The sequence below is a fragment of the Diadema setosum genome, chromosome 14 (assembly GCF_964275005.1).
Source record: "Diadema setosum chromosome 14, eeDiaSeto1, whole genome shotgun sequence".
Taxonomy (NCBI): Eukaryota; Metazoa; Echinodermata; class Echinoidea; order Diadematoida; family Diadematidae; genus Diadema; species Diadema setosum.
In genome coordinates this window covers 33187769-33248379 of record NC_092698.1, presented here as the reverse complement: position 1 = coordinate 33248379, position 60611 = coordinate 33187769, and the positions used below count along the sequence as shown (strand labels likewise).

Sequence of the window (60611 nt, the reverse complement as noted above, 5' to 3'; positions counted from 1 at the left end):
GTCATGATGCTATACCTTTTTTTTTTTAAAGATCTGTAAAGCACATTTGCAACAAGCAATTCTATGTATAACATTTACATTCATGTTAAGCAGTACCATATTTCCATCAATTCGAAGTTCCAAATATGCAGTGTGTTGTAATAACTGATAGGATACTCCATGCATATATTTTAAGATCTGGGAAATGTATGAAATTGTAAACAGGTTTTAAGAAACCCTGAGATGAAATATTGACCAACTCTTCCGATGAACTCTAGAGTAGTTGTGTGATGAAGTCAGGGCATGCTCTTGTGTATATCACAAGAAGCAACCTCCTGCACATGAACTCAAGTATTTTGGCTTTGATGTCAGAGTTGAAATATGCAGGAAATCTGCCATGCCAAAATATTCTTTGGAGTATTACTAAGAATATTGCGTTCTTCAGAGTATCATTAAATTGAGATGAAGTTTCAGGATTTCTCTTTTCTCTCCAATGGTCATGATTAACCCTTTCCTTCAGATGCTTGCTGTGAGAACCATTTAGTGTATTTCCCTCAAGAAAGTTCTGCACAATACTCAAGCACTTGTTCATAGTTTATGCCAGAGAACCTAGGTTTCTTGAAGTACTTGGTGTAAGTGTGGCTTTCCAACTGCAATAGAAGCTCAGCAGAAAGTGTATAGTCACTTGTTTATATGTTATTAACCCACTGAAGACGAGTCCCGAGAATACTCAGGCAGGTGTCTATGGGAAATACGTGTTATAGCAAAATCAGTCCGTCCTCAACTGGTTAAGGATGAAAGAGAGGATTGTAGGTATGGATATACTGTATAAGCTGTTATTTTGGCTTACAGATAATTTTGAATTGGGAGGTCATGGACATTTTCGCGAGATGTTGTTTTCGCAATTTGACACCGAGGCTTATCGTAAGTGCACTATTAGCCCAGGGTATGGCGACATTTTCACGTGTTGTTAAATTCGCGGTCAACCAGTGATTCGTGAAATTTTGCGAAAATTAAACCCTTGCAAAAATAACAGCTTATGCAGTACTCTGAATGACCCTGGTTGGTGTATCAGCTACACACCGGCCACTGTTCACTGGCAGCTTGACCTTGATTTTTTGAAATGATATCACATGGATAACTCTGGGGCATTTCACTTTTTATCTTGTACAGCGAGAAATATTTGATACCCCACACAACCACTCCCTCCCCCAAAAGACAACAACGACAATGAAACTTTTGAGAAATCGACAAAGCAAGAGATATTGGGCCAGACAGATTCTAATAGTCTCCAGTGTCTAACGGTGGTAATACATCTCAACATTTTGTTTTCCCTTAACAGCTATATTTGCTATAGAGCACATAGTGGTGAGTGAAGACTACAATTTGTGTTCCTTTGTTTTCCATGTACAGCTGTATGCAAATATCTATTTGTGATGTTTCATCTAAATCTCACACATTAAGTTCTTGTGCTAGGTTTATATAATGTGCATACAAACATTCATGGAATGGACTTCATTTTGTAAGTGCTACATGTCGTGTAGTTGCATTATTCAGAAAAATTATTCTGTAGAAAAATTATTTTGTAAATAAATGAAAGATACAATTCTTTTGTTATTGAGGCTCAAACCTGTATAACATTATATGTTTTCCAGTCATTCTAGGGGTGTTTATTTAAAAGTTGATGAGTTTCAACTAAATTAGTAATTAACAAAATTTTATTACAGAGAAATATTCATTATATAGTGTATTTAAAAAAAAAGTTGTGCCATGGTATAGTCAGAATTACAGATCAGATATAAACAGGCTTATTCTTTGTATAAATGCAGAGAGAAAATTAAATTCATTGGTATGTAGATTTCTGCCATATTCAAATAATTATGCAGATTTTGTTTGTTTATTCTAATCAGTCCCAGACAAATTGTCTTGCTTTCTCAATTGCTAAAAAGTTCTTGTGAGTATTGTAGCTCTAGGAACCGTTTGGAATGACAAATGTATTTCCATTGAAACTTTACATTACCAGAATTCAGTATGTGCCATGCTATGTATATTAAAATATGTAAACATTTGTTCAAGAGATGTATAAAGATAAAAAAGTGTGTATATATAAATTTGAACTGAATATATGACAACTCACAGTTGCCTTTCACACTCTATAATCACAGAAGTTACCATTTTTTTTTTTTAGTTATCAAACTTTTGTCACATTCCTGAGTACACGCTTTTTAAGATATTTATCAAATTTCTTGCAGTTGTTATCTCTACACAATTTTGAAATTCACATCACATTTTCTCTGTGGTAATATTAAATGACAAGTAGCACCACAATATTTCATAATGAGGATTAGAGACATATATTTCTTGAGAACAAGGAATTGAAAGACATTATCATAATGATATAGTATTGTAATGCTTGTAGATACAATTCAGTGCTCACATTTTTTTGTGTATGAAAGTAATTCAAATATTTGACAAGCAACTTCTTCATGTGATTTACTTTATTATGCATGCCACGTGTCTTGGTCCTTGCTCAAGGGGAAATATACCTCAAGTATGATTCAGTTTATAGATTGCACTACATCAGTGGAATAAGAAAATATGGTGATTAATTTTTGGAAAAACTAAATTTGTGATGGGAAATAAATTATATTTTATCTTGTTGAAATCTGTATTTCATCTTTTGATGAAGTGCTTCTTTCTACTGTGATGAATTTTAGGTATAGTCAACCTCACATGAGTTGACCTTGTACAAGTCAAAAAATTGGTTAGATATTCCAACCCAAATGGATAGAAGCTTGTGGTGTTTCTATTGTGTCAGTCAAAATCCATGTTAAGTCAAGGGATTTTTTTTTTCTAATCCCTTTGGATTCAACTTAGGCATGGTTGACTCTATGTTATGCAGCATGGTGGTGTATAGCTATCGTTCATCTGTGAGATAATTGTGATGAAAAGTACCCTGGAATGTTCATGGTTTTGTCTTGCTTTGGAAGGCTCTGTGGTAATGTTGTGCTCAGTCAACACTCACTGATGAACGTTACATGTATTTGAGGTACAGTTGCCCATTGTGCAATTTCCTCCACTTTGCCCTCTTGCATTGACAATTGTGGTTGACTCTGCAAATACTTGGGTAATTTGTGAAAATATGAGTATCGACATTTGCCATGGTCCTCATAGTGTTTTATTTTTTTTTTTTTTTTTGAATCTGTGGAGAAATGACAACATGGCTGCCTTTTGGAAATGTTTAAATGTTCTTCATGCTTTGATGCCTGTGTGCTACTAAAGTGGAAATATTTCTTACCTGCTTGTGTGTCTTCCAGATGAATGCCAGGCAAGGATCATGGCTAGATACCTGTCTTGGCAAACCTGCTCAGACTTGCTACTTTTTGCTTTTTGTTTTGGCTCCATTTCTGGAATGTTTGTATGTTCTGTATATCTTGTGAATCAGAAATTTACTCACATCCATGTCTGTAGTGTATGTGAAAATTACATCCCCAAAATTATCTCTTTTTTTTTTGTTGGCCCCAATAAAGCTCAAAGGTTTGTTTGTATTTGAGAAGAATAGTGCTCACACCAGCAGTGGAGAAGATTAACACTATTTTCTGTATACAATAGAAATGAACTAAAAAAAAATGAACATAGAATGTTACCATAAAAAAATGAACTTTTAATGAAAACAGGCCATAATTTAGAGCTGATCTATGTAAATTGCTGAGTAATGTTGTACTTGTGTGGCAGTATTTCTATTTCATTTCCATCCTCTGTTGATACAGACATAAAACTTTATGGGCTTTTGTACCTCACAAATGTATTCCACTGATGATCAAGTTATGGTTCTGTCAGTATTTGGACGACAGAAAGAGTTGTTGCATGTGTAGACAATGTATGATATGAAAAGGGAGGTGGATGGGGGGTAGAGAATTTATTGATTTTACAAGTGAGCTGAAAGCCTTGTCGATATATTTGCATAGTACATGTATCACAATCTGACTAGACTTGTGTTGCTACAAATGTCATGTAATGCCATGATTCATACAGCTGGTATTATGCTTTAGGTATGTATGCATGTAACTACAATTGTGCATTTCTAAAAATCCATTATTTGTCTTTGTTTATTTTCAACGACATGCATGGCAGATGTCTTCTAGTAGCATTTGTAATTCTCAAACATGGTAGGTGGATGATATGCAATATTGATACTGAAAGTTTGTGCATGGAGTTTTTAACTTTTGATGGTACCAGCATGGATTGTTAATCTACTATTGAATATGGCAACTCTATTTCCGAGTGCTGCTGTTTGGCAATCTTTCCGCGATTTACTAAATTTTGTCGAACATTCTTCAAGGAAGTGATGATAAGATGTGAGAATATCTTCCTTGTGCAGTTTTATACTAAATCATGAATTCCATTATATGAAATTTGATTGCCATTTGTGCACTTTTCAAAATGTCTTATATGGAAAGTTTCAACTATAGTTATTGTATAAAAAGATGTGTTGACATTGTTCCTCTTGAGTTCCGCATCTCTGACTGGCTGCAGCCTTGATTCCATAAATATGCAGGATTCTATGATAATGGGAATAGAGTTTGTATCCAATATATGAATAGTGATGAATACAGTACATGCAGATCTTGAAAATACGCCTGTACAGTGTGTGAAACTCATACTATCGAAGTTTCCATTCCAAATATTATGATAAGCATTAATATTTGTCACTCCTGTTTCTACTTTTATTGCATAAATGATCTTGATATCCTCTATAGAATAGGAAAGAGAGAAGCAGAGAATGAGGCAGAGCTTATGGAATTGCATGAATTATATGGATATTCTTTCTCCTTTCAGTTTCAAGTTGTGCTGTAGCTCTTAAGATTACTAAGCTGTGTAAATGTTAGTCATGGTCTTAATGTCCAGGCCTTGTCTATACAGGAAAGAATGTTTTTGTGTTATTTTTAACAGCCAAATATTAATGCCTGTTGTTTGGATTAGGATCATCTGTAACCCAGTTGCTTTGATGTATGGCCATTATCAATAGGATCAATACTTGGTGCATCTGTTCTATCATGCAAAGGGTTAGTGGTGAAACTTTGGAAGCTTGAAATGAATATCTCAGCATGGAACAAATTCACCCATCACTTAGCGTCACTCATTGATGAGAATCTCAACTGTGAAGTGAAGGGATTAATTTAGTGTGGTCACAATAAGTGGATCAGGTGCTAGTAGTTTTCACAACGATGATAGTGTATTTTCTTCTTTTTTTAACCGTTCACTATCGGAGTAGTTGTTAATCAAGATGCAGACATATTACAATGTAGGCTGTGTCTACTGTATCAGTTTCGTTGTGATGGTGATGATTTTGTCACAATAAATTCATGTCTGTTGACATTGTGGGAGTGCTTGAGGATTGACATTGTGGGAGTGCTCGAGGATGGCTGCTGGATTAAGCCCTGGACTTTCAGACAAAAGCAAAAGGTCTTGAATTCAAATCCTACCCAGTGCTTACATCCCCAGACAAGACTTTCTACACTCGTTGTCCATCTTCACTCAGGAGTATAAATATGTCGCCGGCAGTGTTGGGTTGATATACGTGTACTGATAATGGCTGGACCCTTTGTAAGAGCAGTGCTGACACTGACGAGACTGTCGTGAATAAGAGACTGTTAAGTTATAGTCATAACTATTATTATTGTTAGTGGTGGTAGTAGCAGTAGTAGTAGTAGTAGTGGAAGTATGATGATTATTGTTCTTATCTTTATTGTGGCATCTTTATTCCTAATAAAAGTACTCTGCCACGCCATCAAGCTTACATGAACCATCTATCCTCATCTCTTCTTCAGGCGACTGACTAATTGAGCATAGTTTGTGAGATATCATCACCTCTCCCCTTCAGTCTGGAATTACATTATCATCATCTTTATTACACTGAGTGTGACTATTGCCATTATAAATTTTAGAGGCCATTATCCAAGTCGAGCGATTTGCTTGTTGATAACCGTGTCCACCACCTGTATACTTAAAGATTTGTCATGAAATATATGTATTATCAAATTCACATGATTATATATTTGAAATGAGAAGTCTTGTTTATATTTTCATGACTTGTGAATATCTTTGATATTGTCATACGCTGTCAAACTTATTTTTCTTTTATACAAATGGAGAATGAAACTTACTGAAACTGGAACTGAAACTTCTGCTACTACTACTACTACTAAGTACTACACTGCTCAATATCGAAGATAAATTTCTTTTATTAGTCCGCAGTGACCTCTTTCAAGTGAAAGGACTACTGTATGGTGTCAGATGGAGTGGTTCAATAGTCGTCTTGCACAGTTCTTGTTGAAGTACACAGATGTTGGTCAGTGCAATTGATTCTGTATGATGTTTAATGCAATTGGAATGTTCAATCACCCTTTTTCTTTGTTTGTTTGTTTTTTCTCAGAAGACGGACTGTAATTTATGGTGTTATTAGCTAGCCTTTCTTGTTGCTGACAAGACAATGACTCTCAGAGAAAGTTATATTGAACATGTCGTAAGAGACGAATTCTTTTTGTATCTGTATTATATTGATTGTATCTATCAAGATGCGAAAGATTATGATTAAAGCTATATTGTAATGGCCAAGGTATTGTCAATGCATGTTTGTTTGCATCACTGTCACAATTAAACATCTGAAACCTTCGCATTCTACCGAGAAAGTGATTCCAGCAATTCTGTATGGTCGGTTTAAGAGACAAATCATATGTCATGTGACATTTATGGAAAGAAGGGCCCAGTATAATGTAAGTTCATGTACTCCTTTACAGGAACGATTCCACAAAATCAATTGCTCAATAATTTTGGTAATGAAATCATGTTGTGCATCAACCTGATCGAGGTCAAAATCAAATTCTTGGTATTTTTGCCATATAGAACGTAGGTCTGTTTAGTATTCAGAAGTGCGTGTATACTTACCCGAACTTAATATCGCCATTCCGTGATGAAATACCGAATGTCAAAGTATAGAATTTCCAATCGGACCTTTCACATTGATAACTTTCAAATAATCAAACAGTATAAAAGCTGTTTCAGGGTATGAAACAATAACTTGTCACCTACATCTTGCAGAAAAACACGTAAACATAAGAAAACGGAGAGCCAAAAAGGAGGTAGAGTTCAATTCAATCCAGTCTTCCATACGTTAATAATTCAATATCTTTCTTTCATTACACGTTTTCACATCTTATCAACGTTTGCAAAACAGAAATTATCTGCTTCTTTTTTCTTTATGTAATCCATTATTCATTTCGATTATAGTTGAAAATAAAAGAAACAAGCAGTCCCTTTTCAAGAGGTTTTTTTTTTTTTTTTTTTTTTTTTCGAGAACAGAATGGACAACACGTTTCCTTACAAAACTTAATTCGAAGGAATTAACTTCTGGCACTCTTTACAAAGATTTCAAAATTTTTCCGTGACCACTAAAGCAAATCGACTGGGGTTTTCTGCAAGATGCCGGTAATAAATTATAGTTTCATGTACTGAAATTGCATTTTGATTGATTCACTCTTTTTAGTGTTATACGTGCAGAAAGTCCGATTGTAATTTTTCTTTGGACGTACAGTACATGTACATAGTAACAGACGGTCTGGAAAAGACGGACAGACAGACACAAGGGGATTTTTTTTTCTCGGTGATAAATCATTTTCTCTTGTTTTTTTAATGCAGCTCAAAACGTGCAAAACAGCGATAATACATGCTGAAAACAATCTGTTATTACACATTGGTACACGTACATGACTATTTCGATATCACATATCGTATAATGGTGCAAGGAAAAGGCCGTGAGATGAACAAAAAAGGTCATGGAAGTCTTTAGATAGAAAGATCCTTAAAATACAATTTATCGTTACACAATGCCGACTCTGCATATTTCTTGTTCGTTAAATGTCCTATAGCGTTTAACACTGTGGTTGATTTTAGGAACTTTGATGAAATTGCAAACCAGAAGCAATCAGTGATTCATTATTTTAGACAACAATTATTTCGTTGTCCCGCCTTCGTAGCCTTTACCTGAGTATGAATGTGAGTTCAATTACTTGGTAAATGCATTTAAAAAGATCTTATTACTTTCATGAATTGTAAGATTAATGAAATTTGACTTTCTGTGGCATGTAATATCCAAAACTTTGGTTCCTTGATAATAAGGTGAATCCAAGAGAAGCCCTTTCAACGTAAAAGCTACTGAAAATGTTTGAGGCGAGTGCTAGTATGACATGCCTTCTGCTGAAATATATACACAGCAGACGGCCTCACTTTCCCTTTTCCAAACCCTTCGCGCGCACGCGCGCGCGCACACACACACACACACACACACACTAACACACACTAACACACATAGAGACGCACATTGCTCTCCACTCCATACTTTGCCCATAAGATCAATGATAGTTGATTATAAAAAGCTGTGAACATTGCCTCAGCACATCAATTACCAAAGTTTCATATACATGTATCTCAATTCCTATATGAAACAAAAGCCTTTGAGTAGATGATGAACAAGGTGATGATAATATGTGGTTGCTCGCCATTACGAATAACTTACTAATTTGTTTCATGGTTAGAATGAATAATCTTTTTTTTGTAGCTATTTACTGTCCTTATGAATAACGATTGCACAAAATCGCATAAAATCATCAACAGGGATCCTCTACTTGCATCGACATTACTGGTGAAAGAAAAAAGTGAAAATATCAAAACATGAAAGATAAATGTATACAGGTGTATATAAAATGTGCATCGGTGAATCAAAATTGGCAACATTTTTAAGAAGATATTATTTGAGCATAAGGCGACCTTTCACAGAATATGTGTATTATGTGCATATGTATAGCATGAGGCACTTTAAACCTCTCAAAAAACCAAAACTATATACATACAACCAATCTAACAGAAGAGCATTTAAATGTCGTCAATGCAAAGTCAAGCAAAAATATAACCAAACTGAACACTTGAATATTGACACGATAGTTGCACTTATGTTTTAGCGTTAAATAGAAACAGATAAAGTTCTTTTCATGTGCTATACATTCGATAATAATTGAATTAGGTTCTAAAAGATAGACAATTAAGGACGGAATAAGAACAATTGCAACTAATTCTTTCAACCCACGATTCATTAAAACCTTGGTTTCTATTGCATAGGATAGTGTTCGCCATTCTTTTGTCGGCTCTACTAATTAAGTGAACAATCCAGCTCACAATAAGGCCGACAGCACCCAAACCTTGCATCATTCAATTTTCCTGAACAGAACCATTTTCCTGAAAGATCTAGATACACAGGACATAGAAATAACTCACCATCCGTTCTCGAAGGGGAGAGTTTGTATTTTTCTTACACCTGTCTTTCACCTACATACGTAAGAGTCATTTGCCGGTACTCAAGATACAAGTTTCCTGTTCACTAAATATGGGATAGGACATTGTGACTGGTCACTATGTCTTTCTCAGTTCAGTTTCTGCAATAATCAGTGCCAGTAAAACGAGTTTTCTCCCTGGAATTCATGTTTCTTTCCATCAAACGTGTTGTCCCGGAGATCGGGATTGGTTTCGGGGAAGGTTGTGTTGAATTCCCGCCTTGCCTCAGTCTTGGTGAAAGCGTTCTGCTGCTTGAGTAGTGTAGTCTGTGGTCGTGGTCCTAGCGGATAACCCGGTGCCCAGTCGAACCGCCAGTCGCGATTTCCTTCCGGGTTAGTGTGACGGGCATCGACGACCGGATTACTTCCAGGGTTCTGGTAGGCCGGCTCGTTCGGGGTGTTCATGCTCGTCCGAAGCATTCTGTCATGACTTGTTAATGACTCTTCGTGTGTTCTGAGTGGCTCGACGTTTCCTCCATCAGCCACCTTCACCCTGTCGGAGATGGAGACCTGCTTGGGCGAGCCATTGCTCTTCGACGTAGTGGCCGAGCTCAGGTTGCTGTTGTAGATCTTGGGCAGTGGCTGACTCATGTCCCAGAGATCCAACCTGGGGTTGTCTTGCGTCACCACAGTCTTCATGTTCTCGGGCGTGTAACTATATAGATACGTGGACTGTGGGACGGGCTTCTGAGCCTTTTCCATCGCCACCGATCTTGGCCGTCCCTCAATCAACTGCTGTTGAGTGTATGTGGGCATGACGTAGGGACTGCGGCCTGGAGACCCAATGAACTGAGCATCCCTCTTCTCCTGTTCTTTCTCCTTCATCCTTAGCACATCAGAGTCTGCTTTGTAGTAATCTGTCATGGTCGATGTCTTGTGGTAGTCCCATGGCGTGACGTAGTCGTACTCGTATGGATTGTCCCCATCGTAGTAGAACGGGGGTTTACTGGTGTATATCTTGTGCAGAGTGTCGTAGTAGACCTGCTTCTGTAGAGACGCCGTTGTGTAGTCCACCTTCCGCTTCAGCTCCGTGAGATCGTGGTGATGCTCCTGCATTTCAGCCTGCTTCCATCTCGACTTTTGGCTGAGGTCTTCTACTTCCTCACGGCGTTGTTCCGCCATCTTCTTCAAGTAGCTGGACTCCTTGACCTTCTCCAAAGGCTTGTAGCTATTGTCACCGATCGGAAGAGTGTTGGCCGGGTCGATTTCCTGCATTGCCTCTTGCTTCTTCTCCTCGATCTTGCGGAGATGAGGATCCGGGTGTCGAGCCTTCTCAAGGCGTTTCCACTGGAGGGTAAGGCCAGGGTCTTGAAACTGCTCCGCCGTCTCCGTTGGCAGGTTCTTGTGTTCGCGAACCTGTGGTTTAAAAAGAAGCAAAAATAGAATTGACAGATGATTAACTTGACTGTGCAATGTTTCTGTATCATAGACAATATTTTTAGTGTCCAGAAGATGCAGTACCAACATGGGATACGATGGCAAACCTCATGACTGCAATTATGAAACTGTCGTTTATGCAAAAAAAAAAAAAAAAAAAAAAAAAAAAAAGCTACGTGTCAAACTTTTGATCATTGACATCATGGCGCTAAAACTTGAACGCGAGATGCGTAACAGATCTTTCATTTGTATTTGTTGCCGACGAATCCCCAAATCATTCAGCAGTCGGGTGAGAGAAGTTCGCCGCGATCACAAATGACAGCGGCATGTTTGTCGCCAGTGCAATGAGATAATCTATGACGATCCTTCTTTTAGTATCGCTGATGCTGAATGCCATATAATTCCTGCAATAACATTGGAAACACGACAACTGTCCTAGCACCATCTCGTCATACCTTGTCCATCTCGATCTCAATCTTTGGGTAGTAGGGGACGTAAGCGATACGGCCGTCCTTGATGACACATCGTACCATCTGATTGGGGCCAATCAGCCGAGAGATCCGACCCTCTAGGGGACGAGGTGGCATGAATGTTGGGTAGCTTCTTGGTCTCTGTATCAAGGAAGATAAATTACGTGGAGATAAACATTAATATACATTTAACTGAAAAACCCCCCAAGAACATTCATTTAATCATGCTGTAGCGTCCTGCCCATGAAGATCACCCTTCGTCTCTAGTCCTCTTCGATGACAACCTGTGTTTCTGGATTGAAGAAAATGGAGGTACGTTATCTATAACATTCTAAAAGAAGAGAATTTGTAAATTTAGTAGGAAATGAGTTATTTCGGCATCTCGACGTGACGTGAGATCAGGTCGGGTGATGATCCACTTTTTGGTATGTTCTTGTAATCCTTCTAAAAGAATATTGCTGAAAAGAAGAATTGAAAGAGAAGTATGTGTTATTAGCTGAGAAATACCAATAAGGTGAAATAATTATTAATTGTCCGCAGGATTCGTCAAAAAAGAAAAAAAAAAAAGCGGCGGCGTCTATCCGCTTTTCTTTTCATGACATGCCTTCTTGCAGCCACTAGAGCCGTGTGCTATAGACATGAGTTAGCTGACGGTTAATTTGTGTGTACATGTATTGAAATCTTTTTATGTATGTGCGTCTGTTTGTTAACTTTTTCAGGATCATCGTACATAAAAATATCAATGTCATGTTTTTTGGTGGTGTATTTGCCAGTGGTAGTTAAAGTGTTAGATTATGGGAAACTCCTATTTTTCTTTGAAGTCGTTAAGTTCCGCTGATTGATTGTTGATTGTTCTAGGCAGGACTGGAAACAGTTTTTATCGGCTCCGGTTTTGGGATGGGTTCATGTTTAAAACTATCATTACTAGATGAGTGCAATGAATGCCCTACCTCTGAAGAGTGACAGAGCCGATAGAAATAGTTAAAAAGACAAATGTTTGCGATTTCTGGTTTAGACTATCATTATTTTATTCAGAGTCATCATCTTTATAATTCTGTAAATGAGGGGAAATTAACTTAAATTGTCAGAGCTTACAACCTTTCAAAATTTTTTGCTAGTCAGAAATCAGATTTATCCCTACCATACTCATTATAAATAGTAAAGCATGAAATATTCCACAAAAGAAATATTTGGCCGTTATCTCTTTTTTATCTTTTTTTTAAAAATTAAGTTACTAATGGGATTCTTAAATTGCTCTTTTCAGAATTGTGTACCAACTATTCATGCTAAGGAAGCACGTATTCTACTTGCTAGAATATCATAAAAATGACATTAGCACATTTATTCTGTAAGATATATATTTGGTAACCAACCAATGTTGACAGAGAGAATGTGATATCTAGTGCTAACACCATGAATTAGCAACCTTCGGTAAATCACAATATTCGCTCCTTATTTCTGGGTCTGTCTAAATTCTATTATTCTCACCTGCAAGGGCCTGCAGGAACCCTGTTTGAAAATAGAATACCCTTTCTTCACAGTAAACAAACACATTTCCTTTGTTATTTGCTCTCCTGCTTTAGTCCTCCCTGGGGCTAAAGTTGAAAAGTAAACACTAGTTTACCCAAAGTTTTACTTTTCAAACATTGAACAGAATGGCTAACGTTTGCTAGCTTTCCAGTTTTTATCGATGGTATGCCAAGTGTGCCTAAGTAGACGACGTTGCCCTACCAATGATCAAGCCCTTTAGGCCAGAGCTTACGAGAATTTGATTTTGCATGTATGAGTTCCGGTGGGGTATTACTATGTCTTCAAGGCAATGGGTTAGCGTGGATAGTACGCAAGCTCAATTTGGCCTGCAACTTGAATGGAAAATGACGGCTTTTTTTTTAAATGACATATGTGTGTGTGTGTGTTTTTTTCAATCTTTTCATTTTCGAATATGCATGCACTATCTTTTGCTAACAAGTGCAGTAACAAGGTGGATGATCAGAACAAACCAATCGAATCTTTGTTTTTTTCCTTTTCGGATGACAAACAATCCATGATTTAAAAAAAAAAAATCGCTACTCTGAATTGCACAGCGGGGAATCCTATATCTTATCAGGATATCAATTATGTGTCACCTAGCAACGGACGTTTGCAAGCTAACCCCCACATGGACTGTATCGATATGTCTGACTGGTTATGTAAGGCACGTGCACCTTGCATTGTGCTTTATCGATCGAATATTCTTTTACAGGTGCAGGTGAACATACACAGGTGTAAGGAATAGCAAATATGTACTTGGCTTGTAAGATCACTTTGACACCTGCAACAACAAAAGACTCTTCTGTTTTGACGTCTTGCTATGTTTCCTTATTATGATCATTCCATTGTGTGGGGATTTACGCGAAACATTTAAATGATGAGTTATAAATTCATTTTCCCTAACATGTTGAATTTGATCGTTTCCGTAATGTGCGTCGGTGAAGACGATGGCAAGGTTGTCAACGTGTATAACACAGATATTTTGTCACATTTAATTGAAATAGTCCGATAATGCTTTTCATCTTTATGATATGAGTTGATTAAGCATTCAGTGCCTTCTTGTGAAAATACCTACTTGTGAAATTTGACCGGTTGCCGCCAAAGATGTGTTAATGAGTAGTACTCTGGCTTCTCTGGCAACTTTAATGTTTGTTGTGTTGTGTTTTGTGTGTGTGTGTGTGTGTGTGTGTGTGTTCGTATGTTATATATTTGACAAATTATCATCATGTCACACAGGAGACAATATGAATACATACAAATGAAGGTTAAAAGAAATTGAGGAGACTTACGACAAAACTTTTCAAACCATAATACAAAACGAATTTATTGCAAGCATAATGACAGTTCAGTACATGTAACATTCAACAGAAAAGGACAAAGAACCTCAGAAAACAGCCTTCATTAACATAACGCCTACAAACAAGCAATAACCATGCTGCTGTCCACAATATGAAACACGTAGGCATTTCTTCTTTTTGAAATAGTCAGAAAAGATGTCGCATAGGGCAAGCCAGGGTCAGAAGATGAGGACATTTGAGTGAGAAAAAAAAAATAAGATGGCAAGCAGCTATTGACTAAGAGGAAGTTTTGTGCCACATGAACACGGAGAGTTAACATGAAAAAAAGAAAGAAAGATGCTATCAGTACAAATTCTACCCAGTAAGTAGGCCTATCCAGTGAATTTATAAGCCTAAACCATTATTACTTTGGAATAAGGCCAGGACTTATTCAACGATTTGGTAGGATTACAGAGAAAAGAGTAACAAGAAGAAACTATTAGTCAAACTACAATTTTAAATTTAAGAATGGATCTCGACCGTTTGAGCACCGTACCGAAGTTTCCATATAACCAAAACTGAAAGACATTTGGTTCAAGTGAGACTTTTTGTGCCATCACATCGATATTGTATCAAAATGCAACAGCATTGCGTTATCACAATCATTGCTATGCTGTTAGTATTTACATGAATTACATCAACTCTCTATGTTACTTAATGGTATCAATACCATTTATATTAACGTCTTAACATTAACATTACCATTAACATTAACTTCAAGTAGTCAGACCTTCACTTTAAAATAATTACGTTTTCCCTTTCCGGCAGGGACTACTTAAACATAAAGGTAAAAATCCTACAAAAGCCTCAATGAAATAATGCCTTCGAAGTTGAACGTACTAAGCTCTGAAGTGAGGTTCTTTCTTTCTCTGATAAATAATATGGACAACCAAATTCTCGTAATCACCGGGATACGAATAAACGTGTGCCAGGGAGGTCAGTTACAGACAATTTTTGCGCCCTACTGCAAAATTACCATTCCTCTTTTCTGCACGACAAAACGTCTTAAACAATGATGCAGCATTAGTATTTTGTTGTTTTAAGAGTTATAAGATCTTCATGATTGTATAACACTGACATGTCTTCTTGACTTTCTTTTTCTTAGAATAGAGTACCGAAGTGATGATGTCAAAGTCTTTTGTTCTAGCTTGGGTTGGGACTAGTATACGAGCTTGGTGAGCAACAATAAAGGTGAGGTTGTTTAGAACCAGTTTCCACGGTGATGAATGGCTATGACACCACATATTGGTACGCCATTTTTCTTGGCTCAAAGTTACAATACAAAGCTCGTTGATACTGTCAAAGTAGGCATGTTGCTCTCTTTGCCAAGCTTATTGAATGCAGTGCTTTTTGTCTTTGCCAAACAAATTTTGCTCTACCAGACAATGCATAACACGTTGCACAGGTAGTACCACTGAATATACTTTTCCAGGACAATGATACACAACTTCGGCACATTAGGGGTATGCTTAAAAAATAAAGTGACAAAAACATCCTCGTAGAGTTCCGACATAAGCGCGACGTATAAACGACAGCACATCACAGTATACATGATTGATGAAATGTACTGCAGAACAAACACATCTAGTAGGCTTTTTACACTTGTAAATTTTTGCTTAGCCCCGGACTATCGGTGGGGCTAAGGGGGGGCCTTAGCCCCACCGATAGTACGGGACTATCCTTAGCCCACTTTCTGTTTACACTCGTTTTTGCCAAAGTGGGCTAGCCCCACCGATAGTACGGTACTATCTGGCCCTGCAAAATAGCAGGGGTTAGCACCGCAATTGCGGTGCTAGCACCGCAATTGCGGTGCCAAGCAAGTGAGTGTAAACAGAACGAAAAAATAATCCTGGGCTAAGCGACGGAGACGAAGTGCGACCCTCACTGACCAATCAGAAACGAGGTAATCAAGTGCTGCCGGTGCGTGCGTGTACGTGTACAGTACACAGCGTAATTATGAATATTCATGTGATTTGGAAAGTCCGGGGCTAAGAAAGACGAGTGTAAAAAGGTCAGTTTTCTCCTTAGCCCCGGACAAGAGATAGTACGGGACTAATTGGCGAGTGTAAAAAGCTGAAAAAATTGGTACGGGACTAACGATAGTCCTGGGTCAGAGAAAGTCCGGGGTTAAGAAACACAAGTGTAAAAAGCCCTTTTCAAGCTCTCACATTTATATTTGCAGACATGGGAGATAAGATAGAGTTCTTTGGTCATGTCGTAAATTGATTGTAAACAAATGACTTTTTTTTTTATCGCGGTGATGGAGGCAGAAATTGTCGGTTCCAGTGTGACCTCTGAACTCCGTGACGTAATAAAGGCAGACCTTTCTGGAAGAGCTGTGAAAGGAACGGTGAAATAAGCAATTAATGTAAAGCTTTTTGAACACTGTAATCGTGATGATGACAAGTGGCAGTGCAAATGAATGACGCATATTATGGAATTATACAATCTTTGGCAGTAATTCTGGAAATAAAAAAGCAAGTACATACACACACACACACACACACACACACACTGTTGATGAGACATACAGATTAAAAAAAAAAAGTATGATTCTCTCCCATCTGTGTCCAAGTAAAATGTAACGTCTGAAATATCATTGCAGGGAGACGTACAAATACAAATATAGAAATATGAAACAAAGAATGACATATCAAAAAGTACGAAAAATGAAATCAAACAAAATGGAAACAAATGGCAAATATAACGTATAAGTCAACTTAATATTACATGGTCATCAATCAATGCACAATACAAATGTATAAGAATGTTCAATGAAACAGTTTAGTTCAAATTATATTTGAAGAAAAGTTATCCAACAGAAAACTCTCATTTCTGATATACAAGTCTCTTCTAGAATATAGGGGTCAAACCTCTCATGTCAAAATTGCTGTGTTCAAAAATACAATGCCATCTATCTGATGGTTACACCATTCCTTCATTTTGATCATTAAAACAGATGATCCATTTAAGGAGGCATTTATTAGGCAAACGATTTCAAAATAGCTCCATGCTCAGATCGTTAGGAATGCTATATGCCTCCTAAGCAGTTTTATACATTTTTTGAACGAATACCTACCAAACTATGGTCCTCAATCCTCGTCGCCTTCTCCTTTTCGACCTTCTCATCGTAGTTGTCAAGTGCCAGCGCATTGGCCGGGCCGTATCCGGCATGCGCGCGACCGTAGGTCGTCGTCCACTGGGATCGTTCTACGTTGCGGAGGGCGTTGGCCGTGCGGGGGTCGAGGGCGTGGTCTAGTTTGCGAGGGGCGTGGTTTGGGATGACAGCCTTTGGCGGGATTGGATAGAATTGCTGTTGACCGCTGGTGGGTGTTTTCTTGTTCTGGATTGGTATAGAATGCAAATTATACAAGGAAAATTATTGAAATATCCATGTCAAGAATATCAATTAGTAGATAAATGAATATAAAGCAATTACTTGTAAGTATAAGTGTATATCAACCTTTTCATCCAAAGCTAATTCATCAGAATGATGATCTAATGTTGCTAACAGAACACCGGACACTATAGTAAGTGAAAACGTTGAAATTGATGCAGGGTCTTGTTTGTGCTATCAATCTATTTAGATTTTCAATGAGTATATTTGCATTGGTGGCGACAAATATAACATCGTCATTACAACATCACAGGTACTCAATATCTTCGTAGATTAAACTTTATGGAATAATGGACTTGAAAGGGATATGTTGTTGGAATATGTATACGTAGCTTTCATTTGACGGGGTAATCTGAAGTCTCCAAAATATGCACGTACCTGGAAGAAGATGTCACCCGGCCAGCTGAGGGCTTTCTTCTGTGAATCTAGTGGTATATGCTCCGTCTCCACGCGGTCACGCGCTCCTGGAAAAAGAGAGAAGAAACACAGATGATTAATGAATTCAAATGAATCAAGCAACAAGCAATTTGATATTTTAATCTTGTCCAATTATATAGCATATTATATTATTGAATTAAAACCAAGGAGCTTCACTGGACTGAACTGGTTTCTTTTTCAGTGTCTTGGTGATTTAAATCTTCAGGACTAGTTTTTATAAAGCTTTCATGTTTTGAATGTAAACAATACTCATATATCGTTAGAAATATTAGCCTTTCTTTAAAAGCATCCAATACAGTCTTCATCATCAATGTACATCAACATAAGGGGAACAAAATCAACAAATGTTTGGAAATCGAAAGGAGGCCAATTTTTTCCTTACCTTTACTCTTGTAGTTGATCGTGACATCGTTGGGGTTGGCTGGAATCTGCGGATGAAGAGGGAGCGACCTCCGGGCCGCCTCCCCGGTCTTGTAGTCATCAGGGGTGTTGGAGAAACTAGGGAACATGGCAAATCGTGACATATGCGAGCTGTACGGGTGCTCGGCAGGGAAGGGCTTGTCAATGGACAGCTTCCTGTATCGCGGAAATAAAAAAGAGGGATACATTTGAACTGATTGAACTACAACGTAAAGTGATGTTTAAAATCTGTTGTTATCACAGCATATTGTCGAATAAGTGTGCTTGCTTTAAGTGCATGAGTTTTGTTCTTCACAAGCGCCCTGACGTCATTATCGTCACTGTCATTATTATCAATATTATTATTGTTATTACTATAGCTATCATTACTATTATCATCATTTGAGATGTTATCTTCACGATTATCATTATCATCATCACTATTAATACAGCATCATAATTAATGATCTAGTTAGTTATAGGTTATTTTGCCACACAGGTAGCCCAGGATAGATGAACGCTAGTGGTCATACGGACATAAGTTACATTTCTTCTCATCCGGTAATGCAGAGATACAATGTCAGAATTAAGATCACTGTAATATATGTGTCACACTTACGTCATATCGACTTCTGTGGGTCTCGGCAACCTGAAATGAGAGCAAATACATATGAATAATGACGACTTTGTATAGTGATTCATTTAGAGATAGTACGGGCTTATAACGCACAGTATTTATTATATTACCACAACATAAATCATACCAAATATCAAAATTTAACAATCTTTTTTTTTTTTTGTATCATGTACACCGTTTCCATCACTAAGTAATCTTTCGCATCGTTAAGGAATACTCTCTTGTCGCTTTCATAGTTTCATTCTCTTCTGCGTAACATATTGTTTTCTTCACTCCGTCGTATATCTCATTACAGTTGTAACAAATGAACCAATATGAAATTATTAGACGATCTTTTTGTTTTTTTTGCTTTAAGTAATACGATTCTGTTCTCGTGATATGATCTAGTTTTCGGTCGGTTGGCACGACAAGATATGGTGAATGGTTGGTCAACCAGATGTAATCCTAATGACGTCATTATACTTACAGTTGGTCATTGGACCTGATGTTGCTCCGTTTCAGTAGCGTGAGGTCGTAATACTGGTCTATCGGGAGCCCCCTAGAATGCACAAAATTGGGAGGAAAGAAAGAGATGCACATCTAGAACAATATCAACGGTTGCCATGACAACGATAACCTTCTAACCACCACGCCCAACTCATCTTTCCTTACACACTTGTTGTCGGTCATTAATCCAGTTCATTATGTTGGTAAGTTTCTGCATTTTGAATTGTTCTTCGCTCAAAATGGCCACGACGTCGGCAATGATAAAAACGATTACCGGTACGCTGGAAGGAAATATCTCATTTAAAGTGATTTATGATACCTAATATAATATTATTTTTGAAAGTATAAGTTTCGCGGTATCTTGACAACGACAACATTGTCCTCAAAGTACGAACAATGTTATCACGGCGCTATCGATCACGATCCTGCACCTCTGTGAATCGGAAGATATCGATTGCCTTTGTGATTTCTACTGATTGCTGACCAAACATGACTGAAGAACAATGTCTTTAACCTTGACGTGTCTATTCCGCGTGATTGAGACGGTAGTTAGCTAGCACATACCTTGCCAACCACAATTCAAGTCAACTCAAGGAGAAATGGCTGTCAAAATGTAGTCTGCTTCGTTTTTCCATAAAAATCCTAAGTTTCTTGTTGCGATAGAGTTTTAGATTTCAAGCTGTTTATTGTTTGAGCTTTCAAATAACTTTGTCATAATGCAATCGTTCCTCGTAGGCGCATGGATCTCATCTTATCTCGAAAGATACTGAAACACAGAGCGTCAGAAGCACGGATGATTTACTAAGAATGTAAACAGAAAAATGTGCTCGGTGTTGAACACGTTTTATCATAGAAACATAATTATTTTGCAAAATGCCACATGTTTTAGTGTTGCAATGAAGAATTACAGTTGTATTTCATGATCAAATGATGTTTGAGAATGCAAAGGAACGCCTGTAATACTTAAAGATCTTTGATAAACAGAGATCTTACGGAGCATATTCCAGCATGTGTTGCCTCAACCAGACTACAGAGAAATAGACGAATTATTTGATTTTTACTTTGGATAGTTTTAAATGGATAATAGGCGCCTAATAATATTTAATGAATCGCTGCTGTCAGTAGCGCCATGTTTACCAAAGGTTTTGGGTACTCTTTCGCCGTGTCAAATCAAACCACTCTTCTGATGTAAACCAAAGTGACTTCCTCAATATGGCAAAGTTTTGTCAAGTTGATATAAACAAATTAAAGCATTCACATTTATTTTGCTTTGTTAGATTTTTCTCCGACTTGGCAGGTTTGCTTGTCAAATCGTACAGGGATGTGCTTGAAATTTTATCGTTAAACAAGATAGTCCGGATGAGGCGATATTAACAACTGCCAAGATGCGCAATAGAGCTTCACCCTCGGTCAGGAAATAGAACCAGCATTTCTTACGTGTAGTAGATAGGATGAAGCTTGATGAACTGTCGTTTCTTCTTCTCGTCCTCCTCGACATTCAAGTGAGGATAGGTCCTCGGCAGGGCAGGAAGAAGCGATGTCATGTTTGATACTCGACAGACGTGAACGGACGACAAACAACAGTTTAAACAGCAGACACTCCAAACAAATACAATCTGATAGAGTTTTTGTGGAAACCTATCAGAGATGCAGCGTAAGTTCAATAAAAATGGCCATAAACAGGCCCATCAGAAGACAAATCGGTCCTCATTTGGTTGCACAAACATGTGTTTATCAACACGAGCCCAGCAAGAGGGGTACATGCTTGGGTAGCGCGTACACCCCAATGAACGTATGGGACCAGTGGAGCAGGTACACCTGTTCGCACCCCAAGCTGTGGTTCCACGCTAGCAGAGGGGGTTTGTTGACAGTCCCGAATCACGGAAGCCGGTAACGCTCGTGGACGTCGCCAAGACGACATGCAAATGAGATAAGGAACTATTGTGACCCGTGGGTGCCCGGGGGTCGTCGCGTTTCTCGCTTTTGTGTGGTTTCATCGGTGGCTAACTCAGCTCAATAGGGCAGACTTAAAAATCGTTAAGGGGGTAGGCGTTGTTAAGAGCGAATAAGAATGTTAAGTGGATGTTATTATCAATGTTGTTTTGTTGACCATGATTCACTGGAAAACAGAATGAGGGCTTTGGGACTAAGCTGAAGCACAGGATACTGGTATGAGTTACTAATTTCATTTGTTTTTTGTTCTCCTAAGTTGCCTCCAGAACAGAATAGGCAGATGCAATGATTACAGATAAAGGTATCTATGCGTTACCTATAATACTTGGATGTCCTTTTCAAAGTTTGAAAATTGGTGCTTCATTGCTCAGAATAGGTATGTTATGGTGAAAACCATGTGATCTACACAATTTGATACTCAATATGAGAAAGGGGAGGGAATTGGGCACATAATTCTATATGCGTGTGTAGAATTCTGTGAGAGGGGGAGGGAGCTCTCTCTGGAGAGATCACCGAGCTTGAATAAAACAGCGCCCTCTTTTTTAGCAATTTTCGGAAAGAGAAATACTCAGTTTTGACTTTTCTTTAGCCCTAAACTGACTGGGGGGACGGGAGGGCTGATTGAGCGCCCCCCCCCCCCCATCTCAACATTTTTCACTATAAATCCGTAACGTGAAATCTCGGCGTTTCATATATATATTTTTTTCTTTTAAGTCTTGCGCAACTTTTGAGACCAAATTCGCAACGCCCGGGTACGCGGTTCCAAAGTTACGCAATATTTTGTAAGTGCATGTAATTGCTCAAAAGCGTGTTTTCATGTACAAATCCAATGCAAATTCTGTTTCTAGTAAAAAAAAATCATAAATGTATCATTTTTACTTTTACTGATTTCATGTTGTTTATGATCGGAATAGCGTCGCCAATGATTTCCATCGAAAAACCATTAAAAACAGCTACACTGTATTTTTTATTTCATGCATAAATTAGCATAACTAATTTATTACAAATTAATCTGAATAATCGCGAAATAACTAGCCTACCTATATTCAGTTTTGTAGATTACGTTGTGGGTGACGCGCGTGCCAACGCGGCCAACGGCCAAGATCTCGGGGTGCTGATTCAGCCCCACCGCACCCCCTTACTATATAGGCGTCAAGATAGCCCAGTCTTTTTAGGGTGAAGGAAATGCTCTCAGTTTCTACTCGATATATCCAATAGATTTACCCACGATGAGACACAACAGCAAACACAATTATATCCACCCTTTATGTTTTTCCCCTTGTCCATTTTCCGACAAAGCATTTGCAAGAGGAACACCGACAGTTACATGCACTAATCACAAAGATCGAGAGTCCTATACACGCTTTTTGGTGAAGAAAGAGTGTAATTTACTCCTCGTCAGCAAACATATTTTGCAGCAAGTTGTCGTCAAAGTAGTTGATATAATCTTATAGTGACACACAGTTCATGACGTGTAACACTGTTAAGACTGTGGCACATAAATATAGTTTTCCCTCGTGCTTTTCAATTACTTTCTATTGGCATTTCGATTGATTGCAAGTTACAGACTCAACACCAGCCGCTCATAAGACGCGAGAAGGGTGCATTTTGATTTCGAAAAAAAAAAAATACCCTTTCTTGTTCATAATATACACTATGTATTGAGTGTAGAAGAGCTACATGCATTAATCTGCGCATGATGTCTCAAGCAGATTGCACCACTAACTCAATAATTCAATAATAATTGTATCGTTAAAAGCTGGAGGAATAGGTTCACATTTAAAGACGCCATATCGATAAAGGAAAATAAAATGAGTATTTGCAAAGTATTTGAGAAGTAAGTAGGGCCTATTTCAGAAGTATTTTCTCGCTGCGCACTGAACTTTTTGATTGATTCAGACAATGATTTCAACCAACATTATAGTGGAGCTGGTGCAATGTTAATTCTGACAATTGTATCTCTTAATGTAATGATTTTTATTATTTCTCTCTTTAATATTATCATTTTTATTATTACTATAAGATTGTGATCATCATCATCATCATTACCACAATCATTGATATTTTACTGTACGCATCGAAAATAAAATGTAAGAGAAACTCGGAATACAAGCAAATTGTAATGCTTTGCCAAGATATTGTCGAAATATCTATATAAATATCTAAATATCTAAAAGTAGAAAATGTATCTTTTCATTGTAAAGTTTCAAACAAAGGATTAACATTCATCTTATCTCATTATTATGTGGGGCAACCACTCCAAATCATCGAATATTAAAACTAGAAATGTCGCTACGGCGACTGGTGTATGCCTCCGCCATAATGCATGGTTCTCCTAATAGGTCTATAGTACAATGTCTTGACAATGTGTGATGACAGTTTCACACAATTGGCAAAATATTGAAATGACAGGTTTGCCACAAATGTGCTGAATGTTCACTTTCCTAGAACTAGGTTCAATTGGATGAATGATTAAAACATCAGAGTGCAGGTATTTGGGGGAACTGATGATTTTTACTTGACTTCTGACCCTTTTATAAGTTTATGCATTGAGTAATTTTCAAGGTATTGAGAAAAAGTATAATTTCAGTTAATATCAAATGGTGAAATAGTATTATCTAAACCTGGCCTTTGACCTTTGACCTCACAGTTCCAAAGAGAATCACTGTTAGGTAGAACATGTATAAATATGTAGGTTTCATGATAATACCTTGAGTTACTTCTGAGATATGGAGGAAGAAGTGCAATTTAGCACTTTCACTTGACCTTTGACCTTTTGACCTTTGACCTTTTGGCAAGAAACTTCCCACAGAATATATATTGGGTTATACATGCATACATCAAGTTAAAAAAATCCTTCAGGCATTGCATAAATATAAGGAAAGTAGTGATATTTTGAGGAGTTGACCTTGAACTTTGACCCCTGACCTTTGACCCATGACCCCCAACTTCCCTAGATAATCACTGCCCATCGGTACATGCATATATACTAAGTTCCATGAAGATACCTTGAACCATTTGCGAGATATGGAGAAAAACATGAAATTTCAACTTTTTTCACAAAATAACCTGTGACCTTTGACCTTTGACCCCGTGACCCTAAAATCGAAAGAAAGTATCATCCCCCAGGATATACCCTCATACCAAGTTTGATGCAAAACCACCTCACGGTTCTTGAGATATCAACAAAAACAAAACGGGACGGACGTACGGACGGACGTACGGACGGACGGACGACCCGAAAACATAATGCCTCCGGCCACTTCGTTGGCGGAGGCATAAAAAAAAATAAATAAAAAGGGCTCCGTTGACAGAATAAATACATTGAAGAACGACTGTTAAGTAGACAGATTGCTATGAGTGAAGCATCAGTAGTTTAAAACCTTATTTTCTATTACTCATAGCCATGCAAGCTGGCAATAATATAACAGTTTTTGCCATTTAGAGAGGATTTAAAAAGCCGTCGCGTCGGTTATGTGGTCGCGGACCTCTCGGTATGTAATCGCTTCTTCAATGGCCGTGTTATGAAATAAATCCAAATCCAGTAGTGAGAAAATCAGTAAATCAGGTTTATCATACTCCCATGTGATTATTACTCGACGAGATTTACAGGTCTGTGGTGGTGAGATATTGTTCCTGTCATGGCAACCAACGTAATAACAAATTGATAAAGGACAAAAATCAATCAGATAGATGACGACAGTTTATTCCCTGTAATGAGAAAGAGAACATGCAGTTAGTTGTTTGTTTTTTTTAATCGTAGAGGAAAGATGGATGAGAGTTAACTTACCAAGTGGTCCCTCGAAGATGATGAGGATGTTAATGACGTCATGCAGAGGAGATTGAACATAGTAAGAAATGTTGTAAGATGGAGCTGTCTTGGGGTAACACCGGTATATTCATAAGTATTTCCCTTTCGATTGTAACGATCCATTGGCTGAAAACATTTATGCGCGTTGGAAAACTTGAAAGTAACCTTTGCTGATAATTTGCCTGATCTCCGAACCACTTTGATCTTTATAGTCCGAGATATCAGTGGTTTCAATGCGGTTTCACTAGAACTAAGAATCAACCCTGCATGGGTTTCGCCAACGGTATTATTTTAATGCAACTGACTAACTAAAAACTTCGAGTTTTGATTTCCTTGTTTGAAAAATATTTTCCAGTGGATCATCACAGATCAAAAAAGGCCATGATCAGAACAGCCCCATCAAATCATACCTTGGATATGGATTGGCTCCCGAGCCGAAGTGACGATGTCCCTTTTCCACCGCTGGGGGCGGTTCACTCTTCGGTCTGTGGTCGTCAGGGAGATTGATCGGTCCCTCCCCCGCGTACTCGCGGGCGGTGCCCCAAGGTACACGTGGATGTTTTTCCAGAGCATCTCGATAGTGTTGGTATCTATTCATGGAGAGGATGGTAGTAATTTATGTACATGTACGTCAACGTGAAGTTTAAATTGAATGTTTTCCTTTATCCTTTCATACACTATGCAGCTATGACCACAGATAAATGAAACAGAACATAATTATCAAACGGCTAATATTTCTGAGTATACATTCTCTCTTGTACAAATTTTGTAAATAAAAAAACAACAGCAACAGCAGTAGCAGCAACAACAACAATAAAAACAACTACAAACACTGAAATTTCTCATTTTGTTTCCTCCGAGATTAGATTTCATCTACTGTACCTTTAAAACGTTGCATAACCGATACTTGTAGGCAATATGTCAACACAAAAAGTAGCTGCCTGACTTGAATACTGCCTACGGAATAAGAAGCCGTTTCAAGTGTAGGTTTGAATATAAGTATAGTGACCAGGATCAAACCAGGGAGGTGACCTCACCTCCCTGATATAGTACATGCACAAACTGTGACACAAATACTGTAACTGACGAAACAATACATTTACGTGTCAGGAGAACATGCAATCAGCTGTATGGATTTTGATTTGCCTCTGTGGTAGATGTTACTGCTCCAAGTTACTATACCTTTGGTGGTAAGTGGGTCATGAGTCCATCATAGATGTTCATTCGAAAAAGAGAAATATTTGAGATGTTAATCATATAACATGATTACAGTAACAAGTCACAATTGATTTTGCTCATACTGGTATTTGCGTTTGAGTGCATTGAACACAACGTCCTTTTGTGTTTTGAAAGGAATATACTGCAGTATACACTACCACTTCAATTAACATTCAATGTTACAGCTGCACCTGACTTATGGAACAATCTGCCACATGCATAATTACAGTGTCAAGCTTGCTGGCTTTGCTGAACAATTTAGACGTCTTTGTCGTTTGTTTACATGCTGATGATTTCATGATCCATATATCCCCAGTTCAGTCCTTCACTTGTATTTCTTGCCTTTCTAATGATCATTATCTTTTTCTCTATATTTTCCCTTTCCTTCACCTTTCCAGGAGGTGTAGCAGTGTATGAAACGCACACTCATGCTTTATTGCAAGACATACCCTCAGTTCCTCATCATCCATTACTATATTTACTCTTTTTAGACAAATACCCTTCAGTTTCACCCGTGGTTACTATCAAATTGTCCGATCAAATTACGTTAATTGAAATGAACGGTCACTCCGGCTATTCGTATCTATGTCCAAAGTTCAAGTATGCATCAAGCTTCAACACAAAACTCAAGTTCACTGTTGTTGTCGATACAGGCCTTGAACAGTTACGATACTCAAAGCGACTTATACAATAGAAGTACAATAGCTAAGTAGCAAATACATGTATATATAACAATGTATTTAAGTTTGTATAAACGCGCATTAAGATATGAAGCAGAAGGAATTTTCTTTTCAAAGTAATTTAAAGTTTTCCAGTGCAAACCAGGCAGTACTTAACTATACTCTACTTTGCGAATGTCAAATTGACTGTGGCAACAATAACCTTCTACAATTTTACGAATTCATCAAATCTTGTGATGTCATGGTTCGTTGTTTTTCTGATGATAGATACTCATTTTTTTTTTTTATCCTGGCTGTCACAATATTCTCCTTTGACGACGAATTATGCCGGCATCTGATTTACCTTTTATGGACAAAGAATAGATAATATAAATTCGGTCGTTATTCAAATGGATTTTGAGAGTATACTCGTTTAAGATGTATGACCCCCTCCCATATGTATCGTTTTATTTGGCCGGGATAACCTTCACTTTCCTAGGCATAGATCAAGAAAGGAATCACTCATCACATATTTATGACGGAAGAATATAGCAACATGTATGCAGCTGTAAACTTCTATAAATTGTAATCCAGAATCTTTCCATGCACTGTGCCGATACTGTATTCCGTGTGGCATGTACAGCATTGTATAAAAGCATCACGTTGACTCCTCATATGTGGTCAAGCCATATTATTACAGCTTGTGTTTACAACCCTATTTACTTCTCAAAGTGAGATTACTCTTTTCTGCTAGGGATAGCGTTAGCCTTTTTATTTCCATCTTAAAAGACAAAGAGTGTGAGGGTTCTAAGGCCAGTCTCATACCACGAAGAGTATCCATTGAAGCAGCTGAAAAGAACTCGGAGCAAACGCCTGTGGCGGATTTTTTTGTAAGGCATCATCCTTTTGAATCGAGAGTTGGGACAAAAGAGGGGTGTTTTGCCTTCGTGAGAGGCTTAAAGTCGACTTGTTAGAGTCTTGTAAGCAGAGCTGTCTATAAATGTGGCACTTGCACAGACAATCTGAAGAATATCTACAGGGTAACAAATCAAGAAGACGATCTTAGCAATGCTAAACAGGCGTAGTATCTAGAACCCCACCGCATCTTGTTCCGAGGTTTACCAACCATCACACATAGTTGCGTATAACCTGTAAACAGTACAGTTACATTTTCTTTTGTATTATGTGACACTATCCTCTTTATTGATAAACATCACTGAGGAGAATATGTCTTCATCCTACAGTCATGAAATTATAGACATAATATGTATGTTAGTAAAACTAAGACATTCCAATGCTCACATTTGTTTTATTCATTGCTGTTAATATTTCCTTTGTGCCAGGCCCTCTTCACGCTCTTTGTGGTGTGTGTGTGTGTGTGTGTGTGTGTGTGTGTTTTTTTTTTTTAATATTCTGTGTTTACTTTTGTTAATGAGGCACACTCATTAGTGTATAATGCTGCACCTTGTCATTTTTTTTTTATTTGACACCGTATATAAAGGGCATGTAATGGTAGTCATCCTCCAAATAGTTTGTACTGGTGTTGGTATATCCCGGCTAAGCTCAATGATGAAAATAAAAGATGAAATTTGTGAGGATGCCAATGTATAGCACGGCACTAGAAATTTCTTCGAGATCAGTCAGCCCGACGTTATAACATCCAGACGCTGGAGAGATCGTCACCCGAGTCTGACGATGGATCAAAGCTTGTGAATGATTGTCGACCCTACATGTATATTACTGATGTCATTTTTGACTGTCACTTTATAATACAATAGTGTACTTGTTGATGCTGTCGATAGCATCAGTATACCTTGTTTTATGTTTTCTGAATAAACAAACACAATTTGTATGTGTGTAATGTATTGCATTTCTTTCGGGGATAAACATTCTCAACCAGCTTTAAGCCAATTCTAACTTTCTTGAAGAGCAATTGGAAAAAGTAAATACAATATGATGTTATTTTCGTCAGACTGTCTGAACTATTGACTTTTGATACCGTCATTGATGTTGTAAGACCAGTCATGTTTTTGGATGCAGCTTGATTTTGCTGAGCAAACAGACTGCATTTGCACTCTTAGCACCGCCACTGTAAAACTACCAGACATACTCGAATTCCATTATTTGTGTCATCGAGTCTTTGTGATCCCTCCTTATTTGCTTTCGACCATAAATCGCTTTGTAACCTTGCTAAGAGCACTTCATCGATCTCTTCGTCGCAAGTGAACATTACAGGAGGATACATCCAGAACCCAGCTTAAGCGATAGAGATGTCTTGGACACAAGAAAGTGATTATCTAATGTTTATATTTACCTTACCCCTGAGGGATCAAAAACCAATATTTGAATTTCTTTGTCTCCGAACAAACGGTCTTATTTGGACGACAAGATGCAGATGATGCTCCTCTTGAAAATCTCCACCGAACAACTTTGGAATCGCTAAGGCAACCTACACTGTAGCTGTGCTGCTCATCCCTCAACAAACAGAAACAGAGGACAGTCCCTAAAACAGAAGCTGTCCTGAAGACATTTCCATCTCCATTTCTTCTTTTTTTTTCTTTTTTTTTTTGCACAACCTTGCATTTGCCAGCCTTCAGCTGTGCTTCCATACGATGTCCACTTTTTGATTGATGTGGTGTCGTATCAGTCGACAATTTTTCTCATTTTACTTCGAAATGTAATAGTAGTAGACATCCGCAATTTCAAACGGTGCAAGGAAGAATATCGTTTACAACTCGAAATCCATTACAAAGCTTACATGTACAAAATCATAAGAAACAGTATGCGCTTTATGACCGTTCTGAAATATTCAAGAACTGATATGTACTCCATCATTAGCGTTCAAGTTCATCACTATAGGTTATTACAGTGAAACTGATATTCAAGGAACAGTTCAAACAAGTGATCCTCAGAAGTTTTTTTTTTATTTTTTTTTCGGGGACATTGCTTACCGGAAAAAAAAGGAAAAGCTAATACTGCAATTTCGATGGCTGTGAACCCTACGTATACAAACGTCTACGCTGAACTGCGAAACAAACGAGATTGCATTGATTTTGTCATCGATCGGATAGTGCCATAACATTGAACAATAATGAAACAAACAAATCATTGCAATGGCAGAACCTTCGATAAATTGATTTAAGAGATCACATACAGGCATCGAACCTATATTCATGACAGTTAATCAAGTGATTTGCAAATTGCAAATTGAGCAAATGCGTTAAAAAACGCTTTTTTTTCATATCAACGAGAGCTTTACAGGATTGTGTAAACTAGAACATTACAGCCATTAAAGATACACATCACATACAGTATAAATTAAAACAATTGCGTCCTTCTTGAACTACTTAAAGAATTTGCAATTTCATGAATGTATAATTGTCTTTAAAGATTGACGGGTATCTTCCGAATCAAATGAGTGATGGCAAATGAAATGTAAAGAAAGATAAACTCATTTTAGCTAATTAGCCTGACCTTTGAATCTAGCGAGTGCCCTTGAATCAATTAACTATGAAAACTGCATGTCATATTGAGTTGTTAGACGTAAAAATAATCAATATATTTTAGTCAAGTCTAATCATTTTCCCAAGACACAGACTTTTGCCTTGTTTCATGCAGCAGTAAATGAAGACACAGAGTTCAGCTCCTTTGTGGTGCTCTCAAGACACAAACTATCTCCTCCAAGAACATAACCAAAGATGTCATCCAGCTGATTGTATTCTGATCAAACTCAGAATATGTATGTATATATATCTATATTTCTATATAGATACATGTATATATTATGAACTGTTTGATCAACGTCTGTATCATTATGTACATGTACGTACAGTTCTTGATATCATGGGATAGCGTTTAGCACTGATGAAAAAAAAATATACCGGATAAAAAGTAAGCTACTCAACAATCTTGTGCATGCATTTTATTTTATTTATTTATTTTTTTTTTTTTTTTGATAATCCGAAAATTTGTCTGGCATGAACAATCAATAGTGTGACAATAATCACTGTCATGAATTACCAAAGTTTATGATTCAAGTTGTAGTTGTGCTTAAAATGCATCATTCTGTAAGTGTGTGTGAATATTTGTGTGTGTGGAGGGGGGGGGGGTGCATAATCATATTCCAAGCCACATATCTCATTTAATTAGAAATGATTGTTCAGGTCTTGCAAAATCTCTATATATTCTGTGCCTTCCAAACTACACTAGAGACGGTTTCAATTAGTTATGAGTCGAAATTGTAACCCATCCTTCATTCTGTCATAGAGCGTATTGCCATGACAACCCATCCATGGTAGAGCCAACACAACAACCATGCCTGACTGATCGTATCCTTGGCGTAACCGGATCGTGGCAAGCGGTGTATGCGGTTCCCATGATATAGTGACTTTATGGCTTTTCACAGTATCATATTAATAATAGATTGCGAAAAAAAAAATAAAGCCGATCGGAGCTGATGACTGTTTCTGTATTGTGTATGCGGTTATACAACAGGACTTCTCTCTTCAACACATACTCTGTGCACATACTAGACACATAATGCTATAAATTGTCGGAATTATCAATGTGTGGCCATACAATATATAGTACATGTATCGTTATGATTGGACAGGAAATAACAGACATACAATAACTTTCCATTACTTGGTGTATAATTCATTGATTGACTACAAGTGCATTAAGAAATTTCCGAGTCACGTGGTTATACAAATAGAGTATATGTTGATGTTGAATGTATTTGCAATACAAGGGTGAATGTATAAAAAGGTATTTAAAAAAATGTACGAAATGGACAGCTATTCGTCTCAGACTCAACGCCTCGAATTGCTATATAAACGATGTATTCCTAGAGGTTATCAAAGGTAACATATTTCAGTGGTAAAGTCCATGCAAAATGCTATGAAAATTTAATTTACGAATACGCTTATTTTCTGTCGAATCAAATAATGAGTAAGACGCAAAACCAAGGCAATCAACAACTGAAACTACATTGTATGATGTACATTACATAGCAAACCAGCATCATAACATCCCACGTAACCGTATCATCTTAAATACATAATTGCTTTTTCAACAAGTATTGCACTGTACATAATATTATTGAATTATATAAGTCAAATGTGGTAGTCTATCTTTTCTTGTCCTGGATGTAAACATCGTTCAATTTGAAATTTGTTCCTATAACTGTTTCCTGAATTTTAGTCATTTAGAATATTAATTATTGTTGTGAACAGCTTCCTTTGAAGAACTTTAAATGCCACATTGATACTTTCAGATCATTCTCAAATGAAATACAGGGACAGTTTTTTTTTTCTCGTATGAAAAATAATCATGCGATTACTATATTGGCCCTGGCATAATCGAAAAAGCAGCGCTTATGTGTAGAATGATCCAGTAGGAATATCCGCTTAGTTTTCTGTTTAATCTTATGGGTACAACTTCAGATTCATTCATTAGCTGTGGCGCAAATAGTCAAGTCTGACTGAAAAGCGCCAAAAAAAAACTCAACAACAACAACTGTACATGTAGCAACCTGTTGCGATAAGATCGTTTTGCTCTACGTTTACGCCAATACACAAATTGTGGCAATAAATTTGAATCGTGTTTTTTTTTTTCCTCTATGAGAAAATTGAGTGTAAACACTGTAAAAATGACTCACATCTGTCAACAGCGATGAAAATAGATAAAAGGCAGATCACTCAAACATTTTTTTTTTCTCTCGCTGTCAACAATAGCACCAGCTACTCTCAGCATGACAATTCATGTACGTATCCATGCCATCGTCACGCCAAGCAGACGATCGATCAAAAATAATATGTAATAGTGGAAATACCGCCACGAAATGGCGGATTGCATTTGAGACTCTTGAGTGCGTCTGTTATAGTGACAATGCTATATTGAAGGTATGGGATGGATTTATGGTATATTTTTCTTACCTGCTGCTAGATACGGTCGATCTTTGTGGTACTTGGAAGGGTGAAAAGAGCTCGCTGGATTGAAACTTCCTTGAGAGGGTATCGAGTCCCTGCGCTTCCCGGTAGTAGTGGGATAGCCCCAGCGGGCCCGCGGAGGCTGGGTTCGTCATGCTTATCGCGGCGGTGGCCATTTTCAGTTCCGTGTAATTAGTCACTTTCTCAAATGATATTTCGTTATCTACTAATTGTCACTACGCTCGCCTTTTTGAGAGTACTCTAATAGCAGAGACAGCTATGAGTAGACTTATGCCATATCGTCAGGGCTCCAGAGATTAGTTGGATCCCGAACCCGACTTACAGCATTCACAAATCGGCAAGGCACGAAAACAGGTTTCCAAATCTGACGATGGAAAGAGGATTTAATTGGAATTGATGAATTGCTACAGTGAAAAGAAAAAAAAATGAATTTAAAAGCTTTCCCCACTAATGATCAGTGCAATGGTCCAGAGATGAACTCCGTTTGCAAGATATGGCAATTGCAATCCAGTGATCCCACGAAATAATGCGAAGTAATCCGAAACCACATCAATCATTAATACATCTCTTTGGGGAGGAGATGAAAATTCCTTCGCCGATACTGGAATAAGGCACAGACAGATATAAATCCGAAGATGTGAAACTGTAACACCTTAGATCCAACAGTTCTGTCAACCGGTGAAATTGTCGTCTGTCATAGACATGGCCTTGCCGTGCTACATCGGTATGGTTACTTCCAAGTGCAGACAGACAACACACCTAAACCGAATTGTATCACCATGTGATGCGGCGCGCGTGGAGTACACCTGTCTGTGTAACGGATTGAGCGAGAAGTATACACACACCTCGGTGGGGGATTGCCGAGTTCAGGTTCTAAACATACGGGAACCCTCGTCACCAGGGTAACAAGACGCCTTGCGGGGAGCGATGCGATGAACTGCGTGTGTCGTTCACATAGTGGAAACGCCATGCATTGGCGCGGCGATCGAACGCAGTCTATTGATTGAAGTTGCTGGGTTGGAAAACATTAAATGAAGAGATAAAAGGTGATTCGCTGATGCGGAACTGCGTGAAAGGGTAGACAAGATAGGAAGTGTGTACCTCCGAGGCCGTCGTTATAGAGATGGGATTAATGAGCGGGGATTTGTTTTGTGACTAACATTCATTAAGAAAACACGTGTATCAAGGTCATGTTTGGGGTCGTTGCATGAAGATGACAACAATCTCGCTAACACAAAATGCTTCTGCTTTATGACGTGTTGAGCAATTACTTTCCAATGAGCTTCCATTCAAGATAGGTTTAAGTATAAATTGAGCATATTCAATTCATTTGTACTGCTAGGAATGCAATGCAGTGAACGCAATAGTGTCAGCGAATTGCAACTTAAATACATCAGTGTCATATTATTATATATTATTATAGTGTCATATGATTGCAAATTGTAATCATTACATTAAAAATAAAAGTCATTGTATAGTGATGGTGACAACGATGATGATAAATACAAGAATGTAATTCTACTATTACAATACTATTACTACTACCACTAATGGTAATGATTATGATGAAGACAACAACAATTGCAATAGCAATAATGATACTATATTGATTATAGTCTCAAAGATATTTAGCTAATAATTGAACCACTATGGTCTATCATAGTCATCACATTTTTATCATACATCTCATTGAAAGAGGTCTTACAATACTCCAAATCCTAGTACATCAAGGTAATTCAAAGTTTCTCAGTAGTATAATGAGTCAAGGAATGAGGACGCGGGTAAGTTAGTGGCTTGAAAGTGACTTTAAAGATGAGAGTTTTACTATTCTGTTGCCAAGAATTTGCACGCAAAACTCCACTTTCTATCTTTTAATGCGTCATGCTGCTAAATTGCTGTGTGCACAGGTCCACCATCAAATTCAGAAACAGCTTCTGCTGCTATCAAAGATGGAGCCGCATAAATCCATGCCTCCTGGATGACATAAGGCTTTGGCTTTCTCTCCCTCCAGAACTCTTTAACCACACTCAAAGTTGCCTTTACCCTTTCTATGCAAATTACTTTTGACAGCGTGTATAATGCTATATAGGATTTTCTGTGCTAATCGGCACTGAAAGCATATAAACGGTTAATCTTATGCTCTTGTATCTTACTATCCATACACAAGTCATGCTCAGTGTAAGATTCTATAATTTATCTGCTCTATAACATTTACAGGTAATATCGTACAAGAAATTGAAGGCATGTGGTCATGCCTTGCATGGCTAGCATCGTGCTTAAAGAATGTTCATTTGCATGATATCAGCGTCCCCCACCAGAAAAAAAAAATAGCAAAAGCAAGAAAGTAATGACCTTGACATAGACACACTTTAATAAAGTTTTGATAAAGAAACACAAGTTGCAGCACTTAATACAGGACGCTAAAAAATCGACTCAAACTTGTAAAAATAGGAAAAAATTCAGTGAAGGAGTGAGGAAATTAATGTTCGTTTGTCATAAAAGAAAATACATATCCCTACATTCTTGTGTAATGTGCAGCGCTTTATGGACAATAAGTGCGCGATTTATTTTCTTCTCATTCAAAATTTCTTGTGATGGAGATAATTTTCTCTGGAATCGAGATGTATAGGATGTAGAATTGCATTGTCAGCAATTTCATGAAGTTGGATAGTGAAAACAGGGGATTCAGAAAAAAAAGATCAAATTTTCCAATAAGATTTTATGTGCGAAATGAAAGGAGAGTCGAAAATCGAACCCGCTAGCTCCCTTTCACCGACATGTTTGCAAAAAATGTAGATCAGCAGTTGTGATCTTACAAAATTTCATTTGTACAGAGGGAGACAAATTGAAGAAAACTCATACCTCATGTCTTTACCCCTCTGCTTGATAATCTCTTGCTTTTAAGTATAATGTTGTTCCAATTTTACCATTTTGGCTCATTTATTTGACAACCAAAATTGCATCATCCGGGAATGTCTTTCAGGTTATGTAAAATTCTTTCCATGACAGTAATTTGCTCTAGCGCTGTATCAGCTGTAGGACAGTCTGCTCCAAAGCAGAATAGCAAAATATTGATATTTTGCTGAAAATAATGTGGCGCTGGCAAATAATTTTGAGGAGATCACGGGCACTTTGAGAAACAAAACTCCCGCGCAATTTGCCAGTAGAGGGCGACATTGTATCTCGCCAATAATGTTATGTGGACTGTTGATCGCTTCTTCTTTGGTGTGCTGGGGGTGTGGGATAGTGCTCGTGGTTTCTTGGGTCAAAGGTCAAGGCTCTCATTGTTGTGATTGTTAGGAAAGTCATGGGTTTCTTATATATATATATATATATATATATATATATATATATATATATATTCTTTTCTTTTTATTCCATCTCCTCCCCTGTGGCAACAGCATTGTAAGTGCCTTTTCTTCATTGTTCGTGTGTGTATGTGTGTTTTCTTTTTTGAGTCGTGCATATCCAGATGTGTTACAAAATGAGAAAGATCTGCATGCCTATATGTTACACAATACTAGAACATGTATTGTATAATCATTCACATATGCTTTTGAATGTCACCTCTGGGCAAGTTTGTGTATATGCTTCCTTCCTATATAACATATTATATATAAACATTTATATTGCACTTCTGCTACTACTACAGTACTACTATACATGCATATTCTATGTTTTATATGATATGATATGATATGATATGATATGATATATATATATATATATATATATATATATATATATATATATTTCAATTTCAATTTCGATTTCAATCTTATTTTCGTATTTCTCGATGGGAAATACATAAAATACAACAAAATATAATAATACAGAACGTCCAGCTTAGATATATACAAAAAATACAAACATAGCACGTAGCGGTCGATGTGTCATTTTCAATCAAAGTAAAAGAATGCTATAGATGTATATAATCATAAACCCCTCAGAAAAGCTCTGCAATTTCTGTTAGATGTGTCACATTCCTCATGCAATCATTTAAATGTGACACCATAAGAAAGCCTCATTAATTTTCTTTGTTTTCACAATGACTCACTTGTTTACATTATGCATTCTTAGAGTGCACAGTACGAAATGTGATATATCAAACTTAAATGGCAGAAATTATTTGAGGGGCTCATAGATATATATACAAATTATGTGGCTGTATATGTGTGTCTAGCTCATGCTGAGAATTGGCACTGTCGTATAGTTACATGGTATGTGACCTTACAGGTAAATTATGTGCTCTTAAAAACTAGACAGTTACGACCCTAGCTTCGCGCCTGCAGACAGCAATGATTGCACTTTTATTTGCCATTGGATAATTAATCACCAGAAGCTGCCGTGCAACGGGGAAACTAGCCCCTGTTAGCATTGTCAAGAAGCAGCGGGAAGGTCAAAGTTCACGTATTCCTTCGGCGAGATCCTAAAACACTCGATTAGTTAGAGAAATTGATTAGCAGACACGGGATGTTTAACCTCGAATAATGTACCTCGCCCAAAAGGTGTGAGGTAATATGTCACCATCAGACAGTATCCAGGTTTTAGGGAAGTTTCCCCTTCTCTCTTTTTATGCCTCCGCCACGAAGTGGTGCCGGAGGCATTATGTTTTCGGGTTGTCCGTCCGTCCGTCCGTACGTCCGTACGTACGTCCGTCCGCTTTCGTTTACGCGATAACTTGAGTAATATTTACTGGAATTTTACCAAACTTGGTCCAAGTATGAAGTATGATGGGGCAATTATTTGATTAGATTTTGGGTGAAATCGGCTGAAGGTCAAAGGTCAAAGGTCAAGGTCAAATCATGAAATTGTATCCGTTTACGCGATAACTCAAGACTGGATGGAGCAAATTTCACCAAACTTTGTTGGAGGATGATGTATGATGGGACAATTACTTGATTAGTTTTTCAGTGAAATCGGACAGAGGTCAAAGGTCAAAGATCAAGGTCAAATCTTAATATTTATCTGTTTACGTGATAACTCAAAACTGGATGAAGCAGCTTTCACCAAACTTGGTCCAAGGATGATGTATGATGGGACAATTAGTTGAGTAGATTTTAGTGACATTGGCAAGAGGTCAAAGGTCAAAAGGTCAAGGTCAAATACTACAAATGTTGCAATTTCCCCCATATCTATGAAATGCCCGATGGTATTTTCTTGAAACTTGGTGTGGACATGTACTACTGCGTAAAGATTCTCCAGAGAGAGTTTCATGTCATAAGGTCAAAGGTCAAAAGGTCAAAGGTTAGGTGAAAATGTTGCAATATTACTTTTCTCTCAAATGCTTCAATGTATCTTCGTGGAACTTGGTACATATGCATGAACTGTCTGGCAGGGATTATCTAGGGAATTTAGGGGTCATGGGTCAATAGTCAGGGGTCAAAGGTCAAGGTCAACTCCTCAAAATTTTACTATTTCCCTCATATACTAGTATATGCAATGTTTGCATTATTAGTTTCAAAACTTAATACATGCATTACCTAATGGAGATTCTCCGGGAAATTTCCAGCCAGAAGGTCAAAGGTTAAGGGTCAAAGGGCAGGTTTCAATGCCCCCCCCCCAAAAAAAAAAAAATCTATTTTGTACCGTCATCACACTCTTTATTCGTACCTTGGAAATTACTCATTGCATAAACTTTCCCAAAATTCCCCAAATATGTGTACCTGCACTCTTAGAAAATTATAGCAAACCCAGTTCAAGACATTTCTGACAAACCTGTCATTTCAATATTTTGCCAGTTATGTGAAACTGTCATGGATCACACATTGTGAAGACATTGTACTATACGCCTATTGGGAGAATCATGCATTATGGCGGAGGCATCAGTCGCCATAGCGACATTTCTAGTCTCTCTTGTTACGTGCAGATATCACCGTTCAACTGCCATCACTTCCACCCTGCTGTATAAGATAAAAGTGTTCGCAGAACTAGTATAATTTTGTAGCAATTTTGTAGTATAGGTATAGTAGTAGAAGTAGTATAAAGTATAAAGTATATAGTAGTAGTATTAGTGGTAGTAATAGTAGTAGCAGTAGTAGTGTAGTAGTAGTAGTAGTGGTAGTAGTAGTAGTAATAGTATTAGTAGTAGTAGCAGTAGTAGTAGTAGTAGTAGTAATAGTAGAAGTAGTAGTAGTAGTAGTAGTAGTAGTAGTAGTAGTAATAGTAGAAGTAGTAGTAGTAGTAGTAGTAGTAGAAGTAGTAGTAGTAGTAGTAGCAGTAGTAGTAGTAGAAGTAGTAGTAGTAGTAGTAGTAGTAGTAGAAGTAGTAGTAGTAGAAGTAGTAGTAGTAGTAGCAGTAGTAGTAGTAGTAGAAGTAGTAGTAGTAGTAGCAGTAGTAGTAGTAGTAGTAGCAGTAGTAGTAGTAGTAGTAGTATAGTAGTAGTAGTAATAGTAGTAGTAGTAATAGTAGAAGTAGTAGTAGTGGGAGTAATAGTAGAAGTAGTAGTAGTGGGAGGAATAGGTTAGTGATAATTACAGAAGTAGTGGGAGAAGTAGGCTATAGTAAAATACAACAGTAGTAGTAGTAGTAGTAGTGGGGGAGCTTACAGCAGTTGTAAAACTAGGAATAGCAGCAGTATCAACAAAGTAGTTGTACATTAAAGAAGCAGTAGCTATGGTTGAAGTAGAAATAATAGCATTCACTCTTTCTAGCAACAATAGCAGTATGCAGTAGCAGCAGCAGTGCTGTCTTTATGTGTGTATAAAGATAGAGAAAGAGAGAGATGAATATATTTCGTTTCTGTAAAAATGAATGCCATGACATTTGTATGCTTATTGTGAATTCTGCTACATGCCTTGACAAATATTTAACTCGGCAAGCTTTGTTTCTTATTGTTGGAATATATTAGAAAGATCACCCGCTTAACCTCCATGACAGTAGTCACATCACCCGTAACCAATGACGATCTTGTGATTTTTTCCGTTGTTTCCATTAGAGGCAGGCAAATCACCACTTTGTCTAATTAGCTGCAAGCATTAGATTTACCTTTGCTACTGTTGTTTTGTTAGTTTGTTACCAACATCAACGAAATTGCGAGTAATCGTCACTATTTGGAGATATTGCTACCTAAAATCGAAAGTAATAACAAAACACTCTGAGTAGCGTTGATAATCACTTTTTTTTTTTCAGATTGTGATTAGCCCTGTGTCGTTGCACTAGTTTGTGTTTTACTGTGTTCACCAAAGTCATCTTAAATAATAGTGGTAGGTCCTATTTCAATTTGAAGTATTGTAGAGCTGAATTGATTATGCACGTCTACTCGTTGACACAAAGGTAACAGTACATTCCTGAGAACGGTTCCTCACATTCAACTTCACATTGTATTGTGTAATGAAGGCATGAACATCAGTAGTCTGTGTGCTTCGTGTTACGTACCCCATCATGTGTAAATAATGTATACGAATAAATCATTACTCAAATATAAATATGCGCGTGCAGGCTATACAGTCTGCATGGTGCCAGAGACTGAACCATATTCTACTGTCCCCGCCCCCCCCCCCCCCCCCAATGATTTTTTTAACGGTTTTACCCTATTTCCAGGGTGCTGAATCCAAATCTGGATGATGCAGATCTTGCATCCTTGAGAGTTTTGAGATATTCAAAATGGCCGCAAAAATGGCCGCCATATACTGAATAATTTCCACCATAGTATTATTTCTTTAAACGGTGAAAATTCAAAACAATGTGATTTCTTAACTCTATTTCAAGGGTGCTGAATCTGAATCTGATGCAACTCATTCATCCTTAATTGTTTTGAGATATTCAAGATAACAGACGAACTGGCCACCAAAATGAATGCCAAAATGGCGCCGATATCATTCCTTCCCATTTCTTTATGAATTCAGGAAAAAAAAATGAGGTCTTCACTTCTTTCCGAGGGTGCTAAATCCGAATCTGGATGATGAAACTCTTGTACCCTTTAAAAGTTTTGAGATGGTCAAGTTGGCCGCCAAAATATGAAATTCCTTGGGGCCTATCCTTATGAATGGTGAAAATAATATACTCTGAAGTGATTCGAGGTATGGGTCCCCAATTTGTATTCTATATGCATTTCAGTTGAGGGAATTCGTCAAATCAGCAATGAATAACTGAAAAGATCAGATGTATAAAAAAAAGTTGATATTAACATCTTCTTCTAGAGATGAAAGTCTGATACAGAAATTATAACGGCTAAACCTTATTGTGCCAAAAAGTCTTACAAAATAGCCATAAAGATGCCCGCAAAGATGTCTCCCAAGATGTGAAGTTATAACTTATTGATATTATACTCTAGGGAAGTTACTCTATTTCGGCTTGTGTCAATATTATCGTATGACCTTTTGGTTAAAATGTTAATTGAAACTCCTCTAGTGCTTTTATGGAACTTGTGAATTCTCAAGGATTCAAGAGTTGCATCATCCAGATTCGGATTCAACACCATATCGATCGAAATAGGGTATAACCATCAACGAAAACTTGGTGTCAGGTAAATTTTAGCTTTTGCAGGCAGACTACTAGAATATTGTATTCTGCTGACTGTTGGCATGGCTGTTCGGGATGTACACACTGAGTCTTTTGAGTCGGAAAAGAATGTTCAGCGAATGTATAAAAGCGAAATAATGTATGTTTGTTGTGCTTATTGGGGCTACAGATGCTTCACGTGCCACGCTTCGACAGGTTCGCTGTCGGGTTTGTCCAGAATTGTGGTGGTGGTGGCGGTGTGGTTGCTGGGCATGAGTGTGGAGGGTGGCGGCGGTGGTCGTGATGTGTATAATTTTGTTCCTGTGATGGGTTTTTTCCGCGGTTGCGTGATGGGCTTGTGCTGCACGTCCGCTCATAGCGGCCACCAAGGAGAATTCCGCCCAACCATCCGGGGGTTGCATCTCTTTTATTGACTTCTGGGTGTTCTGCATGAATGATCCCCGAGTAGCCTAGTCTTTCTTTACCAGCCGTTTTCTCTAAAATCTAGAGAGGACACTCAGGACATCGTCCAAAACAGCACAACTACATCATGCTGGGTGATATGAAAAAGACTTGTGAGTGGAGACCATACCCGTTATTGTCCGGATCAAGTAACCACAAAATAAAGAATTAACCCCCTCAAAACCACAGTCCCATTGCAGAGTTCCAGTGATTTTGTATACAACAGGTTGTGATTATACACTCTTAAAAATCCCGGGTCAGAATTGACCCTTTCCGGGTCAATTCTGACCCGGAAACTGGGTCTGTTGGGGTCATACACCGTCCGGGTCAGCCTGACCCGGAGAAAAGAGTCGGCACTACATTAACCCCTTTCCGGGTCACCTTTCTATTCAGTGACCCGGAAATCTGTTGACCCGGAATTGACCCGGAATTGACCCGGAAATCTGTTGACCCGGAATTGTGTTGACCCGGAATTGACCCGGAAACTGGGTCTGTTGGGGTCATACACCATCCGGGTCAGCGTGACCCGGAGAAAAGAGTTGGTAATATATTAACCCCTTTCTGGGTTACGTTTCCATACAGCGACCCGGAAATCTGTGTCACTGATTTGTACCCTTTCCGGGTCAGTTTGATCCAGAATTCGAATCCGTTGGGGTCAAAACCGCCCCCGCGTCATTATGCTGCATGACTCTCGATACATCTTCACATGACACTGCAAAGTATTTGAAATTATTTCATCATAAAATTGTATTTAATACAATTCACTAATTTAATCTAAGTTATACACATATCTGGCGGCCTATTTTGTATATAAAAAAAAAAAACAATATTCATAAACAGTGAGGATTTACTAACTTTCCCATTACACTTGATGAATAGGCAACTGACATGCCCTTGGTTGATATACTATTATTTGCAGTATTTTTTCAATGTTCGTGAAGTTATTTAGTAAAGTACATTTCTAAAAAGCTCAAAGTTTATACCAACACTGCTGTGATGATATTTCAAGTAACTGTATGAATTTTTCCGGTAGTTGTCACGATGACTTGTATACATGTACATCGAAAAAAATGAAAAACACACATTAATATTCACAACAAAGAAAATAATTATTGTAAAGCCTAAAATAGGGATATTTATATGATTATGAAGTCAAATCATTGATGAATCTTCCTTTGAGTTCTGTGCAGTGGAGTGTGAGGATCCGCTCAGTGAACTTGCTGGTGCTAAGTCTGATGTCACACCTGGTGTAAAATGGACTGGTATGTCTTTAAGATAGCAATACCTGCAGAGAGAGAGAGAGAGAGAGAGAGAAAAAGGGGGGGGGGAAGAGAAGACAAACTGGCATTACATGTAACATGTAATTCCCAATCCAATGCCCTGCCTTATGCTGCCCCGCTCTACCCTGCCCAAAGCCGTTCCTAACAAAGTTTACTGCAATTCATGATCTCTGAGCAAATTGCACAAAATCATGCAAAATCTTTATAATACATTCATGCTTAGCAGAGATCAAAAAGAATGCAGTAATAAGAAAATGAATTTTGTCATTAATTGTGTGGGGTTTTTGTTGTTGTTGTTGTTGCATATTCGTGTTAAATATTGCATTGCTTGGTCCCACATAAATATAGTCCCATAGTTGGTCCGACATAATGCATGTCATGTTTCCATAAAATTATGTTCAAACTCACATTGCCAAAGGTTTAACAGGTGCTACTTTGACTTCGCTGGGTCACACCTGACTCAAAGATATAATGCTAATAATTTAATGATCAAATATTCCTGCATGTCATTCACAAATTTCCTCACCAGAGAACGTGAGAGACATTTTCTTCGAATGCTAAAATTATAGGAATACTGCAGACATACACTATACAAGTACAGTGCTTTCTCATCCAGTAGTACGAGAAACTTTCTTCCCCTCTTTTCTTTGTTCTTTAAAAACACATTTTCAGCTGACGGTTCAGAGAAATTGAAACATGTTTGAACACTGTTTCAATAGGCCTACACCGCATCACGACCATGAATGGAGAACCTCACAATAGGCTTGGCAGAAATTATGATGCAAATATCAGATATAGAACTACAGTGAAATAACGTAATAACAACTATAATAGTGTAGGGCCTAGTCTTTGTTTTAGTGACCATTTTTTTTTTGTCTTGGTAAGGGAATGATTCTAAGTGCCCTACAATAAAAGAACAAATACAAACTATGAGTAAATGGACAACAGTACGCAGCCTGCCAATATAATCTCGTACAAAGTAGTAGGTCTATACCTTTGATGACCATTCCCTTTGGTGAGTGGACAACAGTAAGATGGCTAACTGCTATTGATGAAGGATGGCCCGAGGAATCGTCAGCAGCTCCCAAGAGGCTTCAGGCTGTTCTTGCTCAGCAAACTGCAGGAGTTCAGCTTGTGGGTCAGCAGGGCGGGGGCATCTTCGCCGGTCACTTCTCGTTACTCTATTTCTTTTGTTTTTTTAATACAAACAAACAAAAAAGGATTATTGCCAATTTTTCATCTCACGCTGCAAATCCGCCGTGCATCTCATGTTCTCTCCCTGTCCATATGATGAGTTTGATCATGAGAATTAGTCGTGATTCTCTCCTCAAACAAGATACGACCATCCACATGTCTGTCTAAAAGTGCGCTATTGTAACTGATTTGAGCGTAGCCAGTCACAATAGCATCAAAACAGACAGGCAGTTATATATGGATTGTAGATCTGAGATAAAATAATTTAATGGCATAAAAGCACTGACAAAAGCGGCATATGTGAGGAATCATTTCATTTCAGTACAATGTATATTACTATTGTAACTGTTGTCATCGACATTGTCATCATAATGATCATTTCCAGTATTATACAAGAAGTGAATGGACACGAGTGCGATGGTACAAAATTCCGAACGCAGAAAGATAAAGTGAATCGTGAGCTTTTCATATCTTTCAAGTGGAAATTACACTCGGAATAAATCATTGATGCAGGGTGATCGTGCTTTATCCGATCCGTTATATGGAACCAAAATTGTGGAACCAGTTACCTATTCAGTAAGAGCAACTGTCATCTACAGAGACATTCAAATCTTACAATGTACTGTTCCTATCACACTGAGGACCGAAATTGCTCTCATTAATGTTCGGAAAAATATTCTTTATTTGGTATATGCTGTATTCTTTTATTATTATGTTTGTTTGTTGTACTGGGTATGTTATTGTCTTCTTTGTTGTCTTGTTTGAACATAGATCTATAAAGACAAATGTAAAGATCTAGTTCTATATCTTTTAATTCTTGAAGCGCCATGAGCACTGAAACTAAGCTGGACCTGTGCGCTATAATCATCATCATTATCATTATTGCTATTACTATTCTTATTATTATCATTACTACTACTACTACTACTACTTTTACTACTACTATAGTACTATATTAGACCACAGACTTGTAAAAGGTGAACTATAGGCCTCCTGGCAGCCAGTCATGGATAGATAGGCCTACCGTACGCTTGACAGACAGCAACCACGTTAGATAGGCTCTACTGTTGAGTGGACTAAGCTGGGGGAATTAATTTGCACCTTACTAACGAAACAAATTTGATCGAGCAATCTATAGCCAATAAGTCTCTGCACGAGAGTTTCTACTGACATTAGGGGTGCCTGCATCCTCATCCTTAGCTATCCCTCCTACTAATAATAGGGCCTACCTCTAAACTTACGGCTTTAGCTTAAAAAAGAAGAAGACATAGGCCTATTTAAAACTGTAGGGCCTACTTTGTTCTTATAGTCTGAAACCAACCAGATAGATCTAATTTTAAAGTTAGAGCTCTATATAGCTAGAGACTAGGTCTTATATAGCTACCCGACCGGTAGGACCTAGCTAATAGATTCTATGTTAGAATTATATTGTCTAACAGTTAACTTAGGCGTATAGGCTACTTGGTACTAACTAAGTAAGATCCTACTGTATTCCTAGGCCAAGCCCAAGCCAAGGCGATAATTAACAGAAATAGATCTAGCCTTAACCTCTAACACTTTAGGCCCTCTTGGCCTACTATTTACGGTAAGAAAATACAACTTTTGAATAGGCCTAGGCCTACGAAGGACGCTAGGTCCTACCTAGAATCTACCATGCTTTCGATACTTATCCAGGCTGAAGATCTCCTGCCGTACACACACGCAGTTTAGTCGTTGCTCGTGAAATGAGACGTAACTAGTACTATACAGTAGAGTAGTAGCTGCTGCATTACAGTGCGTACACTGCTGTTTACACAGTGGATTGGGCAACAACACAACAGCCAGGCGCAGGGTAGGTTCTATACGATAGTGTCTTTCTTGAGAGATTAGAATCGAAAACCAAAGCTCAATCTAGTTCCATGATTAGTCAAATCAGAACATGAATATAGAGTATCAAATTGTCAGATCATAGATACGTACCTTCGAAATTTGAGGCAAATCTCTCCAAACCCCAGGTTTCAAGCAGCCTCCTGACACACGGCATTATCGTGCAGCGTCGCCATGATGAATATTGATGGAATTTAGGCCAATGAACGAAAGGACCAATCAGGCTCGCGCTTTACTAAGATTCCTCCAATCAAATTGCATCTCCCGAAAGTCTGCAACGCGTTGACCACGAACGGGGTCACAAGCATTATTCAAGTGCTGGAGCTCCAGAGCTTGTGTCCAGTCGACTCCTTTCCGGGTCACATTGACCCGGAAAGGGTGAGATATTTTTGACTGGGAAAAATGGTTAGAATTCTGACCCGGGGTTTTTAAGAGTGTAGGGATGGCAGTTTCAATACACCTGTTGGCAGACCTTGCCCATCGCTGAAAAAGATCTTTAACACCAAGCATTCTTTCAGTATGGTCGAGGGTTGAAGTTCAAAAGACTGGAGTGGACAATGGATAATGCAAGTCGGGTTTTCTATACGGATTGGGTAACAATAGCCTCGTTAAGTGTCGGGGCTTTCTGCCGTATTCATTGGCTCTGCATTTAAGGCAGGCCAGCATAAATGTAAGAATACAACTAGCGTCATTCCCCACCCTAAACCAAGGAGGTTCTAGAGAATGGAGTCACAACCGTCTTATTTCCTTTGAACCATGTTCGAAGCAGGGAGGTGTTACAGAGATGGAGTGGCAACTCTTTGTAATTCATGCAAACACAATAACATGTTTGGGTTCAAGGCGTTACAATGGGATGTCTAGCATTCCATTACGCTTTGAAGTCATGCTCGGCACCGCTCTAGTTGCAAGACGAAGTTCGGAGACGAAGAACGCATTTCACCTTTCGTTGAACTACAAGCTTTATTTCACCGCAAAATTTTATATGAAATACATGTACTCGAATTGATTTAGAATAGTTTAGGAAAGAATTCAATATTATTAACATGTATTTCTAGTTTCATCGTAATTCGCAAATCGAAAGGAAATGGAAATTAGGCCCTCTTAAAAACCTAATTTTTTCTATAATGCGCACATTTCCGCATGTTAATTTTCTATCTTTTAATAAGGGATATTTTGATCTTTCAAATAAAGTACTCCGTTATAGCGTGTTCCAGCGTGTTTATAAACTATTTGCTGTTAAAATTGTGAGTTTTACACTGCATTTTGATTCGCTGCTCCAATTCAAGGTACACAAATTCATTGTTGCCATCACATTGAAAGAGAGAGCGAATTGCAGTAGGAGCAAATATTTCTAGATGTGAGAGCGCTAGTCCCAATTATTGATGCTCTCTTTTGTCAAAGCACATGGGTAACACCTGTAGTTGAACGCATAACTTCTCGGCGGTGCCGCGCATGACTTCAAAGGAGAGCTTTAGTTGCCTCTCCTTCTCTAGCACCTCCCTGTTCGAAGCCGCCGCTCAAAAATATTTGAAGCATGTATCAAACAGGACCTGCCGCGCAGATACGAAGACAATTGACTCGTGTCTCATTGCATAATCACCAGCCACTTTCAAAGGAAGATATGTCTTTGTGATGGTAATTACTTTTCGTTATCCCTTCTTATAAAAGGTAGGCGGTACTGACACGAGGATGCGCGAATAGAAATTGAGAGAAAAAAAAAAAAAAAAAAAAAGATTACTCGACTGGGCATACCCGGGCACTAATCTGATATATCTATCAATAAAGAATTATACTTGAAGATTATTCCATATTAGTTTCATCTGTGGAAATTAAGCGGAAAAGTGATAAAACCAGCTTTCCAGGATGGTATAGCTTTAAACATTTTCACATGATACAGCTCTGATTTACACTTTTGCGCAAATTTCTGGACGGAATTGACTTTTGTTTTACATGCTTTATCATTAAGTGAAATTTCATTTCATTTAATAAATATATAAGCAAAATATGGCCAACATTATGATAACGTTCAAAATTAATCTTCAGATTGCTCAGCAAGACGGCGGCTTGGAACATCGATCATCAAAGGCACAAGTGCACCTGTGGAATTCTTTTGTACATCGATAGAAATCTGAAAACTTAATAATTACAGCCAGTTCGAACTCCATGTATAAAACCTCCTTGCCTAAACTAAAACATACAAAGTTAGGCGCAAATTATCAGTTTCTTAAATTTGTTACTTTAAGTTTGAGCTCTAATGTAAACCTCACACAACAGTTTAACAAGAATCTGATAAGCTCACTTTTTTGCTTTCATTGGAATACGGTGTATATACTTTTCAAGCCTGAATATACGCTTTAAGACATAATTTCAATTCAATTCAATTCATTTATTTCATTCTCATTTTCTTTCCAACAAAACATAACACGAGATAAATCAGAAAATCCATCATAAGCATGTATACAGTACAAAGTGCGAAGGATTAACGATATACAACAAACTAATTTTCCTATTTCTACCCGGTCATTCTCCCATGAACTCTAATTTATCACAAAATTTTCGCTCAAAAGTCACATTACAAATACATGAATACAGACAATATTAGTAGAATGTAATTTGTTTTCATAAAATCAAGCATTTTTAAAACTATTTAGGCTACCGTAACGGAAACGCCCATGTAGATACCACCACAGTCGTGATAATTTTTTTTTTTTCATTTATTAAGTGGTTTTGACATTATTACTGTGTATGACTTTTTTTTTTGCATTTCCCCTTGGTTCAGTCTCCCGAATTACTCTGGAGCATGATTTTCACTTCTTATAGGAGGATATTATAGGAAATTTCAGATTTTAGCAGCCGTATTCATTTTGAATAGGGTAAAACCATCCGAAAACATCGGGAGGACGATAAAAAACAGGCCCAAAATCTGACTTTGGCACCCCAGACAGTACTACCTGTATGTTGCGTATTAGGTATGAGTGGCTGTGTTCAAGGACCTTTTTGTTGTTGGGGGGGGGGGGGGCTGTATTGCTATAACATTGGTATGCCCTTCCTTTTTTCATCCATTTCACTGGATTCATGTTTATTTAAAGTGTTACAAGTTCGATTATTTTGGATAACATTTTGAAGCACATGTACAACATCATGACAATCGTCTCACCCAAATCATAGCCTGGAAATCTCTCATGGGGGGGGGGGGGGGGGAGGGATTGTCCCTCCTGCTCCCTTCTGTGTATATGCGAACCTGAATGTGTGTGTGTGCGTGTGTGTGTGTGTGTGTGTGTGATGTATAAATATAGCTTGACTGCGCTATTTTCTGAGAGTGTGTGCCCTTATACGCTTTCGGACGTGTGCATACTTCGGAATTTTGGACTCATTAGATTACGAGCAACGGCGTACAATAATATTGACGTCATACCTTAAGTACACCGTTTTACGTCAGTAATGTGATACATGTCTCCTTTAAGCATGCTTTTACGGTGTGTTGGGAATATGACAGACTTGACTTCATGGACAAAATAACTCTTACAGACGATGAATTTACGCCTCACCAGGACAAGTACGGGGCTGTCCACTTCGAGAACCACTAAGTCCTCGGACTGTCCATTACCATCAATCCGGATTTGTCGCGGCCATACTTTCCTAGTCAGAAAGTGGGGTTTCCTCAAGACCAAAAAAAAAAAAAAAAAGTTTGGACAGCATTAGGGATGAAAGTCCCAGACGTCCGTCGGGTATATCGCCGAAACGACACCGACTATAGCGTCGTGCATTCTCGTGGCTTCCTCACCACACTCTCCCGTCCGGCTAGTGATGACAGCAGATTCGTCACTTATGCTGAAGAGTGCATGTATGAATCGCATAATACAGGGCGATCCATCACCTGCTGGGGCTGAGAAAAGGAACAAGAAAAGGAGATTGAGCTGAGTGGAACGTCAAAGACAAAAAAAGACAAGAAGAAGACGACGAAACCAGGGTGTGGGAAGATAAAAAGATGAAGGTTTGGGAGAGATGATGCTATAAGAGGATGATACTTGTTTACGGACACAATTTATTCCACCAATCTCCTGGATTTAGAGTCATATTCCACCCACTTCGCTATTTTCCGTTTTCTCCTCTGCAACCCGTATTCAACTTGTCCAGCCACGAAATTAAAACTCTGGACAAACAACTTTGGAAAACCCTATAATATGCTAATCTTTAATCAACCCTCTAATTGCAAAAGGTAATACAACTGTATTTTCTGCGTAGTAGCAGATTACTCCCTCGGTAGTAAAATATTGATTTTAATGTTTGCCTATGTAGTGTGAAAGTACGTAGTGCGAGTGACAAAACAGACATTCACAGAAATAAAGTATCAATCAGGCTAACATTTTTGTTTTCCATACACAGCAGTATCGGGATGGCGTTGCATATAAAAGATTACAGGTGGTATACTAAGGCTGGTGTTTGTTCATGAAGATTACTCGATAGTGGGATGGATAAGTGCATGCTTATCAAACTTATTGACGTTGGAGTACGTTGTGATCTCCAAGGAAAAAGAGAAAGTAGAAGGCAAATGATATTTTTTTTCTCTTGAAATATCATACACAAACTTTCTCTCATTTAGTTGTGCCGATTTCCATATGCTAGTTATAAACCATTCACCGAATATAATGACGTCTATCACTATAATGACAAAGAAAAAACAAAACTTCATCTTAGACCCTGACCCTTCTCTTGGAATATCATGCACAAACTTTCTCTCATTAAGTTGAGCCGATTACCACATGCTGGTTAAGAACATTTGCCGGATATAATGCTGTCTTTCACTAGTATAACACGGCGAAAGATATGATTATATCTTTCATTATAAAATAGTGAAAGATAATGTGTGACATAATGCCATTAAATTATAATAACATAATGTCATTATATTATAATGAAAAAGAAAAAAAAATCCTCTTAAACCCTTGGCCGCGTTTATGAACTCAAGCACGTCTGTGATAGGGATGGCGTCTGCAGGTAAGACATCGGAGTCATCACAAACAAATTCATCTTTTTAACTTTGAACCTTGACCTCTTTTTCAGAGCATACATGTCACTATTTTCATGCATGAAATTCTTGTGTCTTTGAATTGTTCGGTCGAATATACTAAAGGACTCGGCGAAATCATTTAATTCGATCAGAAAAGTTAGATGGAATATTGTTTATATATATATCATTACGAAATGAGGAAAATTCGTGACACGGAATCATATCTCCATCACACGAAAACTTAAAGTCATAAAAACTTTATTCCTCCCTCTGGATTCCTCGGACGGCATGGTCCCAGCCTCGCTCGAAAAGAGCCATCGACATTTTTTTTTTTTTTTACCTCGGCCCCACCGGCCACACCCACTTCGCACAAATGCATATTCATGACAATATATATATACATTATATATATTGTTTGTTTCATATTTTCTGTTAGGCGTCCGTTGGATAGCTTATCAAGCAAAGGCATGCTTCGGATTTTGTCATCACCACAGCTTCACGCTTTGATAATACCTATAGTACCTATTCTCAGATGCTCCGTGATGTAGCAATCCAATCTTTAAATCAAACAAGTGTCCTTTTGTTACGCATACATGACAGACTGCACTTGACAAGGGGAATGGTTGCAACAATATCGACAGTAAAAAAAAAAGTGATGATAGGACATATCCATGACACAGTATCTATACGTCTCTTTACAACCGAGCGAGCAAAAACAAAAAATAAAACTTAACAAAACAAACCAAAACAACAACAACACCACCCTTAGCATTATCGTCTGTATTCAATCTTCATTTCACGTAAGTCTGAATCCCGTAATGCTGCTCCTCATCTGACTGCGTCTGTGCATTCTAAAGACTTTTTGGCGCCAGTGAGGAGAAAGAGAAATCCCGCTCTTGGCGTATCGGAGCGGATTTAATTTCTTAGGTCTGCCTGATGCGACCAGCAAGAGAATACGACGCAACGCCGATCATCATCCACTATTATCGACTCTCAGTCTTGACACACATGGATAAGACTGATCACACAGTGTTTCAATAAATTCATGATATTCTGATGGGTGTCTTTTGGTAACCTCTCATGTATAGGTTGTGACGAAATTGTCCCTAAGAGAACCTCAGCATCTGACTAGCTATACAGGAAATGCTTTTATACGAAATTAACTGCTAATATGCCGCTGGGCAACTTCCTCTTCCAAAGGTATTACACCTATGTGCCTTCACTCCAAATCGTTTACTAGTATTCTCTTAGTGTAAGATCTTCCAACAGGTTGGTGATTACTTAAAACTGATATTTTTAGATCTTCTTTAGAGGCTAGGCACACACAGTATGATAGGAATGACATTGTCACCGTGTTAAGCAGCACTTATACCACACAGAGAATGCCTCAACGTAGGTGTTTGATAAACAAATCGGAGTCGGCATTTTTTTTTTCTTCCAAGACGCACGACAAGCTGGTCAGATTTCTTCAAATTATTCTTCAGGTTTGTTTTATCAGTTAGGTTGTCTACAGCAGCAATAAAGACGGCAACGTAATTAAGAATAGCAAAGAAAATGAAGAGGCTCTGGAGGAGAAAGAGGAGGAGGGAAGGATTAGGAAAGGTGGAGGAGGAGCAGGAACATGAAAAAGAGAAAAAAAAAACAAGAAGAAAGAGAAGGAAGAGAAAAAGAAGAAGAAGCTAACGATGACAACGACGATAGCATTTACAGCCTAGAAGTAATTACATTTGATAATATGTGTAAATCATTCTCACTTACACAAATAGGCAAGTTCTTTCATCATGCTATACATAATTGAGAATAATGTGACAGTCTGTCTGATGTTGAAATTCATCAATTCGGAATGATAATTCCTTATGAGAATAATTTCATCGAAGCGTGAACCTGATCATAAAATTCATGACATACCATATCCCTAGGCTGGAATTGTCACGCTTTAGAGTAGAGAAACACAAAAATTCCATGTCGTTTAGATATTCTAAGTCCAGTAGCATTTCGTGTATTTAAGCATAATTATGGCTACAAGCAAGTACATTTCGAGGGTTCCCCCTAATTTAAGATGTTCCTATCTTATGATTTAAAGGAAAAGTTTTCCCAAATATACAAATTAATTTAGTGAATGCAGCAACGTAAGTATAAAAGACATAAGTAAAGTTTGAGGGAAATCGAACAATCCCTTTAGAAGTTATAAATGTTTAAAGTCTTGGTGCCACATTGCTGCTGGATGACAAGACTACAAGAGTTCTTGAAGTCACTGTAGAATAACAATAATATAAAGAAAATATGAAGATAATTCCACATTTTTTTTTGATCGAAAGGAACACATTCCTACTACTTCTTGCTGACATAATGTGTTATGGGTACCATTAACACCGCTTTCTGAAGAAGGTAAGTCAATTGTTCTTTCATTATGCTAGAAAAATGAAACCTGATATTTTCCTTGAACAATTGTTCTGCAGTGATATAACGAACTGGTTTCGTCTTCTCATTCAGCGACACACGACGGGTACACCGAAACTTATAAAGATCCAAAACTTTTGAACGGATCGTTCAAATTTCCTCAAACATCACTGATGTGCTCTACTGATAGGCCTATTGCTGCATTCACTCAGTCCACAGTTATATTTATTTGGGAAAACTGGAGAATTCATAAAGTTGAAGACCAGCGCTTCGTCACCACTGCACATCTGACATCGTTTATAAATAAGGTAGGGCGTTTGCATTTCGATATATTGCATAGAAAGGTCACTGTCGAAACATTATTACTTTTGAGTTTCCTTCTGGGGATCAAAGACAATCAAAAGTCAGTCTAAAAATAATACGATGATTATCACGAGCATTGAAAGTTGGGTGTCTTCATCGTGATAAGGTCGATTCAACTCTCCCCTCTACTTCTTGTGTATAATGAGAGTGAAGGGAGGGGGTTACCTCCCCAGACGGGACCCCACCCCCCTCGAAGGAGCAGGCACTGATTTGCAGTCGATACGGTCATGGCGCGGTAATCAAATCTTGAATTACCATAACTCGATTTTGGCGCCCCTAATCCGTCTGACAGGTCGGAGTAATTTCATAGGTGTTCATTACATCAAACAGCGCCATCGTGGGTCACTGACTGTGGTTTCTCTTTAAAGGCGGAGTTCCATTGGATAGGTAATTTTTGCCTCGTCTTGACTCTAACAACACTCCTCTACAAGCATACATACACACAAACAATGACATTTTTTCACAATTTTTGTACAATTTAATTTCATTATGAATTGTGTGGTAGAATATTTGTATCCTATAAGTTGTACAGTATGATTTTCTCTACTCTTTAATTCTCATGAGTTACTCTGTATTGTTCTTGTGCTCCGAGTTAAAAAAGATAATAAACTTCGACTAAACTGAAAAGAAATTGTCTTCTGTTGTTCAAAGCATCTGGGAAAGAATATGAAATTGCATTGTTCTTTGAGCTTTCTTCATAATTCACACGATATCTGGAATAGACCCGTCTTATCTTGTCTGACTTACATTTATTTTTTCAATTCTAGTTCCCCCTCCGACGTTTGTTTGATATGAATGCCATAAATCCACACCTGAGGAGGCGAAATGTTTGTCTATATATATCAACATAATTGGAATATAAAGTGAGTGCGCGTGTAGAATATGTCAAATGCCCTATAATGTAATTTTATAGCGTGAGTTACTGTAGCGGCAATGAGGTCGTAGAACAGCACGCAGTGTCAACATATTGCCTTCAATCTAAACATACTTGCTACAGTAATCAACTCTGGGAGGAACGCAGAGAACAATTGAACAGGTGCAGAGAGCAATTGAACAGGTGCAGTGAACAATTGAACAGGTGCAGAAAAACAGTTCGCCCAGCTGACATGAACCAGACGCGGAACGAGCACTAAAAAATAGCAAGCCGAACATGACCAAGGGTGTAGATTCAATAGGCCAGTGATCCTGCGTTCTCATATGGCCTTTCCCTTGATGAACGAACCTTCAAAATAAGGAACCTTATTTCATTTTTTGGATTACTGCATGGCCGGCGGAACCGGGGGGGGGGGTGGACCCCCCTTTTTGTGCACCATACAAAGCACAAAGGAAAACATAAGGTGTCATCACTTTGCCCCCACTTTTAACCCGGAAGTACGTAATACGCACTAAAAAGAAATAGAGATCTTAAAGTGTGAGCGCGGTAAGATTATGTTTTTTCCGCTGAAGACCCTTTTTTGTTCTTTTTTTTTTTGCTTGTCACCTGAAGAAACCCGGAAGTGGAAGGGGGAGAGATGAGCTGAGGACCTTCATTTTTTTTTCTGCTTGTTAGCTCATGAAACCCGGAAGTGCCCCCCCCCCCCCCCCAAACACACTTTTGAAACTGCTCCGCCGGCCCTGTATTGAACCTTCGGAGTAACGAACTTTGTATCATTTTGGATTAACAAACCTTTGGAAAAACGAACCCTTTCATTTTATGATTAAAGAATCTTCGGAATAACGAAACTTCGGATTAATGAACTGTAACCAGAGGACCTGGTAAAAAGCTACATGCGTTACGTTCACCTTTGCATACCCAATGCGAATCGATGTTCATACAATATTACATTTCGATACTCGTACCATTTACGTCCATGGTCATACAGTATCTTAGTTGCTGGTATGCCGGTTAAGCCTTCCACAAGCTATATGGTAGTCGAGAACAACCAATATCATGATTTTTATAAAGTTATATACACTATTCTATTCCATTTAATTCATATTTGATACTTTTTAGTACTTGGGGTCCCCTTTGGATAGATTCATTACTGCGTTTGCTTTGTCGAACAAGTCTTAAAGCCAGAAATTTGGCCTACCAGGCGCAGTCTTTGCTGAAAAGATAAATTGGTCTTGTGAGGGAATCGTTCCATTATCCTGATTATCTTTAAAACGTATTATTGACATTTACAGAGGACAGAGAACGAGTAAATTCTTCCATTTTCTAAATATAGTTCATTTTTTTCCATATGCAGTGTCATCGATCAACATGTGAACCTTGCAAAAAACGATGACGCGTGAAGCAATAAAATATGATGGGGAAACGAGTTCTTGAGTGCATGATTTATTCTACTCTGTGATCAGTTGAATGTATTCTGGGGGTGTTTCACGAAGAATTTAAGTCAAACTTAAAAGTTAAGGTTGACTTAAAATTATGGTATGCAATTGGTTTCTCTTTTCAGTTTTATCTCATGTTTTCAGGATCCATCTTAAATTGTTGTCAACATTTACAGGTAAAAACTTCTTTGTCCCTCACTTTATTTTTCTAATTAATGCCTGTGTGAGAAAGTCTCCAAAATTTTCATTCTTAAATGACAACTGGAATATGGAAGTCACACACAGCCTACCAAGATCGAGTTAGATTCTTTGTGAACCCCAGATCCATTAATGATACCTCCGGGTAACCCTATCAGCATCAGCGCTCTATCGGGCATGTTGTAATTAGGTCTACATGTATTAACACATCATTGTCTGGTCCCTCCTTTATCTGTATTATTATCATTACTATCATTATTCATTTATCTATTCATGTCTTTTGCATCTGGGTCAAGAGGGCCACCTTGTCCCTGATGTATATTCGCAGGCGCATAGTTGTTGGAGAACTATTGGAATAGTGGACAAGACTCTGGAATTGACTATACATCGGAGGTCTTCAGTTCGAACTCCGTCAAGTGCCTAGTACATGGACAAGATATGTTTACTAACCACGTCCCTCTCGACCCAAGTGTATAAATATAAATTATTACCTGGAGGTATTTCACGAAGAATTAAGTAAGTCTTCAACATGAGAAACTTTGCTTGACATAAACATCACATATTTTTAACTGCGTGTGGCTACTCATGCACCAAAATAACTAAATTATAATAAACGTTTTGAATGAAAAATAATTACTGCAATTTCATATTATATGTAATTGTGAATGTGAGAAATTAGAGTAATTCATTTTTTCTGGATTTACTAAAAATCAATATCGGCAGACAACCATTTAATCATTTTCATCTCTTTAGGCTCGAACATTGCTTTGAATTTAGATTAGCCAATAAGTTCATATCAGGCTAAGATCGACTTTGTGAATCAAACTTTGTGAGTCTCACTTACACTAAGATTGACAAGCGCTAAATCAAACTTACTAAGTGCGATTTCTTTTTTTTTGTGTGTGAACCCCCTCCCACTTCTCTCTCTCTCTCTCTCTCTCTCTCTGACAACGCAAGGGTAATAATTGCAGGATCCTTTCAAGGCAGGGGCCGAGGAATGTGTTCTGTGTGTGTGTGGGGGGGGGAGGTAAGGGAGCACAGCCCTCCAAAGTAATAAACTTTTTTAACGAAAAGTGTGTGTGCGTGTGGGGGTGGGATATGCAGCCCCATCCCCACCCCCAAGTTCCACGGCCTCTGGAAGAGGCTGCCCTGGGTAAAGAGACCATGTTATCATTATCGTTCACCGGTTATCATCAGAGTTACAATTTTAGTAGATGTGAACAATTTCTTGCTCAGTTTATTGTCCCCCAAACTATTGACAGAGGCCAAATGTGGTCATCTAAAACCAGCGAGAGCAGTCAAGCGAGCACACAGAAATAACAAGGAGGCGCATAAATTCGACAAACCATGAGATATCGCCGTAAAACACAACGCACTACCCCCCCCCCCCATGGTATGCCCATGTTCCCAAACCACCTCTTGCCATGATAGACCCATCTGCAGGAAAGGGCAAACGCGTTAGTTTCACAAATCGGAAGCCCGTCGTTTATCTCCCGAACATGAATTATCTTACCAAGCCATCAGTGATGCCCTATAGTGTGGAACGCCACACGCAGTTAGAGTGTCGGCCGCCATTTTGGACGCCTTTTCGAAGTGGTGTCATATATATTGCTTATCGATCTGAGTATCTCCTTGGCGGGCTCCTCTAACTCAGAACACGAAGCCACTGTTACGGCGGTCCAGGTTATGGGCCTTCCATGTTACAGGCAGCTTTTCATACTGGAAGTGAGTAATACGTTCTGAGAGGAGATAACCTACTATATCGTATGTCGTCAAAGAAACCTTGCATGCAGCGAAAACTGAAAGAGAGCTAGTTCAAGCTAGCTGCTGAAAATTTCTACTTCTCTTTTGTTGGTTTCTTTATATTGTCATATCGTCATCAATACTTAATATTATGCTGCAGTCGTCCTGGTAAACCTGAAACTCTACCATTCTCCTACGTACTCCCTCTTCATCTCATAGCTTTTCCTTTTCTTTTAACACTTCTTCTTATTCGTCTCCATCATTTCACACTCTCACAAAATTATCTGCACTAGCAGGCCCGCATGATTTTTACACAGGTCTCAAGATTAGCTTCAAGTCTACAAACGTACAAAGTGACATTTTCTTCGCATCTGTAGTTTTTATCTCCGTGGAGAGAATTTGTCCTCTTTCTGAAGAGGCAAATGTTCGTTACAGACGAATTATTCGTTTATATTCAAACGGCCAAAATTGTCAAGTATAATCTCACATTTTTTATCATATTCACGTAATGTGGTTTTTAACCAGAAAGCATTATCAGGTACATGCAGTCATGTGAAGTTTAGGAATAACATGATTAAATAAGGAGACGTGATCAAAGAAACGTGAACACAACTTGGATTTTCAAATATCGTTAATTCACTCACTATTGAATATATATATATATATATATATATATATATATATATATATATATATACACATACATACATACAGTGTACATCTAAGCCTTTTAAAAGTGAAAGATCTTTCAGTTAGCTTGAAGATGTGGTAAGATCGTTTAAGGGAAGAGCTCATAATAACATTAATTTATTTAAGTCTTAGTAATTTCTTCTTTTTTGGTGGGCTCCGACGCGTCGCGACGCCAGGAGAATACAGACTGAATTTAAATCGGTTTCTGCATCATCATAATTCATCCACAGCTGTTATCATGATCCAATTATATTATGTTATGCAGTCACCAAGGACACAAACATGAAACATTCAACATTGCAGCCATATTTGTCTATAGATACGACCATAAAATACACAGATGATATACTAGTAAATGACGTCACATTTACATATTATACATGTACGTGTGTTTTCTACATGATATTGACAAAATGTGTGATTATGTCATATACAATCACATTGATGGATGTATGCTCGTGATTTAATCACGTGCACACTTACAGTCGCATAAAAATGATTTCGTTATGTGCAGCAAAGAGTTGTCAAGCCATAGTCATTATCTTTTCTTGTCTAAAATATCTTTGTCTGTCTCCACCCCCTCCCCTCCCCTCCCCATCCCTTCCCTTCCCCCTCCCCCTCCCCCTCCCGCCGTTTCCGTGACCCTTGACTCGTTCATAGAGATTTATTTGATTAATATTTTGGTATACTGACTCAATGGTCCATTTCCCTCTCATCCCACGATGGAGCTCCATGCATGCATACAGAGGACTGTGTTCAATCGTGACTTAATGGTGATGACCTTTTAATGTGCGCACAAAACCCATCGCTGCCTCATATGGCCCGTATTACAGCTAAGATCATCTGAAGATGCGAAGAGATGAATGCGACTTTAACGTCTAAACCAGGGAAAACAATCACTGTCTGGCTTCCACACTCCAATAATTTTGACGATGACAGTCCAGCTACGGTGTAATCAATTTTCGACGATACAATCCTGTCAAACTTGTTTCTTTATTTTGACTTTTGTTTCATGCATTATATTAATGTAGTAGATTTGAAAAATGTACATTTGTATGAAAAATGCAGAAAGAGAAATTTGACTAATTCGCCACGGGGATCCTCTCTGCGTTCGTCATTGACGAGTCAGGCAGTGAAAAATGACACTCAGGGAGAGTGAAGAGAAGAGAGAAGCAGACTACGAGAGAAAGAAAGAAAGAAAGACAGATAGAGAGAGAAAAAAAAAAGAAGGAGAGAGGGGGAGATATGATGTTGACGCTATCTATTCGTCAGCTGCTTGCTCCGACAACACAGACATCTAAGAATGCTAAAGAGAGCCCTATTATAGCGGGAAAAGGGACCAGGATAATATCTAGTGGTGATGATCTTAGTCACTTCTTAACAATAATAAAACCTACTTCAGCAAACGCCTTTGCGAGATTGCTTAACTCTCAAATAAATTGGGATATTTTTCTCCGCTTTGTAAATTAATGTGTCAAACCATTTACTTCTGTAATATCTTCCTTTCTTTTTTTTTCCCCTTGCCTCGTCCACATGAGAATGCAAACTGGAATAAGTGCTGGGGTCATAGTTAAGCCAGGACAGTTATTCCCACGAGTGTTTTAAATCATATCTGGTTTTCACC

At 38.1% G+C, this 60611-nt stretch overlaps 1 protein-coding gene and 1 long non-coding RNA gene across 2 annotated transcripts; both read right to left on the bottom strand.

Moving 5' to 3' along the window:
• Nucleotides 1-9476: 9476 nt before the first annotated feature.
• On the bottom strand, nucleotides 9477-33183 carry LOC140238065 (uncharacterized). Its single transcript, XM_072317989.1, has 9 exons — nucleotides 33014-33183; nucleotides 25611-25790; nucleotides 19417-19488; nucleotides 18933-18962; nucleotides 18297-18490; nucleotides 17855-17940; nucleotides 17159-17422; nucleotides 11198-11353; nucleotides 9477-10721 (listed from the first exon to the last, which is right to left on the bottom strand). The coding sequence occupies exons 1-9, from the start codon at nucleotides 33181-33183 to the stop codon at nucleotides 9477-9479; spliced, it is 2397 nt and encodes a 798-aa protein (XP_072174090.1).
• A 9520-nt stretch (nucleotides 33184-42703) lies between these two features.
• On the bottom strand, nucleotides 42704-46444 carry LOC140237390 (uncharacterized). The gene is made up of 3 exons (XR_011901836.1): nucleotides 46366-46444; nucleotides 44207-44399; nucleotides 42704-43217 (listed from the first exon to the last, which is right to left on the bottom strand). It is a non-coding gene; the product is annotated as an uncharacterized lncRNA (long non-coding RNA).
• Nucleotides 46445-60611: the final 14167 nt, after the last annotated feature.

Excerpts from the sequence above, each read along its gene's own strand:
- LOC140238065 (XM_072317989.1), bottom strand. The coding sequence starts at position 33,183 with ATGGCCACCGCCGCGATAAGCATGACGAACCCAGCCTCCGCGGGCCCG. Across the intron at positions 11,354-17,158 it reads GGATTGAGGACCATAGTTTG|AGACCAAGAAGCTACCCAAC; the intron begins GTAGGTATTCGT and ends TCCTTGATACAG. Across the intron at positions 10,722-11,197 it reads TTGAGATCGAGATGGACAAG|GTTCGCGAACACAAGAACCT; the intron begins GTATGACGAGAT and ends TTTAAACCACAG.